We start from the raw sequence: 72089 nt of genomic DNA, 5'->3' as shown, positions 1-72089 counted from the left end.
CCATATTTGATTAAAAACAACCCCTGCTCTTTTTTTTAATCATCTCCTAATTTTTTTCAAAATAATAAATTTTTCATGTGCCATCTCTTTTTTTGGTACTGTGCACTTTGAAACTTCTTTTAAATGTAGAAAAAATACACCTTCAGCCATTTTTTCATGCAATTGGCAGACTATAATCCCAAACAGTGGAAGAGCTAGAGTATTATACATGGGATGGCCAAGGCTACTTCATGGGGTCCACAGATAAAAGAAAATTAGTGTTGAACCCTTGTGTTTAATTTGGCATCAAAAGATCAGGAATACTGTAAATCCTAAAATTGCTGTTTACAGCTACATGTAATTATTTAAGTCCCAGAGTTCAATATATACAAAACAATTGCACAACATTGTGAGATAATGTTATGAGATTAATGTAATTATAAATGCATATAGACAATATAAATTATAAAATATAAATAAATGATAGACACAAAGTTTAATTGAATTTACACACAAACAAACAACAAAATCAAAACGATTATTCAATTTGGGAATATATAAAAGTCGATCAAAGAACGTTCAACATCCCACCCTGAAACACTGAAAGACTTTAGTTTATAATGAAAAAGTCTGACTACACATTTATTACATTGTATCTGTACACTGCTGTTTATGATAAATTTTGTGAGCAACCCTTCAACATAGTTTTTTTCACCGCTGCACTGTAAAAAGTAATAACTGAATCTACTTAAGAGGATCTTGTAAATTTAACTGATTTTGTAAACTTTGTTGATTTTACTTGATTATGTTGTGTTGAATGAACTTTTAGGAGGATTCAAGAGTTAAACTAAACAATTTAAGTACTCCGTACTTTAGAGCATCGAGTGAGTCATACTAAAGGCCTGTTTACCAAATATGGTGCCAAAAGTGTTATTGAAAACAATACATTCCATAGAATCAGAATCAGAAAGAGCTTTATTGCCATGTGTGTTTGCACATACAAGGAATTTGTTTTGGTGACAGGAGCATCCAGAACACAGAAAAAGCAACAACAGTACACAGAGACCATAACACAATAGAATACAGTACACAATGATTTAAATAAGGGCCTATGGGTATAAAAAATTAAGAAATACAATACAATAAACATAAGATAAAGATATAGAGAGTGTAAAGCTATGTATGTATGTAAATATGTACAAGTAAAAAATAAGAATAGACTATTGTAGTACAAGGTATGTGCTATATACAGCAGAATGAATGAAATATAATTTGCAGAAAAAGTTGTATAAAAATAGATAGTGTATTATCTGGAGAATATAATTAATATTGCACTTAATTATTATTGCACAGAGTTATTAATTGCACGGTGTGTAAAAACATTTAACTGTTCAAGAGGTAGATGGCCTGAGGGAAGAAGCTGTTTTTGTGTCTGGTTGTTTTGGTGCTCAGTGCTCTGTAGCGCCGACCAGATGGCAGCATTGTAAAGAGATGATGGCTTGGATGTGAGAGGTCCAGGGTGATTTTCTGAGCCCTTTTCCTCACTCTGGATGTATACAGTTCTTGGAGGGTGGGCAGGGGAGCACCAATGATTTTCTCAGCAGTCCGAACCATACTCTGTAGTCTTCTGATGTCTGACTTTGTGGCTGAGCCAAACCAGACAGTGATGGATGTGCAGAGGACAGACTCTATGACAGCAACAGTAAAACTGTTTTAATAGAGTTTGTGGTAGGTTGAACTTTTTCAGCTGATGTAAGAAGTACAACCTTTGCTGGGCTTTTTTAGCAATGGAGCCAATGTGATTGTCCCACTTCAGGTTCTGAGAGATGGTGGTGCCCAGGAACCTTAATGACTCCACTGCTGCCACAGTGCTGTTCATGATGGTGAGAGGGGGGAGTGCAGGGGGGTTTCTCCTGAAGTCCACAATCGTCTCCACTGTTTTAAGCGTGTTCAGCTCCAAGTTGTTATGACTGCACCAGACAGCCAGCTGCTCAGCCTCCTGTCTGTACGCAGACTCATCACCATCCTGGATGAGTCCAATGAGTGTGGTGTCATCTGCGAACTTCATAAGTCTGACAGAAGGGTCCTGGGCAGTGCAGTCATTTGTGTACAAGGAGAAGAGCAGTGGGGAGAGAACGCACCCCTGGGGGGCGCCAGTGCTGATTGTGTGGGTGCTGGATGTGAGTTTCCCCATTCTCACTAACTGCTGCCTGTCTGTCAGAAAGCTGGTGATCCACTGACAGATAGAGCCAGGAACAGATAGGCTCAGTGCTGTGGCGTCTTACATAGGAACCCTATTCTGTCGGTTCGAATCAACGTCGAGAGACCGACAGAAAGGGAACGTCTTGGTTACGGATGTAACCTCAGTTCCCTGATGGAGGGAACGAGACGTTGTGTCCCTCATGCCACAACACTGGCCACCCACCCCAGTGGTCGGAGGAGGATGCTTAAGGCTCCTCAGACCAATGGTGAATGAATGAGCACGCCGGCTTCCCTCTTATACCCGGACATCCGGGGAGGAGTCCGGCATGCAAATTTAATTCGCCAATTTTCATTGGCCTTTTCTAAATACTCAGAAGATGATAGGTTCTCAAGACAAACCCCATATTGTCGGTTCGACACAACGTCGAGAGACCAACAGAAAGGGAACTTAATATGCGGTTATGTATTGTACTGTTTTTGTAACGTCTTCAACACATTTTTTATCTCATGTGGCGGAGTCTATGCGCGTGCGCACGTGCAAAGCGAAAGTGCACATGCTAGCACAGGTAACCATAGCCGATGGAAGACAGCGAGGCAGAGATGTACAACTTCCCGTCTTCAGGATCTGGGAGCACAATTAGGTATGGTGGTGACCTTCTCGTGAATCTCATTCTAATCGTGTATTTAGTCGTCATTGTATTGAGCATAATAAGTTAAGTAAAAAAGGATTACGCGGATAGATGAAGAGACAGCTAGTTTTCCGTCTAGTAACTTACTCTCTAACCGCGAGACCAGTGACTAACAAACTAAATTACAAACGTCGATTTTCACCGAATATTTAATTTTATGTACAGTTTGTAAACTATTCTAATCCGTGGTAAGTGTGTGGGGCATCAATATTGATATGTAAAAACCTCGCAGCTTACTTTGCACGTGATGCTATTTACGAATTATGATTGTTCCATTAATAAGTAATTATTCATTGTAATTGTTTTGTCCTGTTCCCTTTCTGTCGGTCTCTCGACGTTGTGTCGAGCCGACAGATGGGGTTCGTCCCTGAGAACCAATCGCTTCCGACTTCTTAGAAAAGGCAAATGAAATTGGCGAATGAAATTTGCATGCCGGACTCCGCCCCCTGATATCCGGGTATAAAAGGGAGACGGCGTGCCTCATTCATTCACCTCTTGTTCTTCGGAGCCTTCGCTCATGATCAACAGACTTTGCTACAAGATAGCAACTACAAGACTGCCGGTTCTACGACGTGGTGCAGCAGACTGTCCCTTCCTGCGGCGACTTCCCCTCGGCGTCTCGGCGGTTCCAGAAGTGTTCGAGTTTTTTTCTCTAAAAGAGCAAATTTCTCCAGCGTGGCATGTCACGTTGTTCTCGTGGGTGCAACACACTCATCGGGAGGGGGACGGACACGAGGTCTGCTTCCAGTATGCTGGGGCAGCCCTTGTGGATACGTCCTGCCCGCACTGCGGGCGGATGAGGATTCAGACGTTGCGTCACGGGTGGCTGTGTTCCCACGGAACTCAGCCACCACCTCGTCTGCCGAGGTCGCCACCCTCCTGGTGAAGGGAGTGATCGAGCCCGTCTAACAACCGAGATGTTCAATGGGTTTTACAGCCTGTACTTCATTGTCCCCAAGAAAGGCGGGGGGTTGCGCCCTGTCTTGGGGCTGTGTGTTCTGAACAGGCACCTACTGTACACAATAGCTGCCTTTCAGGTTGATCACGCAGAAGTGCATCCTGACGTCCGTCAGGTGTCAGGACTGGTTCATGGCAATCGATCTGAAGGACGCGTAATTCATGTCTCGATCCTCCCTCGACATCGGCCGTTCCGACGGTTCACGTTCGAGGGACGGGCATATCAGTACAGGGTCCTCCCCTTCGGTCTGTCCCTGTCTACACGAGTCTTTACGAAGGTCGTGGAAGCCGCCCTCCTTCCCCTTAGGGCTCAGTTTGGCGCACTCTCGAGATCTGTTGTGTACACACAGGGACCTGGTGCTCCGGCACCTAGATCGGTGGGGCTACAGGTCAAGTGAGAAAAGCAAGCTCTCCCCGGTGCAGAGCGTCCTCTTTCTCGGTATGGAAGTCGACTCTGTCCTCATGAGCGGCCCCGCTCACCCCCCGCGGGTGCACCCGCGCCTGCACCCACGCGGCCTCCCTGAGGCAGTGCGACTGACTACAGAGCGCGCCCGATCAGTGTTGAACTGCCTGAAGCTCTCAGACAGTCAGCAGTCCCCCTGAAACAATTTCAGAGGCTCCTGGGATACATGGCATCGTCGGCGGGGGTGGTCCCCCTCGGGTCGATGAACATACGACCGCTCCAACACTGGCTACAGAGTCAAGTTCCTTGGAGAGCGGCACACCGGCAGCAGGCGTATGGTCATCACGCTTTCTGCCAACACACCCTAACCCCTGGTCTCCATGACCTTCTTGCAGACAGGGATCCCCTTTGGGATGCCTCCCTGCAGTGTTGGGGTGCCGTGTGCAACGGGCAAGCAGTGTCGGGGCGGTGGACGGGCCCCCGCTTGCATTGGCATTTCAACTGCCTAGAGTTGTTGTTTGTGCTACTTGCATTGAGGAGGCTACTACCTCTCGTGCAGGGCAAGCACGTGCTGGTCCGGTCGGATAGCACAGCTGCTGTGGCGTATATCATGGCATTCGCTCACGGCAGCTAACATGACTCGCCCGGCGCCTCCTCCTTTGGAGTCAGCAGGTGATCAGTTCCCTGCGAGCCACACACATCCCAGGCGTCCTGAACCAGACAGCCGATGCGCTCTCTCGTCAGTCGAAGCCTCGCGGAGAGTGGCGACTCCATCCCCGCTCAGCCGGCTCATTTGGGAGAGGTTCGGCCAGGCACAGGTGGTCCTGTTGCCTCCCCGGTCTCCACCCATTGTCCGCTTTGGTACTCCCTGTCCGAGGCAACCCTTGGCACGGATGCCCTTGCGCACAGCTGGCCGCTGGACAAGCGGAAGTACGCTTCCCCCCAGTGAGCCTCAGTGCACAGGTCCTGTGCAAGGCCAGGGAAGAGGAGCATCAAGTGGCACTAGTTACGCCCCTTTTGGTCTAACCAGGACTTGTTTCTCGGAGCTAAGGCTCTGACAACAACTCCCCCCTGGCCACTCCCCCTGGCGAACTGCTTCCCCAGGGGAAGGGGCACGTTACGGCATCCCAGGCAAAACCTGGTCTCCATGTCTGGATGGGACGAGGAGATCCTGAGTGACCCACCCCTGGTCTGGTTGGGACGTCACTCAGGCTAGGGCTTCGGCCACTGGGTGGCTATACGCCCATAGGTGGCGCCTCTTCTCGTCCTGGGGCTCTTCTCGGCGAGAAGACCCGCGGAGTTGCTCGGTCGGGTACGAGCTGTCCCTTCCTTAAGAGAGACTGGGGAGTAACCTCTCCCCCTCCACACTGGAAATGTATGTAGCCGCTCCCAGTCCCAGACAGCAGTCTCGAACGGGCCCACAATGTCTATCGCCAGTTTTTCCCACGGTGCAGAAGGTAAAGGAACAGGCTGGAGTGGAACAGCAGAGGCTTTTGCAGTTTTGTCCAGAGAAAGACATAAATGACAGGCAGCAATTTTCTCTGTCACAAATGTGTCCATGTTTGGCCACCAATACATCTCACGCAGGCGTTGCTTCATTCTCACAATTCCCTGATGACCCTCATGTGCAATACGGAACAATGACTCACGCAATTTTCCAGGCACAACCAGTCTAGATCCTCTAAACACAAACTCAGCTTGCACACTGAACTCATGTCGGAGCTTGTAGTATGGACGAATCACAGGATCCACAGCAGCGGAAGATGAAGGCCATTTACTCGCAACGCAGAGAGTTCAGAACAGTGAGCAGAGGCAGTAGCAAATTCTTCCTGGGATATGGCAATTGGCCCAGAAGACAGCAAAGCAACAAACTCGGGTTCTGTATCCGACTCTGCATCCAAAGGAAGAGGCAAGGGCAAGCGGGATAAACAATCTGCAGTGTAGTTCTCAGATCCAGCACGATACTCAACTATGTAGTCGAAACAGAGCAACCGAGCAGCCCACCGAGCAATATGCATACCAGCTCTGTCAGTCCCTTTTGTGGTCAGCAATGTCGTTAACACTTGATGGTCAGTCAGCAATGTAAATCTGCGACCCCACAAGTACGTTCTCCATTTTTCCACCGCTCAGACAAACGCCAGAGCCTCCTTTTCAACAGTGGAGTATTTCTGTTCAGCTGGGGACAGTGTTCTGGATGCGAAAGCGACAGTATGTTCTTGACCATCAGTGCCAATTTGAGCGAAGACAGCACCTAGTCCATATGCAGACGCGTCAGTAGAAATGACCACCGGCATCTCCGGGTCAAACAGTATAAGCGCAGGACTGTGAACCAGCAGCTTCTTCACATCATCCAAGCTTTGTTGAGCATCATCAGTCCAGCGAAATCCACTCTCATCTCTCAAGCACTCACGCAGAGGCATCACCACGGAAGCGAAATTAGGAATGAATTTGTTGTACCAGGAGAGAAGACCCAGCAAAGAACGCAACTGAACAGCATCCGTTGGTGCAGGTGCATCGATTATTGCAGATAGATGTTCCTGATCCAACTGAATACCCTGCGACGTCACCATGTGGCCTAGAAACTTCAAGCTCTGTTTTCTGAATTGACATTTTGACTCATTCAACACCAACCCAGCATCTTTGAGACGTTGCATCACCTTCTCTAGCGCTTGATCATGTTCTTGCAGCGAGCGTCCCCACACGATGATGTCGTCCAGATAATTTGCAACGTTCTGGATTCCTTTTAGAAGGATGACCATCATCTTTTGGAATGCAGCTGGAGCAGACGCCAAGCCATAAGGTACCCTGCAGAATCTGAAGAGGCCCTCGTGTGTAAGAAAAGCAGTGAGGTCCTGGCAATCTTCATGAAGAGGTACCTGATGGTATGCACTTTCCAAGTCTATAGTTGAAAACACAGTCGCACCTTGCAGTAATGTCATCATCTCCTCCATGTGTGGCAATGGGTAGCTGTCTACTATAATTGCCTTGTTGGGCCCTTGCATGCCCACAGACATGCAGATCCCCCCCGTTTTCTTTTGGACCACAACAATCGGAGAAACCCATGGAGAAGAATCAATCCGTTCGATCACACCAGCCTGTAAGAGACGTTCCAGTTCAGCAGAAACAGCATCTCTCACGGAGAAAGGTAAGCGATGCAATTTGCATTTGACAGGAGGTACAGAGTCAGAAATGTTCACCTTGTGCGTGACGTTGTTCACACAGCCTAATGCAGCACGCTGTGATGGAGAAGTGGAGAGAGCACAGACTGGAGCGGATTGTGCCGACGGCAGCACAGTGTGTCCAGTAATTTGCAGCTGAAGTCCCTTAATCAGATCCATGCCTAGCAAAGCAGTGCCAGTGTCAACAATGAAGAAGTGTGCAGGACAGGTAATGCCATATTTAGTGACTGTAGCAGGTAAACATCCTAGTACTGAAATCGGCTCTTGTAAGTAAGTAACTAAACGGGCAGCAGGGGCTTGCAACGGCACAGTGCGAAAATGCTGTTCATACAGTTGTTTCGGCAGGATGGACACAGACGAACCAGAGTCCACAGTAAGTTGAAGAGACACAGGGGTAGCAGCAGGTGAGGCATGTACAGTCACTTCACACATCAGACGGTCAGTCGCTCCAGGCAGATGGAGAATACAGACCTCTGGCAATTCATCTGAATGCACTGAATGAGTAGGAGCAGAACGGCAGACTCGTGCAAAATGTCCAATCTTATTGCAATTCTTACATTTAGCAGATGCAGCGGGGCAGTTCTGTGCGTTTGCAAGATGTCCAGCAGAGCCACAGCGAAAGCATGTTCGAGCTGACGAAACAGAAGCAGGTGGTTTTGATGAGGTACGTGCTTTGAATTTGGCCTTAGGACGCTGTCGTCCAGAAGCAGGAGTGGTATGTACAGCTTGAACTGGAGCGAAGTTACTCGTAGCCAGCGATTTCGCCTGAGCATCAGCGGTCTCTAGCTGTGTGGCAATTGTAATTGCAGTCTCCAGTGTCAATTTAGATTCCACTAATAATCTTTCACGAATGCGAGGGTTAGCAATATTTTCAACAAGTTGATCACGCAACATATCGTCAAGATTGTCAGCAAATTCACAAGTAGTCGCTAATCTCTTAATGCAGCAATGTATTGTACTACCGTTTCATCTATCCTCTGTATGCGTTTCCTGAAAGCATGTCTTTCCACGACCATATTTCTTTTCGGAACGAAGTGTTGTTCCAAAGCCGTAATAGCATCAGCTAGATCGTCACCGGTATTGGGCAGTGTATAAAATAATCTCTGACCTTCGGTTCCGAGGCAGTGGAGAAGCAAAGCACGTTTTCTGGCTTCTGACCATAAATCCCCTGTAGCATTGATAACTAGCATGTAGTTCCGGAACATTTTCAGCCATGTGACTAGCGGTATAGCACGCTCACCGGGACAAGGCAAAGAAGGATTGGGAAATGGAGCACTTACTGAAGCCATCCTCAGAAAATCTTATAAAGAAACGTCCTCGTCGCCAATTTGTTATATCTTATTGCAGACAAGAAGCTGGAGACCGTGGATTCCTTTCAGTAACTTTTTTTACTGTCATGGCTCTGCTTCATTTAGTCATGTCTTTCTTGGTCCTGTAGCAGAGCCATGGCAAAGCCTTTGGTTATGTGTGGAGAGAAACATATTATTGTCCTTTTGAAAATAATATGCGTTCTCTCCAGTGTCTCGTCATTGGCCCCGCTCCTCTCGGTTCCTTGTTATCCTTCCCTGAGTGTTTTACTACCCACACCTGCCCTGTGTTAATTATCCCTCGTTTGTCTTTCCTATATATACCCTCTTGTTTCTTTGTCTTGTGTTCGTGGATTACGTTGTATGTACATTGTACCGTGCCCCTGTCTTGTTTAAAGTATGTACCTTGTTGGATTTTTGCCTTGTTTGGATGTCGTGTCATAGTTTAGTCTTGTCTTTATCTTTTGATTATAAGTCTAGTTGTTCTTTTCTTGTTTTGCCCCTTCGTGGGAAGTCTTTTGTTTTATTTATATATATATTCTTCGTTTAGTTTTTCCCCATTGAGGGTGTTTTTGGTTCTGTTTTTGTTTGTAAATTAAAGTCTTGTTCATTAACCCCTTACTGCCTGCCTGCATCTGGGTTCTCTCCACGCAACATCGTGACAGAATCCACGAACCAACGCTGAACCCAGCAGGCAGCATTATGGACGTCCTCCGATCTCGCCAGGCTCACCTCCTTTGTAGAATCCGTCAGGGTGAGGCTGACATGGTGGAGTACACCGAGAGGTTCCTGGAGGCTGCAGAGGATATGGCTTTTGGTGAGGCGGAGCTAACGGGGATTTACAACAGTGGCCTAAACGATCCGATCTCGCGGGCGGAGATGAGGATGCTGAGGCCGCTGGGCTTCGAGAATGTGGTCAGTTATGCCATTAACCGGTCGGAGCCAGGGGTTTCAGTTCACTCCAAGTCTCCGTCCCCGTTGGTCACGATCCCGGAGGATCGTGCCATCCAGATCGGAGTCGTAGGCATCACCGCACCGTCCGTCTCACTCCCTGCAGCCTCTCCCCCACCAGTCAGCCTTCGAGGCAGGCGAGGAAGGAGGGAGTCCTGGAGTTCCTCGTCGGAGGCGTCCAACCCGGAGCCAGCTGCGCCCTTCACCTCATTCCTTCAGCCGACCACCAGTCGGGTGGTTCGGCTGAAGAAGAAAAGGCAACGGAGAGGGGCGTCCAGTCCGGTGATCCAGCCGGCATCCAGTCCGGTGATCCAGCCGGCATCCAGTACGGTGATCCAGTCGGCATCCCAGCCGGCGTCCAGTCCGGTGATCCAGCCGGCGTCTGTTCCTATATATACCCTCTTGTTTCTTTGTCTTGTGTTCGTGAATTATGTTGTATGTACTTTGTACCGTGCCCCTGTCTTGTTTAAAGTATGTACCTTGTTGGATTTTTGCCTTGTTTGGATGTCGCGTCATAGTTTAGTCTTGTCTTTATCTTTTGATTAAAAGTCTAGTTGTTCTTTTCTTGTTTTGCCCCTTCGTGGGAAGTCTTTTGTTTTATTTATATATATATTCTTAGTTTAGTTTTTCCCCATTGTGGGTGTTTTTGGTTCTGTTTTTGTTTGTAAATTAAAGTCTTTTTCATTAACCCCTTACTGCCTGCCTGCATCTGGGTTCTCTCCACGCAACATCGTGACATTTACTAACTAGCAGTCAGCTTAGCATGCAGGCACATGCTCTGTACTCTACTTCTTCTTCTCTCTGCCTCTCTATGCAACTCGAGTAGATCGAGTGCCACCTAGCGGTACATTGATGCAACACCATCACAAAATTTGTGTTTAACGTCTCTCTTGATATGTATAAATTGTAGACATTTGATAAAATATGTGATGACATCTCATCCAAATCATTCCAAATTGTGTTCCTAGATACTGTATATTTCCCCTCATTTCTTATTATAGATTCAGGAATATCTTCATACTTGCCACTCAGGGATTTAAAGCAGGGATAAGCAACCCATTTCTTTCTAGAAAGTTTTGATCTGTTAAATTTGTCTACGTGTGCGCGCATTCATGCGTGTGTGTGGTTATGTCTCCCAGAGCTTATGCATATCGGTAATACTAACTTATAACTTTTTTTAACCAGAGGTCTCATTTATAACCATTGCGTACGCACAAAACCAGCCCTGAAAGAGACGTACGTCACTTCCTACGTAAAAGATGGGATTTATAAAAACAAACTTGATGGGAAAATTTGTGCATTTGCATGCTTACTCCGACCCATGTGTACGGTGATTTTGGAGACAAAGCAGTTTGGCGACACCGATGGTGAGCAGAGGAACTGGCGGCAGATGAAAGAAATTAAATATTTAACTTGACATCACACTCAAAAATCACTGTTACCACAAACCACAAAATAAAACACTTTAAATCCGCATTATGCAGGTTAACAATAATAGAAAATAATAAATAAACAAAAAATAATAATGCATGAGAGTACATAAATAGAACGTCTTGGTTACGGATGTAACCTCAGTTCCCTGATGGAGGGAACGAGACATTGTGTCGAACCGACAGAATGGGGTTTGTCTTGAGAACCTATCATCTTCTGAGTATTTAGAAAAGGCCAATGAAAATTGGCGAATGAAATTTGCATGCCGGGCTCCTCCCCAGATGTCCGGGTATAAGAGGGAAGCCGGCGTGCTCATTCATTCACCTTTGGTCTGAGGAGCCTAAAGCATCCTCCCCCGACCGCTGGGGTGGGCGGCCAGTGTTGTGGCATGAGGGACACAACGTCTCGTTCCCTCCATCAGGGAACCGAGGTTACATCCGTAACCAAGACGTTCCCTTTCTGTCGGTCTCTCGACGTTGTGTCGAACCGACAGAATGGGGTTCCTATGGAAAACGCCACAGCACTGAGCCGCGTCACAATCTCTGCGGAGCGACGTTGACTGGCCTGGGCGAGTCAGACGAACACGCTAGCGCGAAATTATGACCTTCCAGTGGAGAGGAAGGGGGACCCAGAGCTTTCCACAAAAAGTTGGGAAGCCCCCTAACGCCGGCCGTCACGGGCGGAGGCCTGATTCTCTAAATGGCGAGAAGCCGCCCGGCACCGTACGGGCCACTGGGTAAGCATTATTCCCCCCTGGGGGGAAAAAACGCTGCAGAGGCCACTACCTACCGTAGGGAGGAATTAGTGGAGACACCACATGGTCTCACCATCAGGGGAGAACTCATGGGAGGAATGTGCGGACTGCAGGAGTTAACCGCAAGGTGGGAGTCCACCTGGGGAGGTCATGGGTTGCCAAGGTGGGAACCATTCATGAGGATACATCAGACGGAACAGCCCACGGAGGGGGGGTTACCACGTCTGGAGCACTAGGTCCGGTTAGAGCTATGTGGGAGATAACTCAACTGTTCCCCGGCCTAAGGGGGCAGGGCTGCTCTGCCCAGCCTGTCCCCAGGAAGGGTGCTTAGTGATGGATGGAATGCCTGTTCTTTACCCAGTGGGGGAAAGAGGGGAGGCGTAATAGCCGCTGATCCCCCTAAGGAAGGGGGAAGGGCTTTCGCAGGCGTACGCCCTACCAGCTGCCGGTCCCACACCTTGCCAGGATGCGGGCTGACACCGGTTCTGCGCGTAGGTATTAGAACCTCACGGAGTTGTTGGGCATAGCCCAACCCGCAGCTCTGCAGATGTCTGCCAGAGAGGCGCCCTGAGCCAGTGCCCATGAGGGGTGTGCCTCACTCCCAACGGGCAGGGGCGAATAGAGATCGGTATGCCCTAACGAGGGCATCCACGATCCAGTGCGCCAGCCTCTGTTTGGAGACAGCCCTCCCTTCTGCTGACCTCCGAAACAGACAAAGAGCTGCTCAGAGCTTCTGGGCTCTGCGTGCGGTCCAAGTAGAGGCGCCGTGCGCGTACTGGACACAACACGGATAGGTTGGGTCTTCCTCCCCGGTGGGGAGCGCCTGCAGGTTCACCACCTGGTCTCTCGGGAGAGTGGTGGGAACCTTGGGCACGTAGCCGGGGCGGGGTCTCAAGATAACGTGAGAATCCCGGCCCCGAGTTCTAGGCAATCTGTGGACACGGAGGGTGCTTGTAGATCCCCTACCCTCTTGGAGGTGAGCGCCATGCGGAAAGCCGTCTTTATCAAGACTGAGAAAGAGCGGCAACCCCGAGAGGCTCGAAGGGGGCGGGGCCTCTTGAGGCCCGCCACCTAGGTCGCAAGAGGGTACGGAGCGCGGATAAGGTGGTCACCCTCTCGCGCCCCTTAGGAACCTAATGACCAGGTCGTGCTGTCCCAGAGGCTACCCAGCACTCGGGTCATGATGAGCGGCCGTAGCGGCTACATACATTCCCAGTGTGGAGGGGGAGAGGTTACTCCCCCGTCTCTCTTGAGGACGGGACAGCTCGTACCCGACCGAGCAACTCCGCGGGTCTTCTCGCCGAGAAGAGCACCAGGACGAGAAGAGGCGCCACCTATGGGCGTATAGCCGCCCAGTGGCCGAAGCCCTAGCCTGAGTGACGTCCCAACCGGACCGGGGGTGGGTCACTCAGGATCTCCTCGTCCCGTCCAGACATGGAGACCAGGTTTTGCCTGGGATGCCGTAACGTGCCCCTTCCCCTGGGGAAGCTGTCCGCCAGGGGGAGCGGCCAGGGGGGAGTTGTTGTCAGAGCCTCAGCTCCGAGAACCAAGTCCTGGTTAGGCCAAAGGGGCGTAACTAGTACCACTTGATGCTCCTCTTCCCTGGCTTTGCACAGGACCTGTGCAATGAGGCTCACTGGGGGGAAGCGTACTTCCGCTTGTCCCGCGGCCAGCTGTGCGCAAGGGCATCCGTGCCGAGGGTACCTCGGAAAGGGAGTACCAAAGCGGACAATGGGTGGAGTCCGGGGAGGCAACAGGACCACCTGTGCCTGGCCGAACTGCCCCCAAATGAGCCGGCTGCGCGGGGAGGGAGTCGCCACTCTCCGCGAGGCGTCGACTGACGAGAGAGCGCATCGGCTGTCTGGTTCAGGACGCCTGGGATGTGTGTGGCTCACAAGGCTGATCACCTGCTGACTCCAGAGGAGGAGGCGTCGGGCGAGTCATGTTAGCAGCTGTGAGTGAAAGAATACGCCACCGCAGCTGTGCTGTCCGACCGGACCAGCACGTGCTTCCCTGCACGAGAGGTAGTAGCCTCCTCAATGCAAGTAGCACAACCAACAACTCTAGGCAGTTGAATGCCAACGCAGGCGGAGGCCCGTCCACCGCCCCGACACTGCTTGCCCGTTGCACACGGCACCCCAACCTTGCAGGGAGGCATCCCAAAGGGGGACCCCTGTCCACAAGAAGGTCATGGAGACCAGTGGGTTAGGGTGTGTCGGCAGAAAAGCATGTGACCATACGCCTGCTGCCGGTGTGCCACGCTCTCCAAGGAACTTGACTCTGCAGCCAGTGTTGGAGCGGTCGTATGTGCATCGACGCGAGGGGGACCACCCCCGCCGAGGATGCCATGTATCCCAGGAGCCTCTTGTTACAGGATCTTCAGGCAGTTCAACACTGACCGGGCGTGCTAGTCAGTCGCGCTGCCTCTGGGAGGCCGCGAGGGTGCGGGCTTCCTCATCGCGGGTCTTGCGACTCCCCCCCCGGGGGGAGAGCGGGGCCGCTCGTGAGGACAGAGTCGAGTTCCATACCGAGAAAGAGGATGCTCTGCACCGGGGAGAGCTTGCTCTTTTCTCAGTTGACCTGTAGCCCCACCGATCTAGGTGCCGGAGCACCAGGTCCCTGTGTGTACACAACAGATCTCGAGAGTGTGCCAAAACTTGAGCCAGTCATCGAGTTAGTTAGTACCCGCACACCTCCTTACCTACGGGGAAGGAGGGCGGCTTCCACGACCTTCGTAAAGACTCGTGGAGACAGGGACAGACCGAAGGGGAGGACCCTGTACTGATATGCCTGTCCCTCGAACGCGAACCGTCGAAACGGCCGATGTCGAGGGAGGATCGAGACATGAAAGGACGCGTCCTTCAGGTCGATTGCCATGAACCTGTCCTGACGCCTGACGGACGCCAGGATGCGCTTCTGCGTGACTATCCTGAAAGGCCCCCAGTGCCGTGTTCCCCCGGAAGTGCATGAGGAACCTAGTACGACCTGGAACGCCCCCTTCGGCACGTACACGTCAACTAGTTCTATCACCCTTTCTTCCCTCGATGGTGGGGCAGCTAGAGGATACGTCGGCCCCCAGGGGCTCGACCTAGACTCCTGTCCAAAACACGTAGGCTTTTCGGCATCTGAGGTGTCGAGAACTTACTCTGCTGCGGGCCAAGCTGTCCCCTCTCTCCATGCTATGGCCTTCCTGCAGGCCAATGCGCGGAGAGAGCTCCACGAGGGTAAGACCGACCCAGCGCTTATGCAGGAACTCCGCGGCTTCACCGACCTCGCTCTCGGGCGAACAAGGTGATCGCGCGGGCCCTGGGTCGGGCGATGTCCACACTTGTGGTCCAGGAGAGACACCTCTGGCTGAACCTTGCACAGGTGAGTAACTCTGAGAAAGTCCGCTTTCTCGATGCACCCATCTCGCAAGGGGGGGCTGTTTGGTGATACTGTCGAGTTCGACAGTTAGGGAGCAGACAGAGGATATCACGTATGTCCTCCCCAGCCGCGACTCGACCGCCCTCTGGCCGCCGAGATCCCGTGCACCGTCTGCTTCCCAGCAGCCCTGGTCCTCTTCGAGACATCGAAGAGGATACCACCACCCCATCAGCAGCCGCGGTGAAAGCCAATGCGGCCCTCATGGGAAGACCCCAGGGAGTTCGAGAATACCTTTCTAAAAGTTTTCTCCCTCTCTGGGCGTTTATCACAGCCGCTCTCACCCTCTACACGACGGTGTTCGGCAACTCGACGTTGCGTCACGGCGAGACCCAATGTCGAGGATAATCAGCAGCCTAAGCACTCTCAATCGACGGTGCTTTGTGCCACATCATCGTCTGGGTATTATCACAGCCGCTCTCACCCTCTGCACGACGGTGTTCGGCAACTCGACGTTGCGGCAAGACCCAATGTCAAGGATAATCATCAGCCTAAGCACTCTCATTCGATGGTGCGTTGTGCTACATCTTTGCCAGACAGGTAAAACTGCAGAGCCGATCTCCTCCCCGGGGGTCCCCCCCACGGCGAGGGATCCGTACTGCCAGCCATCGAACCACCCCCGGGAGGTCGATGAAGCAGAACGTACCCCTAGCCTCCCTGTCGGTCCCTGGGAGCCTGACAAGAGCTTCCCAAACCGTCACGGTGACTACGGGATACGGTCCGTCTCGGCTACGCGATCCAACTCCCCGGACGCCCGCCCAAGTTTCGGGGCATCCTCTTAACCTCAGCAGAGGCAAGGAGCCCCCGTGCTTCGGGCCGAGGTCGCCACCCCTCTGGTGAGGAAGCGATCGTGCTCGTCCCTCTAGCCGAGATGTTCAACGGGTTTTACAGCCCGTACTTCATCGTCCCCAAAAGAGCGGGGGTCGCTAGATCTGCGTACCCTGAACAGGCACCTACTCAAGCTGCCGTTCAGGATGCTCACGCAGAAGCGCATCCTGGCATCTATCAGATGTCAAGATGGATTCATGGCAATCGACCTGAAGGACGCTTACTCTCATGTCTCAATTCTCCCTCGTCATCGCCCGTTCCTACGGTTCGCTTTCGAGGATCAGGCATATTAGTACAGAGTCCTCCCTTTCGGTCTGTCCCTGTCCCCACGAGTCTTCACAAAGATCGTGGAAGCCGCCCTCACTCCCCTCAGGGAGAGAGGTGTGCGGGTACTAAACTATCTCGACGACTGGCTCATTTGACACACTTGTGAGATCTGTTATGTACACACAGCGACCTAGTGCTTCGGCACCTAGATCGATTGGGACCACAGGTCAACCGAAAAAGAGCAAGCTCTCCTCTGTGCGGAGAATCCTCTTTTTTGGTATGGAACTCAACTCTGTCTCCATTACAGCGCGACTGCGCTCAGTCAGTGTTGAACTGCTTGGAGTCTCCTGGGCACATGGCATCCTCGACGGTGGTGATACCCCTCGGGTTGATGCACATGAGACAGCTCCAACACTGGCTACAGAGTCGAGTTCCCTGGAGAGAGTGGCACACCGGCAGCAGGCGGATGGTGATTATGCTTTTCTGCCGACGCACCCTAGCCCCTTGGTCTTCAATGACCTTTCTACAGACGGGGGTTCCTCTCGGGCAGGTCGAGACGCGTCAGGGTCGCAGACGCCTCCCTGCAGGGTTGGGGTGCAGTGTGCAACGGGCACGCAGTGTCGGGGCGATGGACGGGCCCCTGCCTGTGCAGGCATATCAAATTGCCTAGAGTTGTTGGATGTGCTACCCGCACTGAAGGGGTTACAACCTCTCGTGCAGAACAAGCACCTGCTGGTCCGGTCAGACAGCACAACTGCCGTAGCGTTTTTAACCGCCAGGGTGGCGTTCGCTTACGGCAGCTAACACGACTCGCCCGACGCCTCCTCCTGTGCAGTCCGCAGGTGAGCAGATCCCTGCGAGGCACACTTATCCCAGGCAACCTGAACCAGACAGCCGATGTGCTCTCTCGTCAGTTGACGCCTCGCGGAGAGTGGCGACTCCACCCCCGCGCAGCCAGCTCATTGGGTACAGTCCGGGCGGGCTCAGGTAGACCCCTTCGCCTCCCTGGACACCACCCATTTCCAGCTAAGGTGCTCCCTGCCTCGGCACGGATGCTCTAGCGCACAGCTGGCCGTGGGACAAGCGGAAGTACGTCTTTCCCCCAGTGAGCCTCATTGCACAGACCCTGTGCAAGGTCAGGGAGAGGAGCATCAAGTGTACTAGATGCGCCATACTGGCCCAACCGGACTTGGTTTTCGGAGCTAATGCTCTTGACGACAGCTCCCTCCTGGCCGAAGGGCATGTTATGGCATCACAGGCTAGACCTCTGGAACCTCCATGTCTGGCCCCTGGACGGAACGAGGAGATCCTGAGTGGCCTAACCCCTGCGGCGGTTAAGACCACTACTCACGCTAGGGCCCTGGCCACTAGGCGACTATACGCCTATAGTGGTGCCTCTTCTCATCCTGGTGCTCTTCTCGAAGAGAAGACCCGCAGAGTTGCTTGATCAAGTGGGTGCGGTCCTCCCAGAGACTCGAGAATAATCTCTCCCCTTCCACACTGAATGTGTATGTAGCCGCTGTTGCCGCTCATCACGACCCAGTTGCTGGTAGTCTCAGTACCCAGTTGCTCGTAGTCTGATCATTTGGTTCCTAAAGGGCTCGGGAAGGCTACCACATCACCCACGCTCCATACCCTCTTACGACCTTGATGCGTTCCTGGAGCCCCCTCAGAGATGCCGCTCTTTCTCACTTTCGATGAAGACGGCTCTCGGGAGGACGCTCAAGAGGTTAGCGGACCTACAAGCATTCTCCGTGTCCACAGATTGCCTAGAACTCGGGCCCGGTCATTCTCACGCTATCTTGAGACCCCGGCCCGGCTAAGTGCCCAAAGTTCCCACCACTCCCCCGAGACACCAGGTGGTGAACTTACAGGCGCTCCCCACCGGGGAGGAAGACCCAACCCCATCCGTGTTGTGTCCAGTACGCGCATTGCACCTCTACTTGGACCGCACGCAGAGCCTCAGAAGCTCTGAGCAGCTCTTTGTCTGTTTTGGAGATCAGCAGGGAGGGCTGTCTCAAACAGAGATTGGTGCACTGGATCATGGACGCCGTCACTTTGGCGTACCTGTGCTAAGATCGCCTATGCCCACTGGGTGAGAGCTCTCTCCACACGGAGTACAGCCTCCTCGTGGGCACTGGCTCGAGGCACCTCTCTGGCAGACATCTGCAGAGCTGCGGGTTGGGCTACACCCATCACCTTCGCAAGGTCCTACAGCCTCCGCGTAAAACCGGTATCGGCTCGAGTCTTGCAGGCATCAGGCAAGACCGGCGGCCGGTAGGGTGTACGCCTATGACAGTACCTTCCCCCCTTTCTCCTAAGGGGGTCAGCGTACTACTAGCCTCCCTTCTTCCCCCACTGGGTGAAGAACAGGCACTCCATCCATCACTAGCAAGCACCTCCTGCGGGCGGGCTGGGCAGAGCAGCCCTGTCCCTTAGGCCGGGTATCTCCGGAGTTATTCGCAACATAGCTCTAACCGGACCTAGTGCTACCAGACGTTGCAACCCCCCAGTAGGGCGGTTCTGTCTGATGTATCCTCATGCTGGTTCCCACCTTGGTAACCTATGACCTCCTTAGGTGGACCTCCACCTCGCGGTTAACTCCTTCAATCTGCACTTTCTTCCCATGAGCTCTCCCCTATTGGTGAGACCATGTTGGAATCTCCACTAGACTCCTCCCTGTGGTAGGAAGTGGTCTCTGTAGCGCATCCCCCACTTGAGGAAGTAGCGCTTACCAAGTGGCCTTACGGTTCCGGGCGGCTTCTTGCTGTTAGAGAAACAAGGCCGCCGCCTGTGAGGCCGAAGGTGGGGGCCTTCCCACCTTTCAAGAAAGCTCTGGGACCCCCTACCTACCCACTGGTTGGTTACAATTTCGCGGTAGCGCTCACGGCTGACATGCCCAGGCCAATCACCGTCGCTTCGCTAGAGATTGTGACAGGGCACAGTGTTGTGGCGTTTTCCATAGGAACCCCATCTGTCGGTTCGACACAACGTCGAGAGACCGACAGAAAGGGAACGTCTCGGTTACGGTTGTAACCTCGGTTCCCTGATGGAGGGAACGAGACGTTGTGTCCTCCTTGCCACAACACGTGCTGTCCTCTGCAGCAGTCGTGAGAGGTCTCAGGCTCCTCAGAACTAAGGTGAATAAATGAGGCACGCCGTCTCCCTTTTATACCCGGATATCTGGGGGCGGAGTCCGGCATGCAAATTTCATTCACCAATTTTCATTGGCCTTTTCTAAGAAGTCGGAAGCGATTGGTTCTCAGGGACGAACCCGATCTGCCGGTTCGACACAACGTCTCGTTCCCTCCATCAGGGAACCGAGGTTACAACCGTAACCGAGACGTTTTCTGTTATCTTAACAGATAACTATACTGAAAACAGAATGCGTGTTACTTTCTTGTAACTGAAAAATCTCAATAAATAAACGCTGAAGACTTACAATGTCACACTGAAGTACAATTGCTACATTTAATAAACAAATCTTTCAACATTGCAAAATTTAATTGTTGCATTCATAGTTATATAATGTTTACTTGTGATTGTTTAGATGAGGCTCAACATTGCATGATGGCATATCTGGAATATTTGTCTGTTTGTCTGTTATTGTCTTGCATGTTGTTGCATTTGTCCTACTTGTCTTGAAGTGATTTTATTATGTTTCTGGTGCATTTATAGCAATATTGTTACAGTACGGTTACAGTAACAGTACAATGCAAAAAAACTGCTGCAGCAACTTCATGCTTTTATTTTCCAACTGAACTCATACAGTGGTTATTATAAGTAACAAAGATCGGATTGTCATTGTTATAAGTACAAGATAACATTTCTTGTTTTACAGAGTGAAAATATTTACAGATGGAACTATTTCTAAAATTTGACTTAATTGCATAATTAAACAGACCTAAAATTATTCTTAAAAACAGAGATAGAGAGCAAATCGTATTGATTTTAAAAGTACATGGACATTTTCATTATAAGCATTTGTTTTACTATCATTGTTTGTTACATGAGTAATACATCAATAAACACTTGACAATAAAAGTACAGCTGTTTGACATTATTCAGTTTAATTTATTATGAAGTGATTGCATTGTTTATTTTTAAATAAAATTAATTTATTTTTTTAACATAGTATACTTAGTAAAACTTCTACTGTAAATATTTGTTAACTTGATAAAACAGTTTATTAAAAAAAGAATGAAAAAAAGAAAGAAAAACATCTCTCAGAATTCTACCGGATCTTGTATTACCTATTAAGCAATACAAATTTAGCAAACATATTTAGTAAAGCATTATTTCTTCTGATGAGAAAAAATATGTAAAATATCAGTGCAATTTTGTCATCTGTTTCTTTATCTGACAACAGAATGTCACAATAGTTAGTTCTATTATTTATATAATAGTTAGTTTATTTATTCGTCCTATTTATTTATTAGTCTTTGCAAGTAATGTTACAGAATGTTTCCTTAGACTTGAATGGCAAACACTGAGAATGACAGCTTTTCATTTTTGCATATAGACAAAGCTCAAAAATGACACTGTAAAATATAATTATATAACCCTAAATCAGGAAAGTATATTTTAAGTTTTTAATAAGTAGAAATTGAATTCTTACAATATCTTGCTACCATTTTAGCATAGATGTATCTTAAACTTTAAGTTTAAGTGGCCTTACAAACACTGGCATTTCTTTTTAGAAATCAAGAGGTGCCTGCTCCACGACGAATCACAAAAATAAGTGTTTAACTTTCACAGTTTACAGCAGTTTGCTTTTGGCATATCTTATTACACAGTTTTCTCATTACAGCTTCTTTTATTGCTTGAGTTCTCATCCCATACAGGACTGGATTAATTATTGGGGACAAAATAAGAAAATACAAAGAAAGTATTACACGAAGTGTGTAAGGCACATGCTTCATATCAAACCGGCCTTGTAAAAGTTCAAAGACGCTCCCAATGATAAAGTTAAAAATTGCTATTAAATGTGGAACACAAGTACTAAAGAGTTTATCTTGTTTTCTCTTTGACAAATTCAGACAGATTAAGATAATCCTTAAATAAGAGTAAATGATAATAATAAATGGAAGTACAACAGCAAAGAAAATCATTGTTGTGCCATAAATGTTGTAACTCGAGATGTCAGAGCATGCCAGCTTCACTACTGAATAATTATCACAATAAACCTTCTCAATTATTGCTCCACAGATGTAAAGTTTTGCTGTCAGAAAGAGTGAGATTGTAATACGTACAAAAGGATAAAGCCAAGTGACTGCAACAGCTATAATCACTTTTGTAGGCGTGACTATTTTTTCATAGTTTAAAGGATAACATATAGAAATATATCGATCATAAGCCATAACTGTAAGGTTTGTTATGTCACTGGAAACATAGCTATATATAACAAAGGTATGCACAAGACATGAAAGCCATGTTATCTGATAATCTTCTGTTAGGAATCTAGTTATGATGAAAGGTGCAACTGCTGAGCCACCATATAAATTTATACAAGCCAAATTGCAGATAAAGAAGTACATTGGCTTGTGTAGTTTCCTTTCAAGAAAGACAATACAGATGATCAGTCCATTAGCAATGACAATCACTGGGTAAAGTAAAAACAGCACAACAACAAAAACACATTTCAAGTCATGGATTTTATTGTATGCATCCAGTGTGAAGGTAATGTTGATCTTCGTGTTCTGCAGCATGTCCCTGTAATTACACAATAACAAGAGAAGCAAAACAAAATTAACCATCTACATTGCTTTTCATTTAGATTTATATCTTTAAAAATGAAAATCATCCATTTCATCCATTTTTGTTTCTAAATGCATAAATAAAATTCTTACATTTTCAGATGATCCAGCTTCAAATGGAAAGGAATTTCTTCGTCTGGTGGAAAGTTCATGTGAAATATGAGACAGAGGGTTGTTTTTTATTACCTTCTAGCCCTGTGCTCATAAAGTACCTTGATGAGCTGTTTTCCTTGTAAGAAGTTGACTTGTTTGTTACTAATAAAGGCAAAGTTGGGGCGGGACAAAAATGCAAAATAGTCAATAGGCTTTACCCACAAATCCATGCACATAGATGGGTAATAGTGACATTCCACATAAGACAGTGGGAGGGTTTATTGTGCAGTTTAAAATATAATTAAAAAAAAATGCTTTGTAATGCTCAGTGTATTTGCCCTATTTCATGAAAATGAGATTTTAAAACAAATCTTCGGCAGGGCCACTTTGGTCCTACAATGGAATTATAACATGCATGTTATGTGGATTTATTTTATTTGTTTCTATATTTTATTGTTTAATAACTAAATTACATTTTTAAATATTGTAAACCTTACTTTTAAATTAGAGCTTCTCACTTGTATGGAATGACTTCAAACATATGCATGAATGTGCAAGAAACATCTATGAGAAATCTGTGAAACCATATATTTAAATAGATAGTTCGGCCAAAAATTAATATTAAACAGGTTAACCAATGATGTATTCATGCTCAAGACATCCCCAAAACTTGGATAAGACAATGGATAGTCTTTGCCACCAAAAATGAACCTGAGGGGTTTTCTTAATTTGGTAACGATCCCAACCTAAAAACGTGTGACAAATCAAAAGGTAGCAATGACGCAGTTGGCCTTTTAATGATGATGCTGCACACAAATGCTTTTCACCATCCAATGTAATCAGTGTCGTTGTATGTGTCACACAATGTCTGCCAAATTTCAAATGGAAAAACAAGACTTGTCCTCATACCCTCTACACATTTGGTCTTCTATCACAAACCTTTCTGTTAGGGGCCCATTTAGTCAAAAAAGAATGAGTTAATGATGATAATTAAAGATGTAATGTTAAACTAAACTACTATTTAGAACTATTTTCAATGTTATATATTTTTAGAAAGTGCATGGTGCTTTATCCACAACTTTAGAATTGATGCTCTGTGCGTCTAAGATAAATTATGATAATTAAGATAATTATGTTGCCCAACATTAGTTGACAGGTTTAGCTTTAATGCATACTTCTATTCCATTTACTTAAAATGTTAAGCAATATATATAATATCATATAATGTAATATATACATACATGATTTATTAATGTAGCAGAATGAAGAGTGTCTACATTAGAACATAAATTCAGTGATATAAAAAGATAAATATATGATAAAAAAATAAAATTTACTGTAAAATACAATTCATGAAATTTCTGTTATTTATAATTAAAGGAGTAGTTCACTATAAAATTAAAATTTCATGATAATTCACTCACCCACATGTCATACAAGCCGTCCGTGTGTTTTTGTATACTGTCGAAAACAAATTGAGGCTTTTAAAGAAAGCTTTCCAGGGTTTTATCCATATAATGGACTTCAACGGGGGGCTGTTGTTTAAGGTCCAAATTTCAGTTTCATCGCAGCTTCAAAAAACTCTACACGACACCAGCCAATGAATAAGGATGTTGTCTAGCGAAACGATTAGTCATTTTCCAACAAAACTAAAAAAATATATCCCTTTTTAAACATAGCTATGGTGTTTAGTTGATTGTGTTTGAATGTTCATTGTCACCAATATGACAGCTTTCTTCATAGAGGATAGATCCGATGGCTTTGTGTTGTTTCCAGGCGTATTGTTTAAGAACGTGACACGTCGGTGAGGCTGACTTGTCTCAAAGCCACTAGATGGAAAGCCTGCAACCTTTAGCCAAAAAAGTGTAAAGTCTAATGCTAACGTCTTGGCTTCAGGCTGAAGCCTTCAGCGGAACGCAGGTAGGAGACCAGAGGCTAGATATTTAATGGATGTTGTTAGCCGTTACGCTCTCAAATTGTAAATGTTACAGAATCTCCCTATATCTCCCTATAATAAGAGTATCTCTGCTTGACTTTTGGAGCAGGTTTTGACAGAATGCGCAAAATGATGCCATCACATGGCTCGTCTTCGGCCAAATTATATGGAACATCTGTGACAATGTCTAAGTTTTGCAAGTTGCAACAGGTTTTTCGGGGTTTGTTTAATTATGCGTTAAATTCTGCGATCACAAAATCCCGCAGGGACTGGTATATTGTTTTGGTGTGTTATTTTGTAAGATGTTTATGGATGACAACTTTTCTAGAATGTATACAAAAACTGGAGTTTGTAAATTAATTAGTTTCAATTGAAATCACCTGAAGATAATTATCCATTGTGTTTGTAACTGTGAGAGATCAAATCAAGCATATAGTGTTAGTTCTGGGAGGTAGCCAGCATTTTGAAAGTGGGGGACGGGGACACTTGACCGTTTTATATGTATGTATGTGTGTATATATATATATATATATATACTGTATATATATATATATATACATATACATATATACATGATCTGACCCACATACTGATTCACTGAAAAAGAATCATTCACTCAACTTGACTCAGAGTCATCTAAACAGAATCATCTTGTTGATGTCAAGATCTCACCAGGGGAGAATTAAACACAAACACTATTAACATCTTCACTTATTACAGATACACTTTCACTTTATCGCATATGTGTATAAAAGATCTTAGTGAGAATGAACAGGGTTTTGATCTAGTTTATATTTGATTGAAAACATGTTGGTTTGATATCACCATTATGGTGATCAGTGTTTATCTCAGTAGGGCTCTTGACTTTCATTAAATAAATTTGAGTATTTTAACAGATGCAGTTGTGTTTTAATCAGAACACTTGTGCATCTGTGAAACAAGGGTCCTAAAAGAGGTTTTACACTTTCAACTGATAGGATTATGTCATGTAATGAAGCTGTGGTGTTGAGATGAAAATGACTTCCCAAACCTTTTTTCGTGTGAAAATCAAAAATAGTTCATCTGATATATCATGCACTGTATTAACACTCAGAGCAGGTGAGCAGTTTTATTTCTCAAGGAAGAGAGACATCAGCACTCATCATACAAACCTCAACTATGGTGACAATACTAAAGTTCTGTTGCAAAATGTATACATGCTGCAGTGCATGCTGGGAATCATGGATGAGTTGCGTGCTAGGTTACCCAGCATGCACTGCAGCATGATGTTATTTTTGTCTCCATTCTTGAGATTAATAGTCTGATTGTTGATGTCTCTGTGTATAGCTGGAAATTAGTTTGGATTTTTTTTCTTTGTAAAACTAGAGCTCAGAGCTGCATTCATGAACTTTGAGAGACCAAAAATAAGAACACATATGATATGTGAATTGTGTCTTAAATGCAAGGTATGAAAGCAGTTTGTTCTGTGATGATCTTAGCATTTGGTCATCTTCTATTTTCTTGACCAAAGGAACATGTTTTCTAACACTATTGTAATGGTCAGGAAAACAAATATCAAAAATTAAGAGTAAAGTGCTTAATTAAATGACACAATGATCACGTAATGGTGACTTCAAGCAAATTATTTTTAATGAAATATAAACATGTTATTTCTCAATGAGATATTTTGTACACGTGTGCAATAAAGTGAAAGTGTTGTGTGTAATAAGTGAAGATGTTAATGGTGTTTGTGTTTAAATTTCCTCCGATGAGATCTTGACAGATTTAATGTTCATCTAAAGCTGCCCTTAAGTCTGTTGTAGATGTAGAACACTGAGCAGTGTTCATTTACTCTGTAACTTAACTCAGTTAAAGCATCAAGATGACCCTTTTCAGATGATTTAAATGAGTCAAGTTGAGTGAAGGAATCTTTTTCACGGTTCAGTTTCTCCTTCAATTTTCACAAAGTGGGCCATAGCCCTTCATTCAATAATCTCTGGGCCAAATTCATTTTTCTAATCACAATCAAACAGCGGTGTGTGGACCACATCTGGGCCGAGGACCCAGCCGTGTATCAGGCCACAAGTGCACTTTGCTATCTGGGATGCTGGCAGGTCACGTGAGTGATGCTTGCATCAGCTGATCCTCATAACTATAGAAATATGATGCTATCACAGCTTCCGTTTTCAATTCATTAAGCTATCAGCAGGCTATCGTGTTGCTATTTTTTAGATATATTTAGAGTGCAGACCTTTTTGTATCTTTTATCTTATTTTGCCAAACCTTTTTGTCACTGACCCATGAACTGTATGTTCTGTATGTATGTCAGAATCTATTGTTGTGAATACCAATACAGTACATTTTGCACTTTCAATACATCTGATTATTGTTCTGCAGTGTATATCGTGATTTCTCTTGCATTCATCACTGCTTCTTTGTCAATATTTTTTTCTTGTTGTCTTCTTCACAATTAATGCAGGTCAAACAGGCTGTTTCAGTTTTTATTGTATTGTCATTTTGCATGATAATAAATGTTTTATTGCATGTCCATCCCATACTTAAAAACATGTTGACAATTCACATATACAATTGAAAAAGTTTTTTTTGACAGGTGAAAAACATGCTTATAACTATGTGAAGATAACCATCCACGTTTCATTTATGTATTTCTAAAATGTAAATCTTATCTAAAACCTTCACAATGTCCTTTTGAAACTTTAAGCTTCTAGTATAGAATGAATTACTTTATATGTAGAAGTCATAAGAAACAGTAGTACAATACATGCATCTCTGTCTTACAAAAAAGAGAGTAGACATTTTCATTTCAGAAAGACTTTTGTTTTTAGTTTTCACAGTTTACAACAGCTTGTCTGGTATAACTTAAAACAAAGTTTTCTTTTTACAGCTTCTTTTATTGCCTGAGTTCTCATCCCATACACGACTGGATTAATTAATGGGCACAGAATAAGGAAATATAAAGAAAGTATTACACGAAATATATGGGGCACATGTTTCATGTTAAACCGACTTTGAAAAAGTTCAAAACAACTCCCAATGATAAAGTTCAATAAAGCCATTAGATGGGGGACACAAGTGCTGAACACTTTTACTCGCCCACTTTTAGACAATTTCAAACAAATTAAAATGATCCTCAAATAAGAATAGGTAATAATCATAAATGGGAATACAAGAGCAAATAAAATCATTGTTGTGCCATAAATGTTGTAACTTGAGATGTCAGAGCATGCCAGCTTCACTATTGAATAATTATCACAGTAAACCTTCTCAATTATTGTTCCACAGAAGTCAATGCTTGCTGTAAGAAAAAGTGTTATTGAAAATCTGACAATGGGCAAAATCCAAGTGACTGCAACAGATATAATTACTTTTGTAGGCGTGACTATTTTTTCATAGTTTAAAGGATAACATATAGAAACATATCGATCATAAGCCATAACTGTAAGGTTTGTTATGTCACAACCACCATAGGTATATATAAAAAAGACATGCACAAGACATGAAAGCCATGTTATCTGATAATCTTCTGTCAAGAATCTAGCTATGATAAAAGGTGCAAGTGCTGAGCCACCATATAAATTGATACAAGCCATATTACAGATAAACAGGTACATTGGCTTATGTAGTTTTCTTTCAAGAAAGACAACACAGATGATCAGTCCATTAGCAATGACAATCACTGGGTAAAGTAAAAACAGCACAACAACAAAAACATATTTCAAGTCATGGATTCTTCTGTATGCATCCAGTGTGAAGGTAATATTACGCATGTCCCTTTGACCTATAAAAAGTAGAAACAAAGATGAGATAGTATTGTTACAAACATACACATTTCTTATTCATATATTATTCTACAATATATATAAGAAAAAAAACTAATAATATAATATGAATAACATAACATTAAAATCTTACAATTTCACATATGTTTATTACCTTAAATCCAGACTGACGACAGCCTTTGCCTTTGAATGGAGGAAAAAGAATAAGTGAACAGGATGAATACAATCGGTGACATGGTGCTGTATTTACAGCCTGGATTTTAAATACATGTTTCAACATGCAAATGAATACTTCAAGAGAGAAAGGAAACTCCTCCAATCAATTTAATCAATCAGTACTTTTTTAAACAGTGGATCTAAGGGTCTGAGTTTGTGACACTGTCACACATGACACATGTTTTAACCGCTCTATACGTCTTATTATTTTATGTATATTAGAGTTTTAATAGGTTTTACATGTTGTCTTAGCCATTTTATCCCATTTTTATTCCTCTTATTGTTTTATGTGTGTATGTCTATAATTGTACCAGGGCTGCGTTCAGCCCCGACAAAACGTTGCAAAACGTTTTTTAAACAGAAACGGTGGTGCGCTTGAACACTCTGTTGTGATGCAAGAGTTGAACTATGGCAGCTAAGAAGGCCATTCTTTGTGTTCTTTTTGAAAAATTTTCGGATCCTGATGAAATCGTAATAAATATGTGTTTAATACTGCAAAATACATATATTCTAATATCTTCAATTGTTGCGTATACCGAGCTGCAGTGGACACATTTAAACGACTTTACTTGGACCCATTGTGACTGGTCACATGACAGGCAATGGCAGTAACAATTATAAAGGAGGCACAAGTAGGGAGCTTGGATTATCACATCAAATGGCTGGACTGAGGAGTTTCAGTAATTGTGTACTTTCCTTTCCAGCCAACAAAAAAGACTTTGGTTTACACTTTATTTGGATGTATATGTACTCTGGTGGACACTTCATATTTGGACTTTTAACCAGCTTGGACTTTTAGATTGTTTTAGGATATGCTATTGTGTTCCATGCTGTAGCGAGGAAGGCGGGACGAGAGCCGTGGGGCAGGAAGGCGGGGCCGGTGGCGTGAGTGATAATGAGTATCAGCTGTATGCGCACCGGTCTCGCATGCCCCACGGGGGAGCTAGGGAGCATAAGAGGACGAGCGACGGGACTGCCGACGAGAGAGGACCGGGCCTGAAAATGTTAAGTTTTGTGTTTATGTTTGTGTGGCCGGCAGTCGTCCGTGAGGGGCTGCTGGCCTTTTACTTCCGTATTATTGTTTGTTTATTTTTGATTAAAGTTTATTGTTAAATGTTCGCCGGTTCCCGCCTCTTTCCTTCCATTTTATTGAGCTTTTCTACACATGCTTTTAACAGTCTTGAGTTTTAGTGTGAGTGTTTTAAGTCTTACGTGAACATTGTAAATACACTTACATCATTTGTATCTCTTGTTTGTCTCACCCTTTTAAATGTTTTAATCTCACACAGTCTAATCTGACCCATTTAAATTTTTATAATTTAACTTTTAAAGCTGATTGTTACAAGTTTCTAAGAAGCAACCTTTGTGTACAGGTCCTGTAGGGAGATCTACGAGGACATCGGGCTCGGTTCTCACAGCCATTCCATCACTCTCGGGTTGGAGCGGGACGGACCCTGCCCCGTCCCCACCTGCGCCCACACCCTTGCAAAAAGAGCTTCCTCTCTCCCTGGGCTTTTCCCCTGCAGCTTTCTGCACTCTCAATCTGACAGTCCGTCATGGGGTAACACCACCAGGCAACCACAGGGGACTCCTACATGGTTCCTAGACCCCAGCCTGGCTATGTGCCCAAAGTTCCCACCACTCCCTTCAGGGACCAGGTGGTGAACTTGCAGGCGCTCCCCCTTGGAGAGGAAGACCCAACCCCTGCCATGTTGTGTCCAGTACGTGCCCTGCGCCTCTACTTGGTCCGCACGCAGAGCTTCAGAAGCTCTGAGCAGCTCTTTGTCTGTTGGAGGCCAGCAGGAGGCCAGAAGAAGCGGAGGGCTGTCTCCAAGCAAAGATTGGCACACTGGATCATCAACGCCATCACCTTGTCATACCAATCCCAAGATCCCCCGTGCCCACTTGCAGTGAGAGCTCGGGGTGTAGCCTCCTCGTGAGTACTGGCTCAGGGTGCCTCTCTGGCAGACATTTTGCAGAGCTGCAGGTTGGGCTATGCCCAACACTTTTGTGAGGTTCTACAATCTTTGCGTAGAGCCAGTGTCAGCCCACGTCTTACACGGTATCAACAAGACGGCCGGCTGGGCGTATGCCTGAAAAGTGCCTTTTCCCCCTTCCTTCCCCTGTTTATGAATATCCTTTTGTATCAAGGACTCTGTGTGATAATTTTCTTACAAATTTTGTAAATAAGATCTGACATTAGATTCGGGATATCTTGTCCCTCTTCTGATCTTTATATCTCAATGGCATGTACAGCGATGTTTAAGAAGTTTGAACCTATCTCTCTCTCCCATCTTAAAAAAATAGTGGGTCAGTCAAAGCCATTGGGCTCCTATGGATCCAATCCCTTCATCTCTCTTGAAACAAGGTTTTGATGCAGTGGGTCCATACCTTTTAAACATAATTAATTGATGTCTGGAAACACACGTGGTACCAGAAGCTTTAAAACATGCTATAGTTAGGCCATTGTTAAAGAAACCAAATTTAGACTTGTTTTAGCCAATTTTAGACCTGTTTCAAATTTGCCTTTTATTTCAAAGTGTTGCAACAATTACAGAGTTTCTTGGATAAAAATCAGGTATTTTAGGTCTTTCAATCAGGTTTTAAAAAGTATCATTCGACAGAGACTGCACTCCTAAAGGTTCTAAACGATGTTTTAATAGCTGCCGGTTCTGGGTATAATACCGCACTTGTGCTGCTAGATCTGAGTGCGGCGTTTGATACATTAAATCACGCTATCCTTCTGACTCGTTTGGAGAACTGTATTGGTATCAAATGTGCTGCCCTTGAATGGTTTAAATCATATCTCTCAGATAGGAATTAGTGTTCACATTGGGGAATATTCGTCGGAGGCTGCTATATTATCTTGTGGTTTTCCCCAGGGATCCATTTTAGCTCCCTTTCTTTTTTTGTTATACGTGCTCCCATTAGGGTCTATCTTTAGGAAATATGGGTTGTCGTTCCACTACTATGCGGATGATGCTTGATTGGTTATCTTTAATTTGTTTAAAATTTGAATGAGAATAAAACAGAAATTGTAATTTTTGGACCATCTAATTTTTATAGTCAAATAACGCTAGGGAATATAACACTCTCTGCAAAACCTTGGGTAAAGAACCTGGGATTTGTTTTCGATGAGGGTTTAAAATTTGAGAAGCAGATAAATTCGGTAGTAAAATCCAGCTTTTTTCAGCTACGTCTTTTAGCTGAAGTAAAACCTATTTCATATTTTAATAACTTTGAAAGAATAATTATTGCATTTTTAACATCAAGGTTAGACTATTGTAATTCACTGTATTACGGGGTTAGCCAATCAGCTTTATCCTGGCTACAGATGGTACAAAATGCAGCTTCAAGACTTCTGACAGGTACAAAAAAGCAAGACCATATTACTCCAATATTGTTGTCACGGTCCTGCATTCTTGTTTTTGTATTTCTAGTCATGTGGCAGGATCGGGACGGAGCCCTTAGGTTTTATGTGAGAAAGCCATGAGTTGTTTATGTTTTGACATCTCATGTGCTTTCTCGTGTCTTGTCATTGGCCCCGCCCCTCTCGTTTCATGTATTGCTTCCCTGCCGTGTCTAATGTTTCCCACCTGCCCTGTGTAATTATCCCTCGTTTGTCTCTCCTTTAAAATGCCCTCATGTTTCTTTGTCCTGTTGCTCGTGGATTGCATGTGTATGTACCTGTGTACCCGGTACCTTGAACTTTGTGCTTGTTCCTGTCACTCATCGAGGAGGGGGACGGACACGATGTCTGCTTCCAGTATGCTGGGGCAGATGTTGTGGATACGTCCTGCCCGCACTGCGGGCGGTTGACGATTCAGACATTGCGTCACGGGTGGCTGTGTTCCCATGGGACTCAGCCACCACCTCGTCTGCTTCCCATTCCTTGACGGCAGGACTACGTCCCTGCCGCCCGCTACGGCGAGCAGCGAGGGTGATATGAGGATTACTGTGAGCGCTAATCCATCAGCCACTGGCTCGCGGACCATTCGCACCTCGTCTTGCTCGTCTGACCGTTCCCCATGACACGGTCTGCTGCGGGCCAAGCTGTCCCCTCTCTCCACGCTATGGCCATCCTGCAGGTCAGGCCAAGGCATTGAGAGAGCTCCACGAGGGTAAGACCGACCCAGCGCTTATGCAGGAACTCCACGCCGTCACTGACCTCGCTCTATGGGCGACCAAGGTTACCGCGCGGGCCCTGGGTCGGGCGATGTCCACACTTGTGGTCCAGGAGAGACACCTCTGGCTGAACCTTGCACAGATGAGTAACGCCGAGAAAGTCCGCTTTTTCGACGCACCCATCTTGCAAGGGGGGCTTTTGGTGATACTGTCAAGCTGCAGTTCTCAACAGTACTAGAAGCAGACAGAGGATATCAAGATATCCTCCCCCGCTGCGACTCGGCAGCCCTGGTCCTCTTTGACGCCTTCCGGTTCGGCACCCCACACTCAGGCGGCCCCCCGGAAGAAGACATCAAAGAGGAGACCACCACCCCGTCAGCAGCCGCGGTGGAAGCCGAAGCGGCCCTCATGAGAAGACCCCAGGGAGATCGAGAATACCTTCGTTGGTCGATCCGGGACGGTTCCTGCCCTGTCCCAACAGCCCACTTCTAAGAGTTTAATCTCTCACTCTGGGTGTTTATCACAGCCGCTCTCACCCTCTACACGATGGTGTTCGGCAACTCGACTTTGCCTCACGGCGAGACCCAATGTCGAGGATAATCCGCAGCCTAAGCACTCTCAATCGACGGTGCGTTGTGCTACACTGGGTATTATCACAGCCGCTCTCACCCTCTACACGATGGTGTTCGGCAACTCAACGTTGAGGCAAGACCCAATGTTGAGGATAATCATCAGCCTATGCACTCTTAATCGATGGTGCGTTGTGCTACATCATCGCCAGGCAGGAAATACAGCAGAGCCGATCTCCTCTCCGGGGACCCCCCCACAGCGAGGGATCCACACTGCCAGCCATCGATCCACCCCCCGGGAGGTCGATGAAGCAGAACGTACCCCTAGCCTCTCTGTCTCGGTCCCTGGGAGCCTGACAAGAGCTTCCCAAACCATTACGGTGACTAAGGGATACGATCCGTCTCGGCTACGTGGTCCAACTCCCCAGATGCCCGCCCAAGTTTCGGGCATCCTCCAAACCTCAGTTAGAGGCAAGGATGTTCCCGTGCTTCGGGCCGAGGTCACCACCCCTCTGGTGAGAAAGCAATCGTGCTCGTCCCTCTCGCTGAGATGTTCAACGGGTTTTACAGCCCGTACTTCATCGTCCCCAAAAAGGGGGTTGCTAGACCTGCGTACCCTGAACAGGCACCTACTCAAGCTGCCGTTCAGGATGCTCACGCAGAAGCGCATCCTGGCATCTACCAGATGTCAAGATTGGTTCATGACAATTGACCTGAAAGACGCTAACTTTCATGTCTCGATTCTCCCTCGTCATCGCCTGTTCCTACGGTTCACTTTCGAGGGCCAGGCATATTAGTACAGAGTCATCCCTTTCGGTCTGTCCCTGTCCCCACGAGTCATCACGAAGATCGTGGAAGCCGCCCTCACTCCCTTCAGGGAGAGAGGTGTGTGGGTACTAAACTATCTCAACGACTGGCTCATTTGACACCCGCGAGATCTGTTATATACGCAAAGGGACCTAGTGCTTCGGCACCTAGATCGATTGGGACCACAGGTCAACCGAGAAAAGAGCAAGCTCTCCCCTGTGCGGAGCATCCTCTTTCTTGGTATGGAACTCAACTCTGTCTCCATTACAGCGTAACTGACTACAGAGCGCGCTCAGTCAGTGTTGAACTGCCTGGAATATTTCAAACAGTCAGCGGTCCCCCAGAAACAATTTCAGAGGCTCCTGGGCACATGGCATCCTCGGCGGTGGTGATACCCCTCGGGTTGATGCACATGAGACCGCTCCAACACTGGCTACAGAGTCGAGTTCCCTGGAGAGCGTGGCACACCGGCACAAGGCGGATGGTGATTACGCCTCTCTGCCGATGCACCCTAACCCCTTGGTCTTCAATGACGTTTCTATGCGGGGGTCCCTCTCGGGCAGGTCATGAGGCATGTCGTGGCAACGACAGCCGCCTCACTGCAGGGTTGGGGTGCCATGTGCAACAGGCATGCAGTGTCGGGGTGATGGACGGACCCCGCCTGCGCAGGCATATCAACTGCCTAGAGCTGTTGGATGTGCTACCCGCACTGAAGGGGCTACAACCTCTCGTGCAGGACAAGCACGTGCTGGTCCGGTCGGACAGCACAACTGCCGTAGCTTATTTCAATGCCAGGGTGGCGTTCGCTCGCGGCAGCTAACACGACTCGCCCGACGCCTTCTCCTGTGGAGTGCGCAGGTGAGCAGATCCCTGCGAGCCACACATATCCCAGGCGACCTGAACCAGACAGCCGATGCACTCTGTCATCAGTTGACGCCTCGCGGAGACTGGCGACTCCACCCCCGCGCAGTCCAGCTCATTGGGTACAGTTCGGGCGGGCTCTGGTAGACCTGTTCGCCTCCCTGGACACCACCCATTGCCCGCTAGGGTACTCCCATCCGAGGCCCCCCTTGGCACGGATGCTCTAGCACACAGCTGGTCATGGGACAAGCAGACGTTTGCCTTCCCCCCAGTGAGCCTCATTGCACAGACCCTGTGCAAGGTCAGGGAAGAGGAGCATCAAGTGTACTAGTTGCGCCATACTGGCCCAACTGGACTTGGTTCTCGGAGCTAATGTTCTTTACGACAGATCCCCCCTGGCCAATTCCCCTGACGAAGGAGCTGCTTTCCCAGGGTAAGGGCACGTTATGGCATCCCAGGCCAGACCTCTGGAACCTCCATTTCTGGCCCCTGGACGAGATGAGGAGATCCTGAGTGGCCTACCCCCTGCGGCGGTTAAAACCATCACTGAGGCTAGGGCCCTGGCCACTAGGCGGCTATAGGCCTGTAAGTGGTGCCTCTCCTCATCCTGGTGCTCTTCTGTGGAGTTGCTCGATTGGGAACGTGCTGTCCTTCCAGAGACTCGAGAGTAATCTCTCCCCTTCCACACTGAACGTGTATGTAGCCGCTATTGCCTTTCATCACGACCCAGTTGCTTGTAAGTCTCTAGGACAGCACAACCTGATTAATTGGTTCCTAAGGGGTGCGGGAAGGCACTGCCTCACCCGCGCTCCGTACCCCCTTGCGACCTTGATGTGGTCCTGGAGCCCCTCGGAGATGCCACTCTTTCTCACCTCATGATGAAGACGGCTCTCCAGATGGCGCTCAAGAGGGTAGCAGACCTACAAGCATTCTCCGTGTCCACAGATTGCCTAGAACTCGGGTCTGGTGATTCTCACGCTATCCTGAGACCCCGGTGAACTTACAGGCGCTCCCCACCGGGGAGTAAGACCCAACCCCATCCGTGTTGTGTCCAGTATGCGCATTGCGCCTCTGCTTGGACCGCACGCAGAGCCACAGAAGCTCTGAGCAGCTCTTAGTCTGTTTTGGAGATCAGCAGGGAGGGCTGTCTCAAACAGCGATTGGCGCACTGGATCATGGACGCCGTCACTACGGCGTACCTGTCCTAAGATTGCCCGCGCCCACGGGGTGAGAACTCTCTCCACACAGAGTACAGCCTCCTCATGGGCACTGGCTCGAGGCGCCTCTCTGGCAGACATCTGCAGAGCTGCGGGTTGGGCTACACCCATCACCTTCGCGAGGTCCTACAGCCTCTGCGTAAAACCGGTATCAGCTCGAGTCTTGCAGGCATCAGGCAAGACTGGCGGCCGGTAGGGTGTACGCCTATGACAGTACCTTCCCCCCTTTTTCCTAAGGGGGTCAGCGTACTAAACTAGCCTCCCTTCTTCCCCCACTGGGTGAAGAACAGGCACTCCATCCATCACTAAGCAAGCACCTCCTGCGGTCGGGCTGGGCAGAGCAGCCCTGCCCCTTAGGCTGGGTACCAACTGAGTTATCCACAACATAGCTCTAACCGGACCTAGTGCTACTGGACGTTGTAACCCCCCCAGCAGGGCGGTTCCGTCTGATGTATCCTCATGATTGGTTCCCACCTTGGTAACCCATGACCTTCCCTAGGTGGACCTCCACCTCGCTGTTAACTCCTTCAGTCCGCACATTCTTCCCATGAGTTCTCCCCCATCGGTGAGACCATGTTGGTATCTCCACTAAACTCTTCCCTCCGGTAGGAAGTGGTCTCTGTAGCGCATCCCCCAGTTAAGGAAGTAGCGCTTCCCACCTTTCAAGTAAAGCTCTGGGACCCCCTACCTACCCACTGGTAGGTTACAATTTCGCGGTAGCGCTCATGGCTGACACGCACAGGCCAGTCACCGTCGCTTCGCTAGAGATTGTGACAGGGCACAGTGTTGTGTTGTTTTCCATAGAAACCCCATCCCTCGGCTCGACACAACATCAAGAGACCGACAGAAAGGGAACGTCTTGGTTACGGGTGTAACCTCAGTTCCCTGATGGAGGGAACGAGACATTGTGTCCTTCTTGCCACAACACGTGCTTTCCACTGCAGCAGTCGTGAGAGGTCTCAGGCTCCTCAGTACAAAGGTGAATGAATGAGGCACGCCGTCTCCCTTTTATACCCGGATATCTGGGGGCGGAGTCCGGCATGCAAATTTCATTCGCAAATTTCATTGGCCTTTTCTAAGAAGTCGGAAGCAATTGGTTCTCAGGGACGAACCCCATCTGTCGGCTCGAAACAACGTCTCATTCCCTCCATCAGGGAACTGAGGTTACATCCGTAACCAAGACGTTTGTGCGCGTGGCGTGCCTGTGTGTGTGTGTGCACACGTGTTTGTTTGACACTTGGTGGGTCCGGAACGAATTCCCTCCCAGTCCGTATCCACATTGATCGTCTGCGCAACGTTCCATGAAGTCAAACACACCCTATATTATCGGACATCGCGATGATTTTAAAGTCGATAATCAAATTTTTTTTTAAACACATCGCCCAGCCCTAGTAAGAGCTTACACGTTCATTTAAACACATGGTGGTACAGTATGTGATGTGGCTTATTTTTGCTGTTTAAACTTTTCAGAACGTTCCCAGAACGTTCTGGAAAGAAAAAAAATAGCTGGAGATAATCAACAATGATAACTAATCAACTTAAATACAGTATCTTCCTATGCCATGCTAAATCTAGAATATCATAAACCGCAAACAACAAAGTACATAAAACTCTTGTGAAATCATTTTGAGGTCAAACAGATCTGCCATCAGTGAACCACTGAATTCAAATATTGGCGCCCTGCTCCAAGTTCAACAAAGTAACTTTATTCAATAATAGAAAAGAGTGACTGAAATCGATAATGAAACATTTACTTATTTTACTGCTCTTTCTGAAGGTTAAAAAATATCATACTTTGGTATGTTTTCAGCTGAAATATGCTTACCCTGTATATGCTAGATCTAAATGTAAAATATACTTCAAAACACATCAATATGAGGTAATGTAATATACAGTAGCATCTTCATTTAGTAATAATCGCAATAAACACATGAAGATAATACTAAATAAGAAAACATGCTCTGTACAATCACCTACTGAAGCACCGTTTGGAGTCAACAAACGTTCGTTGTGCACATGCGCGATCCGTTTTGCGCGCCATGCTCTTAAAAAGATAGCTTACATTTTAAAATATCAGATTCATAATATCTGATTTCCCATGATGGATGCATGGATGGATGGATGGATGGATTGATTACTAATAGATAGAGACTTAAAATATGATTACACAATTAATAATGTAATATTTTACCACATGCCATCAATTATTCTAATAAAGTATTTATAATATAATCTTTTTTAAGATTTATGTAATAAAAAATATGTTAATTAATGTTAATATAAATTTAATAAAAATACCACTAGCCATGCAGACTGATCAACACAGACCGGACTTTGGGCCAGGCCCATGCGTCCAACGAATCTATAAATTGTCCTCCATTTATAATTTAGAGCCATGAAAAACTATAATCGTGCTATAATTTTGTCCCAGGTTATGTGCAGTGTCATGGCTCTGCTTCATTTAGTCATGTCTTTCTTGGTCCTGTAGCAGAGCCATGGCAAAGCCTTTGGTTATGTGTGAAGAGAAACATATTATTGTCCTTTTGACAATAATATACGTTCTCTCCAGTGTCTCATCTTTGGCCCCACCCCTCTCGTTTCCTTGTTATCTTTCCCTGAGTGTTTTATTACCCACACCTGTCCTGTGTTGTTGTCCCTCGTTTGTGTTCCCTTTATATACCCTCATGTGTCATTGTCCTGTGCTCGGTGATTGTATCCAGTTCGTCCGGCTGGGACTCCTCGGAGGTGGATCCCCAGGATGCTCGCCTCCCCCGCTTTCCCACGAGGCTGGTGGACGGTGGAGGAGCTGCCGGACTCGGGACGGGAGGTGCTGGGCCTCCGATAGTGAGGGTGCCTATTACACGGTCCTCCGGGACGGACACCAGAGCGGGACGAGAGGAGACCCGATGGCAGCTGGGAGAGGAGCCTTTGACTAGCTCCTCTCGGAGCTGCAGCCGTTCCACTAACTGTGGGAACGGCTGGTATACCATCTCCTACCGCTCCGGAACGGGTGGAGGATCATCCATCCCGGCCACCAGATAGGCACGGACCAGCACCTCGGGAACGGATGCCTTCCTGGCCTCGACTTCCCGGGTGTAGTCCAGCAAGGGGTGCTGGCGCTGGGCAGGGAATGGTCCTCCTCCAGCGTGGGACTGAGAGGCGATCACCTTCCACCACTCCGGATTGGAGGTGCAAGGCCACCGGGAAATGGTTGCACCGTCCATGGCTGCCTGCTGGGTTCAGTAGGGGCTCGGTGATTCTGTCATGAATTGCGTGGTGGAAGAACCCAAGTGCAGGCAGGCGGTGTGTAAGGGACACACCGCCTGCCTGCACTTGGGTTCTTCCACCACGCAATTCATGACAGTGCAGAGGTGTTTTGTCACTCACTGATGCATACAAGAGCAAACTTTGAGTAGTCCATTATGCTAAAATGTTACTATAGGAGAAAATTATGCAGGTCTCAATCATTTGTATGTACCCTTTCAGTCAGATGAATGGCTCTTTAACTGTCAGAGTCAGAGCAGCATTACTGTAATTTCAGCCATATACATTTTACACTGTGAAACAAAGCATGGTGCACAAGATGACAGGACACGGTGGTGCTGCTGCATAGGACAAGTTGCCTCAAATGTCAATGTTTGGGTTACACAGAGATCCTATAGAGGTCTCAACTGGGAATACTAATCGTAGACATTTTCTACCATAAATATGTAGTTATTTCTTTATTAGAAGTGATGCATGGCCAGTACTGTTTCCCATACTCGGAATTTGTACTCTGCATTTCACCTCTCCAAGTGCACACACACAGCAGTGAGTATACAGTTTATATACAGTTTGGACAGCCATTTTTGCTGTGGTGCCCGGGGAGCATGCATGCATTACTTCCGTGTTTAACAGGAAGAACCCTCGTCAGTTTCCGGTTTGCAAGACTTAAAGCAGAGAGAAATTGGAAACTGAGAAAATAGATCAATTTTGCAGATGTCTTACACTGCAGCACACCGCAGTGGTATATAGAAGTGCTGTTCTAATTTAACTAATTTCTAATTTTCCCATTTCACGCATGCTTTAAATCTCCCCAACTGGAAACTGCAGAGGGTTCTTGCGTTAAACGCCGAAGTCACACGTGCTCAAGGGCTTTGGTTGTGATAATGAGAGTGGAGAGAGTGGTGTTCATTCATCACACACAATTTTCTGAGAATATTGATCTAGAAACATTTTCTTTTCAACATTTCGAGTATGAATAACACCAAACAATGTTCTAAAAATATTGTCCTAGGAACCTTTTCTCTTAATATTATGAAAACATTCATCAACTACAAAAGAACCACGAAAACAATGTTCAAAATAAATGAACAATTGTTCTAATAATATTTTCCTTTAACATTACCAGAACATTTATCAACTACAAATAACATCAAAACAACGTTCCAAGAATATTGTTCTAAGAACATTTTCTTTTAACATTACAAAAACATTCATTAAGTACAAATAACATCAAAACAACGTTTTAAAAACATTGTTCTAGGAATGTTTTCTCTTAATATTATGAAAACCTTCATCAAGTGCAAAAACACATCAAAGCAATATTCCAAGAACGCTGTTCTAAGAACATTTTTCTTTAACATTAGCAGAATATTTATCAATTAAAAATAACATCAAAACAACGTTCCAAAGAATAGTGTTCTAAGAACATTTTTTAATATTACGAGTATACAGTATACCTTAAGTACAAATAACATCAAAACAACGCTCTAAAAATATTGTTCTAGGAACGTTTTCTCTTATTATTATGAAAACCTTCATCAAATGCAAAATAACATCAAAACAATGTTTAAAGAACGTTGTTCTAAGAACATTTTCCTTTAACATTACCAGAACATTTATTAACTACAAAAAACATCAAAACAACATTCCAAGAATATTGTTCTAGGCAGAGGTGGGTAGTAACGCGCTACATTTATTTCGTTACATTTACTTGAGTAACATTTTGGAAAATATGTACTTTTTAAGTAAAATTAAAATTGTGTACTTTTACTCTTACTTGAGTAAATTTGTAATAGAAAATCTGTACTTTTACTTCGTTACATAACTTACATTGCGTGACGTTCCTTCGTTCCTTCATTTTAAAATATGCTTTATAAAACGCGTTGTTTATTTCAAGGTTGTCGTCTCTTTTTCGCATTCCCGAGTGATCGATTCTTTTGAGTCGATTCTTTTGAAAGCATTAATTGAACAATGGGCAAAACCATTTGAATAGGCTAATGAATCAGTTCAAATGATTTGTTCAGTTCGCAGCACGACCTGAATCATCTGAAGCAGGATTACTCACTCCTCTTAGCGCGAAACTTAAGAACACGCAGAACACAATGAGCGTTGGATGAAGTGGATATTAATCTATATCTATACAATCAAAACTGCAAATGTGTCATATTGTTTGCCAGCAATGATATATGCCCGCCATATTTATGGGGCAGTCGTGGCCTAATGGTTAGAGAGTCGGACTCGTGACCAGAATGTTGCCGGTTCGATTCCCAGGGCCGGCGGGTAACGACTGAGGTGCCCTTGAGCAAGGCACCTTACCCATACTTGCTCCCCGGGCGCTGCAGTGATAGCTGCCCACTGCTCTGGGTGTACGTGTGTTCACGACTTGCTGTGAGTGTGTTCACTACTCTCTGGATGGGTTAAATGCAGAGGTCACATTTCGGGTATGGGTCACCATATCTGACTAATAGGTCACTTTCACTATATGCGCGCACCCGCGCGACCTGTTCGTCAGACACAGCAACATGCGTGTTACCTGTCAGACACAGAGACGTGGGCTTGCAGAAATATACATTTGAAGGAAGAAAACTTGTTGATGGGCGTGTGGTTCACTGTTTACTGTTTGTTTACAAGTAAGAGCGTTTCACAACACACACGTGACACAACACGAGAAAACATGAGCTTTGTTCAAAAATGTGTATTTCATTTAAGAGAGCACTGCAGATGTTCTAGATCATCTTAGGAAATGCTCTGAGTTTAGTTCATGCTTTAGTTTGACATGGTCTATTATTCTAAATAAGTTGTGTAAACTACATTGACATCAGGACTAGATGAAATTTACAGAAATGCTTGTCTCTTCTGTGTTTGTCTATTCTTTAGTCTCTCTAGTATATTGCAAAGATATCTGCTTATGATAATTAAAAATATTGATTAAAATGTAATATTAAAATATTGGCGTTAATATTAATTTTATGTAGTAGGCCTATATAATCAGATACAAAGTAACTAAGTAACTAGCTACTTGAGTAGTTTTTTCATTGCATACTTTTTTACTTTTACTCAAGTAATTTTTAAAATAGTGACTTTTACTTTTACTTGAGTAACAATTTCTCTAGTTACTTGTACATTTACTTGAGTAAAGATTTTGGCTACTCTACCCACCTCTGGTTCTAGGAACGTTTTCTCTTAATATTATGAAAACCTTCATCAAGTGCAAAATAACATCAAAACAATGTTCGAAGAACGTTGTTCTAAGAACATTTTCCTTTAATATTACCAGAACATTTATCATCTACAAATAACATCAAAATAACGTTCCAAGAATTTTGTTCGAAGAACATTTTCTTTTAATATTACGAGAACATTCCTTAAGTACAAATAACATCAAAACAACATTCTAAAAATATTGTTCTAAGAACGTTTTTTCTTAACATTAAGAGAACGTTCATCATAGATTGAAAACATTATAAAAACGTCCCAAAAACATTATTTTAAGAATGTTTTTCCCTAACCTTTAAATACCTTCAAAACAACGTTGGTGAAAGTTGTGGGAACGTTCCCTGTTAGCTGGGAGCCTACCTCTCAGGCAACGTTAAATAACTTTTTACAGATTTACAGAGAATTATATTTATCCACTTGGACATTGTTTTTGTTTTTGATTTTTGTTTTGATTTTACTTGTCAATTTACTTTTTTTTCATTTTCTTGTTCTGTTCTGCACCTCGTTTCTTTGCTCGATCCATTTGGTCATGTGACTGTCACAGAGTGAGTGGTTGACATAATAACTTGATTTAAATAAAATATATTTGTTGAACAAGTTTAACATGCTAGACAAAAGTTCAACTAAAACGTTTATAATGACTTTTTTCGCTATATTTTCTATTATTTATAAAGTTTTATTTAAAAAATCTTTAACTATTATTTTGGCACAATGGCGCACACCCCTTGTGTGGTGCCCCTATGCACCGCATATACTGCATACCCCATTTTTGCGCCACTGTTTCCACTATTACCTCCCTGCGGCAGGATGTGGTCTCCGTAGCGCATCCCCTCAAGCGAGGGAGTAGCGCTTCCCAGTGTCCATTACGGTGCTGGGCCGCCATCTCGTCTTTTGATTAGGACAACCTGTATGGCCGATGGTGAGAGCCTCTCATCGTTGACACTCTCAAGCTGATGCCTTACTACACCACTGGATGGTCACTGTGGTAGCACACCAGTATACTGAACCGAGAGCTGTTTCTTTCAGACACGTCCGATTCAGAACTGATGAGCCGATGATACTGCACATGTGTAATTTTTAAAGCAGATAAAAAGACTGTAAGTTAGATATTTTATTAAACATTAGAAGTGTGATAGTTTAAAACACATTGGACATATGTTTATGACTTAATAACTGCCTTATCACTGTATGTACACCGATCTGCAGCGCAGTTTATGTTCATGCCACTGCTAGAGCGGTTCTCATTCTCGAGTAAAGAACCGGTTACAACAGCTTTCAGATTACCACTGAACCAAGAACTGTTTCTTTTGGACACATCTGATTTGAGAACTGATGAGCTGATGATACTGAGCATGCATGATTCACCATGAAGCAACTAAACAGTATGTAGAACTGATGCTGTGCTAATGCTACGAGCTAATGCTACAAGTTTATTTAATAACAAATAAATCATATTGGATAATGCATGGATCATATAGTTTCTGTAAAATGCTGATGAAGATTAATTTATTCACTTTTTATCTTTAAGATTTGTAAAATATCATAGTTTGCACATTAGGGTGCATTAGTTGCAAAACTTCAATGTAAGAAACATGTCAGATCATAACGATGATGTTTTAACTGACAGACGTAATGATTACTGATGTATTTGAATGTACTGAGTGTATTTAGGGCAGTTGTGGCCTAATGGTTAGAGAGTCGGACTCATGACAAGAAGGTTGCCGGTTCGATTCCCAGGGCCGGCGGGTAACAACTGAGGTGCCCTTGAGCAAGGCACCTTACCCCTACTTGCTCCCCGGGCGCTGCAGTGATAGCTGCCCACTGCTCCGGGGGTACGTGTGTTCACTACTCTCTGGATGGGTTAAATGCAGAGGTCACATTTCGTTGCCTTGTACTTGTACATGTGCAATGACAATAAATTGAATCTAAATCTAAAAATCTATTTTCATGCATTACGTCACTGCGAATGAGGTCATTACATTAAGACGTAAAAGAATCGGTGAACTGGTCTTTTTAACCGGTTCATTTAAACAAACTGTCCAAAAGATCTGGATGGCAGAAAAGAATAGGACTTCCCATAGCTAAAACAGACTATTTATAACGTGTCTGTTCTTTTGGGACTGTTTGTTTGTCGTGGCCTGCAGGGGTCGCTCTTCCTGAGTCTCCTGCCAGGCGCCTTCAGATAGATGGCACCCACATTATGGACTCTGGTCGCTCCAGGCCTGTAGAGGTCAACATTACCTCATTCAACACCTCATCATCACCGGATTGTCTACACCTGTGTTTGACCCTTCATAAGTCTGTTTGTTCTCAGTCTTGATTGTGTACACCCTCGTTGCCTGTTGTGGAGCAGTATGAAGTTAAGTGTTCTTATGTTGAGACCACCGAGTCTACCTTTTTGTTACGCTGTTTATTGGAAGCACGGCTTACCAAGTTTGTTTTGATCTTTATGTTTTTTGTCTACGAAGTAAAGTATTTTCCATCTTCTGATGCATTTCTATCTTCTGCACTTGGGTTTATAGACTTTGGAACTAGCTCAGTGAGCTACACCTCACACATTGAATGCCAGGGACCCGGGTTCGATCCCCCTCTGGGCTACCCGACACACTATAGGTAGTAGCTACTTGATGTGAAATGTTTGAGAACCATTGCTATAAACTGATGCAGGTCTTTAAACAACAAATATGCAGGTTTACTTTGTGTAAAGAGGTAAATCAATCCGTTACAACATTAGACTTTGCCACATTATTTTGTCACTTTGCAGTATGAAGTTTAGAGCTGTCTTATAGTGTATATGGTTATGTCCATAAAAATAAAAATGCCCCTATAAAAATCGCATGCATTTTTCATCTGTAAACATATCAGATTTGGTCACAACAACAGGGAGCAAGCGCAACAGCTCATATTGTTTTGATGTCACCAAGCAACTGCATGGTCATTAGTCCACAGTAACATAATATTCCCCTATGTGTAATTCAGCATAATTACTGCTCTTCGAGTTGCACTTATTTCCAAACAACTGGGATTTTCAGTGAACAGTAGATGATGAAATTGATGGATTGATCTCAAGAGTGATAGTGGCAAATACTACACATTTTGATGAGTCTAGTGTGGTAACAGATTGATTTACATCTTTATACAAAGTAAAATGACTGCCTTTTGATAGGTAACCAAAAAGAGCCTGTCCACTGTTGATGACCTACAGGATATGAAAGTGACGTATTAGTGAAAGTGACCTATTAGTCAGCAAGTCATGAACACACGTACATCCGGAGCAGTGGGCAGCTATCACTGCAGCGCCCGGGGAGCAAGTAGGGATAAGGTGCCTTGCTCAAGGGCACCTCAGTTGTTACCCTCCGGTCCTGGGAATCGAAAGGCCACGACTGCCCAGCATCTATATATATGAATCATTTATGAGTGTGCTGGCCACCATCCTGTGCCAACAGGATGGTGTCAGGTTTGGCACAGAGATAAACAAACACAATATTAAAAAACTCAGACGTAAGGTAGTAAAAATAGCCGACTGGCTGATTTACAGAAAATCTCCCAGAGATGTTAAAACAAAACAAAACAAAACCATAATAAACAATCACTTAACTAGACTTGGTTTGGCTTGACTAGACCGTTCATTTGTTGTTGCGAAAGATTGACAACAATCCAGCACAGGACAGTGAACACAAGGGCACTGAGGATAAAGGTGTGATGGGCAACAACAATGAAGCAGGGTCAAGACTTAAGACCAGAGGTGGACGAAGTACATAACTTCCTTACTTGAGTGAAAGTACAGATACTACTGGTCAAATATTACTCCACTATAAGTAAAAGTTGTAAAGACAGATTCTTACTTGAGTAAAAGTACAGAAGTACGTGCTTTTAAAAGTACTCAAGTATTAAAAGTAAATTTCCTTTATGTCAGTTGTGCATTGTTTTATTGTCGTATACCTTATGCCTCTGAAGCAACCTACTGAATACACCGAGTAGCTCACAGTATCAGTTGTATTAAAGGAGTAGTTCACTTCAAAATTTGCCCCCATTGACTTTCCATAATTTCCATAATTCCATAATTTCCATAATTTTTATTCCTACTATGGAAAGTCAATGGGGCAAATTTTGCAGTGAGCAACTCCTTTAAGAGCTTTATATGTTTAGCACACATACTGTATGTTTAGTTTAGATATAAGCCTGTATGATAATTTAGCCTAATTATCCTCATTAGCCCCCTAGGCCTATATGAATTTATGAGCAGTGTTCTTTTATTTTGTATATTCCCTTTACCAGTTTTTGCAGCAATTTACCAGTAAGTAGTAAGTTTCTTGTAAATAGTAAAGTGTAGAAGCCATGTGTTTGTTGGATTTATTACCATTTGTATTACCATAATTTAACTACAAACATAAACTATAGCTAGTATAATGAAACTATGGTATTTTTAGTTGCTGTGGTTTTACTAAAGATTATTAATTGGAGTATGGTTTCTATATATAGAAAATGGTAAATTTGTGGATACTGTGGTTTTACTGCAAATACCATCCCTGCTGAAAAAAAACAATGAATTTTTGAATTTGAATTAGATTTTTAAATTAAATTCCTCTTTGTAGTGTGTTTTGGGTTTTATTCCAATAGGATTTACCATCCCATCAATAGAATCCATCACATACAAGTAGACAACAAGTATCCATAGTAGCCTACAATTCCCATTATAACCATTAAATCCATTACATGTTATGCTGTATTTTGGGCAGGGTTCTATTGTTTTTATTTCAACAGGAATACTTCAACTATAGTTACTTCAGTAAAAACATCATTCATTTTCCAAATCGCTTTAAATGATATAGCAGCAGATCAGAAGTTAACACGCACGTGTAGCTCAAGGTGTATGTGATGCTTATTTACCGTTTAGCCGTTATGCCGATCATTTTCATGACAATGTTTCTACTATCTTTGACTGATCGTAACCCACAGATGATTACACCACACTTTAACATGTGCCTTTTTCGTCTTTTATTGTTCTATTTGCCTTTTTAGAGCGCTATCAACGGTGTAGCAGCGCCTACGTTTACATTAGTTTAGCAGGGAAGATCCCAGAGTTGCCAGATTTGCGTAAAAAAATCTGTTAAATGTCCATTCCAAGCTTGCCCGAAAACCGCCAGCTTAGAAAAACTGAAATACTTGGCAACAGTAAAAGGTCCTGGCAGATCGCGAGCCAGAAAAATTACGCACACAGGAAAAGCCGCTGCATAGAAACCATTTTCTACTTTTGGATCTTTTTATAAATGTAGTGGAGTAAAAAGTATGATATTTGTCTTTCAAATGTAGTAAAGTTAAAGTACAAGTACTCAGAAAAAATAACCCTCAAGTAAAGTACAGATACTCAAAAAGTGTACTTAACAGTACTCAGGTAAATTTACTTCGTTACTGCTTAAGACAGGAGAGCACATGGCACATAGAAAACAAACGCCATGTGCATCCGTACACAGAAAGCAGGACATAAAAGAACGTGGGAGATAAAGATTATGGGCCCTATTTTAACGATCTAAGCACATGGTCTAAAGCGCATGGCGCAGGTGCACTCAGGGCGTGTCCGAATCCACTTTTGCTAGTTTAACGACGGGAAAACGGTCGGCGGCCCCGGGCGCATGGTCTAAACGGGTTGTCCTGATTCTCTTAATGAGTAATGGGTGTTTTTTTGGTCGTAACGTGCAGTAAACCAATCAGAGTCTCATCTCTCATTCCCTTGAAGAGCCAGTTGCGCTCGCGCCATGGCAGATTCGCTATTTACAAGGCAGAATTTGCAAGAGCAAAGACTGCGCTTCTCCAGAAAGGAAAAGCTTCTGCTCGTGCGTGAGGTTAAAGTGTGCAAGCAGACCATCCACAAGACAACTCATATTTTTATCTTTATGTACACAATTATAATCTTTTACATTGTAATCCATTATTTTTTTATATTCGGCATGCTTGTGTGCTGCTGCGCTTCCCTCTGTTTAATAAGTAAAGTGAAAGTGCATTGTGGACCCGCCCAGGGGCGTATTTTCTACTAGCGCGCTCTTTAAATAAAAGAAAATTGCGCCATTGACTTTAGACTTTAGACCAGGTTTTAGTTGGCGCAGTCTATTTTCAGTTCCTCAAAATAGCAAAAATAGCTTTTCTCCATCTTCATCACTTCGATCCATAGTGATCCATCAGTTGCCTTTATAATAATAGAAATAATAACAATTATCATAAAAACCTTCTACTCTATTCTAACATTCTCACACAGGATGTCTAAAGGATGTCCACAGGATTTCTAACTGCTGTATTGAGTGAGGTTGTTTCTTAAATTACACCTATTGCCTGTTAAACAATCGCAGCCCTAGAGTTTGTATGTTTGTACAAAAGTGATGGTTCAATAGTCTACCATTAAATATTTGCTTTTAACTGTTATTTCAGCTTCATTCACTTCCATCAGTTGATGAAACACTGGACCACATTTAAATAACTCCAAAATAAAATCAGACCAAATACTAAGGAAAAAACAATGATTTATTGTCAAGACATTTCATTTGCTTAACAGAAGCGTGTTTATTGTATCAGATATGACATATGAATCAATAAGCAATTAAGTATTTGAAATACAAGTGTTTTAAACAAGTGTATCATTTATTTTAATAGTGCAAATTCTTAATTTACCAATAGTACACTTTCAATACATAGAATATTTGTCTTCTTAAACAGGCCTACCATGTAGTTGCTCTCGCATTTACCACTCCTATTTTTGCTTCTGTGGCCATAGCTTGAATACTTGATCACATTTACAATGTTTAAAGTGGGTTTTTTTATCTGTATTTTCTTCTTAACAGTGTTCAGTGCTGAATGCTAAATTTAATAAAGTCAAAAAATGTTTGGTGTTTTATCCATTTTTTTTGTAAACTGCAATGGGAGCTCAATATTCATTTCATTTAAGCATTACTAAAATGTAAAGCTTATCTAAAACTGAAATACTAGTCCTTTACGACCTTGCAAGCACTGGTATTACCAAGAATATAATGCATTATTTCATATGTAAAAGTCATAAGTAACTAGTTATCTAGTTTTAATGTAAACAGGCATTTAACCTTTGTCTTAAAAATATAAAAACTAAAACCACATCTACATATTTTTATTTTCACAGTTTACAACAGCTTGTCTTTGGTATAAGAAAATATAAGAAAGTTTTCTTATTACAGCTTCCTTTATTGCCCGAGTTCTCATCCCATACAGGACTGGATTAATTATTGGGCACAGAATAAGAAAATACAAAGATAGTATTACACAAAGTATATGGGGCACATGTTTCATGTTAAACCGACTTTGACTCCCACTGATAAAGCTAATGCTATTAGATGCGGAACACAAGTACTGAAGAGTTTTACTTGTCCACTTTTAGACACTTTCAAACAGATTAATATTATCCTTACATAAGAGTAAATAATAATAATAAATGGAAGTACAACAGTAAAGAAAATCATTGTTGTGCCATACATGTTGTAACTTGATATGTCAGAGCATGCCAGCTTCACTACTGAATAATTATCACAGTAAACCTTCTCAATTACCGTTCCACAGATGTTAAGATTTGTTGTTAGTGAAAGTGTTATTGAAAATCTGACAATGGGCAAAATCCAAGTCACTACAACAGCTATAATTTTGTGACTATTTATAACAGTGACTATTTTTTCATAGTTTAAAGGATAACATATAGAAATATATCGATCATAAACCATAACTGTTAGGTTTGTTATGTCAACACAACTATAGGTGTGTATAAAACAGACATGCACAAGACATGAAAGCTATGTTATCTGATAATCTTCTGTCAAGAATCTAGCTATGATAAAAGGTGCAACTGCTGGACCACCATATAAATTTATACAAGCCATATTACAGATAAACAGGTACATTGGATTATGTAGTTTTCTTTCTAGACAGACAACACAGATGATCAATCCATTAGCAATGACAATCACTGGGTAAAGTAAAAACAGCACAACAATAAAAACATGTTTCTTGTCATGTATTCTTTTGTATGCGTCCAGTGTGAAGGTAATATTGAGCTTTGCCTTGTTTAGCTATCCTTTTGAAACCTTTTATGTCCAAAATTGCTGTTTTTCAGGGAATCGAAAAAACACTGTTTTCTTTAAATGATTATATACCATTATGTCAAAGTTGGCAAGCACTTTTTATACTTTTTTTATTGCATTTGCAAAACCGAGTGACAAACATTAAGGGTGATTAATAATGTTGATTTATTTAAATATGATTTATGGCAAAAAATACAAATCGCGAAATATGGAGATACAAGGTTTCAGAAGGACAGCAGGGATATGTGAGGGTAACACTATGAACTACAGTATCGATATACTTGGGGGTTACTGGTCCTTACTAAATAAAAAGGCTCAGTCAAATCATGTTTTTTCTTTCTTTAAATCTAATGTCATGCACATACTTGTGTGATGGTTCAAGGCTCAGGAATAGGGTTAATGGATAGAACATATCATATGACTGATATAAAGTCAATGGAAGTCTATCCCAACTATAGCAAACAAAATAGTGTGTGTTATCTGAGAGGGGACTCAAATTCTGACACAGCATTGTACAGCCATACATCTGCTTTCTGTTTAATGTTCTGTTTTTCAGGAAGCGAAAAGACTCCATCCAAACCTGTAGGCTATATATCTATTTGTGTTTCGCTTATGCATTATTATGCATATTTAAATATGTTTGGAACCTACATTAAAAAAAAAAGTTCACATTTGTCTTTAATTTAAAGACTAATAACCATAACAAAATGGAACAATGATGACGTGGCTGCTGGTTCTGCTTTTCTATTTTAAAACACCAGGGGGTGGTTTCCCGTACAGGCTTTAAAACTAGTCCAAAACTAAAATAAATGTTATATCTGTCTAAACTAAAAACAGCTTGCACTGACATATCAGTGCTATCATTTTGTCTCAAAATGCAAGCAAGTAATGTTTTTTGTACAGCATGTTTGTAAAAACTTAAATTTCCTCATTTACTTAACGAATAGTCCTGTCTTAATCTAATCCCTGAAAACCGCCCCCAGATTATTATAGGTACTGTAGATGCACATAATATTGTATCATTACCAACTGGTGTCAATTACATTATTATTAAATCAGCTGCATTACATTTAGAGACAATTTAAACGAATTGTCAGTTAATGACTGTGAGTATGACAATTATAATAAAAGGATAATGCTTTATTTTTGAAAACATGTACATTCATCATTTCAACATTTGTTTTATAGCCAAGAAAGAGATTAGCTGTACGAACACTGACATCCTGTGACTTCCAGCAATTATAAATAATTGTTACCATAAACATATTCCATTTCTATAAAATATGTAGTGTGATGTTTTAATGGTCATTTGACATAGTTCAATATTTTTTATCTTACAGATACTTACTATTCTAACAACAATACATGTACATATTTATACACAAAACAGAAGGGCGATATAAAGAGTGGCTTTTAAGTAAGGAGTGTATAACAACACCTTATCACATTTTTGCATCATGTACAGAGAAGAGTGCCTTAAGTAGAACTTCGAACTTTGAATGTGACTTTTTTAGTTATGACCTCCTTAATTTTTTGAGTTTTCACCCCATACATTACTGGATTTATGATAGGGGACAGTATCAGCACAAACAAAGAGATTACCACACGCACTGTGTAAGGCACATGTCTCATGTTGAATCGGCTTTGGAACAATTCAAATGAACTACCGATTACAAAATTTAGTAATGCTACTAGATGTGGAATACATGTACTGAATTTAACTCGTCCTCCTTTTGATAACTGCAAGCAGATAAGAATAATCCTTACGTAAGTATAGAAAATAATGACAACCAGTACAACTGTAAGGGACATCATAACTACACCATACATGTTAATACTTGCTGTGTCCGAGCATGCCAATTTTACCACAGAAAAATTATCACAGTAGACTTTTTCAATGGTTACACCACAAATGTTAAGTCTTGCTGTTATTGAGATAGTGATTGTAGATCGCACAAAGGGCAAAAGCCAAGAAACCACAATACCTAAAACCACTTTTCTAGGAGTGAGTATTTTTTCATACTGTAAAGGATAACATATAGAAATATAGCGATCATAGGCCATAACTGTCAGGTTTGTTATGTCACAGCCACCGTAGGTATAAATTGAAAAGATTTGAACAAGACAAGACAGCCATGTTATCTGATAATCCTCTCTTAAAATTTTAGTCAAAATAAAAGGTGCAACAGCAGAGCCACCATATAAATTAATGCACGCCAAGTTGCAAATAAAAAAGTACATTGGCTTATGTAGCACTCTTTCCACACATATTATATAAATGAGTACACAGTTAGTAATAATCATGACTGGATAAAGTAAACATAGCACAGCCACAAAAATATATCTCTGGTCATATATTCCTCTGTATCCATCCAGAATGAAGGAAATATTTTTCATGACAGCTTGATTCCTGAAAAAAGGTAAAAGAAGATTAAAGAGATAAAGAGAGATAAAGATAACTTTTTTCAAACAAAAACCACAATCCTATTTCATACAATACAATATAATAAATACATAAGCAAAAAAACAACAAACACATGAATACATTAACACATATATTAAATACATGCTGTAGCTGTTAACTGGACGTATTAAAATACAACATTTAAAAGCAAATATCACATATTTCTCTAACATGTAATTGTAGGTACACTTGGTGCAGTGCTGTTTCTTTTTTTTGCCTTTTGCAGAATGACTGTGCCCAACCAAAAGGTCCTATATTTAAATGCTGACAACTGAAAAAAAACTCATCATGCAGATCCATGAGGCTTCATACGCCACAGTCATGTACAGGTTCAAAATGGCTTGTCCCTAGAGAATTTAGTTCATCATAAAAAATACTTTTATCGCCATAAAGTGCTAAACAATTATTTGACTACTTTATCAATATTTGAATAAACCACGACACTCACAGATGCTTTGCTTGTACTACATGCAAGTCTTGCCCTGAGACCCCTGAAAAAGATGAATGAATGCATGTTTTGAAAAATCTGATAATGCCCGTTTTGCATCATTAGACATGATTGTTTTCAACCTTTTTAAATGCAGGACACCTTGTAAATGTCTCACAAATGGTCACAAACCAGAATGTTCATATATGGATGTTATTTTTGTTGTGCTGTTACGTTCATTACAAAGAAGGTGTACAAACAAACAAACACAGTGACAGGAACAGATGAGAGTCAATAATAAAGCAAACAACAGTTAGGGGTTTGTAGCAAAGTTCATGTCTGTATCAATATCTGTAGTTGTATTTGTTTTAATGACAAATTTTTTTTATTTGTATCTGAATAAAACCAGAAGTGGGCGTGGCTTAAACTGGAAGTTCATGAAATTACACCAGAAGCCCATTTTAAATTTAATTATTTTTCCCTTGAGAGTTTTTAAACAACAAATGTTTTTTTGTCATGTCTTTTAATGTATTTTATTTTACTTTTATTTATATATAATGTCTTTGTTACATTAATCTATTATAATTAATATTATGTCCCATTAATGTATGTAAAGCTGCTTTGCAACAATAAAAATTGTGAAAAGCGCTACATAAATAAAATTTAACTGAATTAAAATATGCCTTGTATAACGAGCAATGAGCAAACCCAGGTGAGAAGAGTGAAACATTGATGAGAACTTAGAAATACAGGCTGATGGTCGACCTGCTGGGCATTACTGCCTGACGCACCTCCACCGGTGCCTTTGTGCAGGTGTGTTCCTCTAAACAGCTCTCTGGGCATAAACAGATCATCAGCTGGGGACCACCAGTCATGGATGTTTCGCTCCTTTAACCCCAGTACATCTCCTGGTGGCGGAGCGATGCTGATGCCCTAGGTGTTATTCGGCCCACACCCCCTATGCTTCCTCCTTAGCCACAGCCAAAAGCTGCCCTTCTCTGCCTCCTCTGCCAGTTCTTTAATGGCTTTTCGACACCCTGCTCCTATACATCCCATGTCACGGAGCAGGCGAGCCGTCAAGGACCCAACAAAGCCCCTGCATCCCACTTCGATGGGATACGTGCAGTCTTCTGCCAGGTCTGCGTACGTGGCACGCTTCCGCTCGATGGCAGCCTCCATGCCCTTCTCCCATGGGACAGTGAGCTCCACCAACAAGATGGTCTTGCATGGCTCTGACCACATAATCAGGTCTGGCCGGAGTGAAGTTTCTACGATCTCCCTGGGGAATTGGAGCTACCTCCCCAGGTCGACCCTCATGCTCCACTCGCTGCCAATTGAGAATAACAAGAGAACGAGGGGGGCGGGGTAGCGCAGGCAGACTCTGAGCACATGGAGAGCTGTCAAACAATGCCTTGTGCCCGACACAAAGTAAACACAGAACGAAACGGATAAAACAAGCAAGTGCTCAGACCCGAGACCTGACAGTACCCACCCCCCAGGGGTGCCACCAGGCGGTCCAAGGAGGCAGCTCACCTTGTCGCCGGTAGAAGTCCGTGACCAGAGACAGATCCTGATGTCCCGGGATGGAACCAACTTCTCTCCTCTTCGCCATAACCCTTCCAGTCCACTAAGGACTGAACACATCTGCCACGGCGATGGACGTCCAGTAATCTCCTGACCGTATAGGTGGGAGAACCATCCACTAGACAAGGAGGAGGAGGGGCGGGATGAGTACTGGTAGGGTGGAGAAGGAAAGAGAAAACAGGCTTAACCCTGGACAGATGAAAGACAGGGTGAACCCGACCAAGGGAGGGGGGAAGTCTGAGCCTGACAGCCACCGGATTAATCCCCTTAGTGATGCGGTATGGACCAATGAACTTGGGTGCCAGCTTGCGAGAAGGCGCACGGAGAGGCAGGTCCTTGGTGGAAAGCCATACCTGCTGACCATAAAAATAGACTGGAAGAGAGGACTGGTGGTGATCGGCCGCTGCCTTGGTCCGTCTTTCGGTTCAGAGGGGATCTGGCCTTCTCCCAGGTGCTGCTGCAGCGGTAGACGAAAGCCAGAGCAGACGGGATCGCAGCATTGGGTTCCTGTGGCGAAAACATAGGAGGATAATAACCAACAGAGCATTCAAACGGGGACATACCGGATGCAGCCGATGGGTGGGAATTGTACTCTACCCACGAGAGCTGAGAGCGCCATGAACTCGGATTAGAGGATGTCAGACAGCGGAGCATACATCAAGATCCTGGTTGGCCTGCTCGCATTGCCCATTGGTCTGGGGGTGAAAACCATAAGACAGACTCGCAGAGGCCCCAATCTGTCTACAGAACACTTTCCAGAACCGGGAGGAAAACTGAGGACCCCTATTGGAAACAACGTCTCCCGGGCGGAGGGAAGCTTAGGGAGAGGGATGAAATGGACAGCCTCTGAGAAGTGATCCACCACCGTGAGAACCACTGTGATTCCTTTAGACGGGGGAAGCCCTGTGACGAAATCAAGGGCAATGTGGGACCAGGGGCGGGAGGGGATGGGCAGGGGGTGGAGCAGAGCAGCGGGAGGCGGTTGAGCGACTTGCATTGAGCACACGTCAGGCAGGCCAACACAGACTGTCTGACATCAGCGGCCAGTGACGGCCACCAATACGCTGATGGATGCAAGCCAGCGTTCCCCGAATTCCTGGATGGCAGACCAGTCTGGACGAATGACCCCACTGAAGGACATCAGGAACTCAAGTGGGTGCGCATCCGGCACCGACAACCTGCCCTCTGGACACTCTGCCGGCACTTGCACCACTCGGCCGGCCTCCGCCACTGGCCGCTCAACAACCCAGGAGAGAGCCCCAACCACCACCCTCTCAGGGAGGAAGGCCTTTGCCGAAAGCTCCCTCTCCGGGGCCTCGAACAGATGCGAGAGGGCGTCGGGCTTGAGGTTCTTAGACCTGGGCCGGTACGAGAGGGTGAAGTTAAAACACCCAAAGAAGAGTGCCCAGCGGGTCTGGCGTGAGCTCAACCTCTTGGCCGAACGGATGTATTCCAGGTTCTTGTGGTCCGTCCAGACCAAGAAGGGCTGCGCTTATCCCTCCAACCAGTGACGCCACTCCCCAAGGCCAGTCTCAATGCTAACAGCTCCCAGTTGCCGATGTCGTAATTACGTTCTGCAGGGCTGATGCACCTACCCTGACATCCAACGCGTCAACCTCAACAATGAACTGGAGTGCAGGGTCTGGAACAGACAAGACAGGTGCAGAGACAAAACGGGAGTTTAAAGTGTCAAAGGCTACCTGAGCATCGTGATTCCACCCGAATGTCACCTTAGTGGATGTCAACGCTGTGAGAGGCCCTGCGATGAGGCTGAAATTCCTGATGAACCGCCGATAAAAGTTGGCAAAACCCAGGAACCGCTGAAGTGCCTTGCAAGAGTCGTGGGGTGGGCCATTCGGCGACAGCCTTTATCTTAGCGGGATCCTCTTTGATACCTTTTGAGGAAATAATGTGACCAGAGAACGTAACTGACTCAGCATGGAATTCAAACTTGTCCGCCTTTACGTATAGCTGGTTCTTGAGCAAATGCTGTAGGACCCTCCTAACATGCTGGGTGTGTTCCTGAAGAGAGGGGGAGAATATTCAAATGTCATCCAGGTACACAAAGACAAATGTATTAATCATGTCACCCAGAACGCTATTGACGAGGTCCTGGAAGATTGCAGGAGCATTGGTAAGACCAAAAGGAAGAACCAAATACTCGTAGTGTCCCGTTGGTGTGTTAAAAGCTGTCTTCCACTCATTACCCTCCCGAATGGAGACGAGGTGGTAGGCATTGCGTAAGTCTAACTTGGTGAAGACCTGGGCTCCCTGCAAAGTTCAAAGGCAGAAGACATTAAAGGTAGGGGATACCTGTTCTTAACAGTGATGTCATTCAAACCTTGATAATCAATACAGGGGCGTAGGGAGCCGTCCTTCTTCAGAATGAAGAAGAACCCCGCACCCACAGCGAAGATGAGTGACAGATGAGACCAGCCAGGAGAGTCGAGTCTCCTGAATGTACTTGTCCATGCACTCCCTTTTAGGACCGGACAGGGAGTAAAGGCGACCCTTAGGCGGGGAAGTGCCTGGGAGGAGGTCGATGGCGTAGTCGTAGGGGCGATGTGGAGGAAGAGAGGTGGCCCGGGACTTGCTGAAGACCACGCTGAGATCACGGTACTCCACCAAGACCCCGGTCAGGTCTGCGGGCTGCACCTGCGGAGCAGAAGACACAGAGACAGGAGAAGAGGCAGGACCCATACAGGACACATGACAAGATGGGCTCCAGGCTAAAAGAGAGCTATTCCTAAAATCCACTTGAGGATTGTGCTGTACGAGCCATGGATGTCCCAACACAACTTGGTTCTTGGGGGAATCGAGGATGTATAGCACAATGCTCTCGTGGTGGTTCCCTGAAAGAAGAAGACTTATGCAGGGAGTGACGTGAGTGATGGTGGCGAGGGGGCTGCCCGCGAGCGACCAGGCGTCAATGGGCTTGGCAAGAGGTACGGCCGGAATTCCCCATCCGCGACCCGTCCCCTGAGTCGAGGAGGGCGTGTCCAGTGTGGAAGACCCCTGGAAGCCTGAAGGGCAGCAGGGCGTGGCTAGAAGGAGAGGTTAAGGGAGAGATGGCGCCCACCAGGACTCTCCTATTTACTGGTGGGCCTTGGTTTTTTGTGGGCAATGGAGGGCGAAGTGGCCAGCCTTGCCACAATAGAGACAGAAGCCCTGGGCCAGGCGTAGCTTTTTCTGCTGGAGGATGAGGCGCAGGCATCCCAGCTGCATAGGCTCAGAATCTGAGGAAGGGCTTGAGGGGGAGGCGCGCTGGGCGGTGCGAGCTGAGGGCACCGGAGGGGACTAGAGAGGCGGTGCTGGCGGTGGCGTGAGAGGTGGCTCTCCACCCCTAGAGAGAGACCAATCAGGGACTCAAGATCGCTAGGCAGGTCCAGGGGGGCCAGTTTGTCGGAGATGGCATGATCCAGCCCATCAAGGAAACGAGCGCTTAATGCATTCTCATTCCAGTCGCACGTCACCGCGAGGGTCTTGAGGCGAATGGTGTAATCACTTACCGAGCCTCCCTTCTGAGTCAACCGGCCGTTACCTGGGCAGCTGCTTCATCCCCCTGTGCCGTACGGTCAAACAAACTGACCATCTCTTGCCGAAAATCCTCGAAAGCAGCACAGCAAGGTACCTTGGCATGCCATTCTGCCACCACCCACTCGCAAGCAGAACCGGAGAGAAGTGTGATGACGTAAGCCACCCTGGCTTCCTCGGAGGTGTAACGGCGGGTTGGAGAGTGAATACTGGAGCACATTGTAATAGGAAGGCCTGACAGGAGTTAGGGTCGCCGTTGTAGACAGGGGGATTATTGGAATGAGGTCTGACCCTGCTGACTCCATGTTGGTCAGACCGTTCTGATAGGAACAAATCAGGAGTCAAACGCAGATGCTTTATTTGAAGCCACAGGGCAAGATATTACAGGCAGAACAAATAATAACCGCCAGAGTGGAGAATTAACCAAGCACAAAGGGGGGTTCCAGGACGGAGGGCTTGAGGGCTCGGCCGTAGAGATCAGGGGAAGTGACTGGGGGGAGATAAGCGACCCAGGGGGATGGTGGCAGTCCCGCTAGAGAGGAGAGAAGAGCTCTGTGAGGGGGTTCCACTAGAACAGGGTGCGCCAACTAGCGGACTCCGGTCCGAATGCGGACTGCGAGATTCGTCCGTCTGGACCTCCAAGCCTTTTGACATAATAAATAAATGAATGCCTAACATTATTTTCTAATGCAATCAAATTTATACCAGGCACATCAAGGTCCGCTCAGTAGCAGTTTGGGTCCTACGGCGCCACAGACAGTTAACATATGCACACTGTTGCTACGTTCAGACGTCAACGTCGTGGAGTTAAGAGAGCCGAGACAGACTCGCTGCACAGCGCGCAGACAGATGTAACTGTCAGTGACTGAAAAATGTCCTTTTCAAAAGTTAGAAAAGTTGATGCTGAAAACCATGTTTGGGTCGAGAGATTTGCATTTATTCTTCCTGCATCGAGATGCACAAGACCGGTTTGTCTCATTTGCTCGGAGTCTGTTGTGGTTGTCAAACCTGGAAACCTTAAACGGCATTATCAAATTAGACAGACACTTTGAACAAACTTACCCACAGCAGTCCGAGGTAAGGACACAGAAAATATATTAGCTCAAAGCCCAGAAGGAGCGATCTACACGGGTCCTCCCTCATTCACTTACCGCCCAACAACGAGCATATGAATGTTCCCTAAGAATACAGTGGATCTTAGGAAAACATAACAAGCCCTTTACTGATGGGAAAATAGTAAAAGAGTGCATGGAGGCTGCGTGTGAAACACAGAAGGAAAATAAAGACATGAATTAAAAGAAAATATTAAACAACCCCCCCCCCCCCTTCAGCTGCAACAGCCACAAGAAGAGCTGAAATGTTATCAGAGGATGATCAGTCACAACTTGATGCTGATATTTGTTAATCTCAGTTCAGCAGAAAAAAACACTTTAGTTTTCTTTTAAAGTTGTTAATGTTGAAATGAATGTATGTTCAGTGCAGGTTTAGAGATTAGAGCATTTTGCACATTTTCCTTCATTATATTGTTGTCAGACATTATGCCGTCGTATAGATATGAAAAGACATGTTTATTTCTTTGGTCTGCCAAAAACCATCAATTCATGTTTTTAGGTATTTAATTGTCTGGACCTCGGCTGGTAAGGAGAGTTCAATTACTGGACCTCAAGCAATTTTAGTTGAAGACTCCTGCACTAGAAAGACCAGAGTCCTCTGTGAAGGGCAGTGTACACGAGCAACAGAGTCCAAACAAAAGGTAGTCCACTGGTAAAGCGCAAACAGTCCACAACGAACAGTCCAGTAGAAGGGCACGATAAACCTCAGGGAAAAATGTCCGCACGGCCAACGAGCTAAATCCACCGAGCACTGTCCGATAGAGAACAAGTATAATCCACAGGGAATGGTCCACTCTGGCAAGAGTAATCCGCAGTCCACACGGTGGCAGGAATGCTCTGGTGGAGAGAAGAGGTCTGACGTGAGCCTGTGGAGTCCATGCCCCCGGTGCAGTAGAATGACACTCGGGAAGATGCCGGGGCGAGGTCATCGGGGCAGCCACTATGGCCACACAAGAGGCAGACACCGAGCAGTGGACTAACAGCACAGGAGCCTGGACAAGAAAGGGTGATTACTAAGAGAACCGTAATTAACAAGACAAGAGTACTAGACTAGGAGATCAGAAAAGTTAACACAATTAACGGTCTGACACAAGACAAAATAAACACAGGGAATATAAAGGGTAGAAAATCAGAAAGCCAACAACAAGGGAACGAGGGGGCGGGGTAGCACTCCGAGCACATGGAGAGCTGTCAAACAATGCCTTGTGCCCGACACAAAGTAACACAGAATGAAACGGACTAAACAAGCAAGTGCTCAGACCCAAGACCTGACAAGACTGTACGACAGGGCTAGTCAGCTTGGCTTCTGAAGGGCCGGTGTTCTGCAGAGTTTAGTTCCAACCCCAAACAAATGCATCTGACCAACTTAATCGAAGTATTCAGGACTACTTGAAAATGGTGACCAGGTGTGTTGGATTTGGGTTGGAACTAAACTATGCAAATCACTCCAGGACAAGAGTTGACTAGCCCTGCTGTAAGATTTTGGGCTGTCCCAGATGAAAGATTACTATCATGGCGATTTCAGTGGTCATGCATGGCTCTTGAACGCTGGTCTTTGTTGTATAGTGAGAGAGATTGAAAGATTGGGCACCTGAGTCACATCAGCCAATCATGTAATGACAGTGATTTCAATTTTGAGCATTTAGAGTTTTACTACAGTCAGTAAGAGTATTAATCAAACACAGTGGTAAATACTCAGCAAGGCAGATAATCTAGCAATACATTGCAATGCATAGTTGAAAGCATGTGGCTTTTAAATAGTACAAACAGGAAGCAGGTGTAGAGGAAGTGGAGTGTATTCAGTACTCGGAAGAGGGCTCCCTCTGTTTGTGGGATGAATGAGTCTCTGACTGTGGTCTTACACATACAGTGCATCCCGATTTGATACTATATAACATAAATAGTATTTGAAATAGAATTTGTATGTCCCAAATTATATATGCATGCTGAAATGAGTGTTCTCAAAGTACCCAGATAGTCTACTGTTTCTAGAGCAAATTCGAAGTGTAGATCCACGGACACTCAAACAGCTAATATTACCCACAGCACACGGAAAAGGGTAGAGTTTAGTTATGCTTCAGTGCATAATAAAATTAAATAAGAGATTATTTGCTGAATTAAATATACAGTAAACATTCCATAAAAAATAATAAATGAATAAATAATGTGTATTTTGATGTTCGTGACAATTAACGATCACAGTTCTAGGCAACAACAGCCTCTTCGGTTTTGAGTTACTATGTCTCCCAGTGTGTGCATACTGTTTTGCTATATGCTAAAATGTATATTGCATAATAAAAACAGTACATACTTTTAGTGCATAGTATAAGCAGGCGAACTGGGACGCAGCAATAGCGTCTTCCATTTCATATATATATATACTGTATATTACAGGCTTTTTGCTTTTAATTTGATAGGACAGTGGAGAACAGACAGGAAAGCATTGATAGAGACAGGGGATTGGGACTGGCAAAGGACAGTCGAGACTGGAATCGAACTCGGGTCGGGTCACAAGTGCACTGGCACTATATGTCGGTGCACTAACCACAGGGCTTTTAGCACCGACACCTCTTCCATTTTTATGAAGATTTTTTAATGAGGTTTTACTTTTTTTGGTCAGAAAATGTACAAATGCATCCGCAGTAGGATTTTCAGCTTCAGAATGTCTGGCTGATTATTTTTAATGTTAGTTTGGCACTGTTATACACTGTAATACAGTAAATCTTATTAAAGTAGAAAAGTTTCTGTGATTAGACAATTACACTAATTTAAGCTATATTTGCTTTTATATTTGCACTATATAGGTTAGTCTATATGATTACATTTTTCAGCTAGAGCTACCAATGAAAGCAGTAAATAACTGACTGTCATGATTCTGCCTCTTCTTGTCATGCTTTTCCTGGGCTAGTGGCCGGATCATGACAGGGCCACGTGTTTAGTGTGGAGAGAGACACGTTATTGTTTGTTTTGACATAACATGGACTCTCACTGGTCTCATCTTTGTCCCCGCCCTCTCGTTTCCTCATTACGGATTGTTAATTGTTTCATGCCCAACACCTGTTCCCCTCTTGATTTTATCTCTTATTTAATGCCCCTGTGTTTTCTGTCTTGGGCTGGATCATTTTGATTTGTTTGTTCCATGTCACCTGCCTGGTTTGTATTGCTGTGGTTCATCTAGTTTAGTTATTCATAGTTTATGTCTAGTGTTGTATTTAGTGAAGTCTAGTTTAGTGTAGTTAGTCCATGTTCCTGTTTATTCATGTTTCTTACCCTTGTCATTGTTATTTTCCCCCCTCGTGGGTTTTTGTTTTGTTTTATATTAAAGTAGTTTTTGTTAACCCCTCACCTGCTGTCTGCGTCTGGGTTCTCCCTCACCGTTCGTGACACTGATGTGAACAGCTACATCATCACTCCCATGAGTGTCTGTCTGGTCTTATAAATTCAGATGCTTTACTGAGAACACTCTACTGAAATAATCATGAAACTATATTTCCCTTTCTGTCAGTCTCTCGACGTTGTGTCGAGCCGTCAGATGGGGTTCGCTCTTGAGAACCTATCAACTATCGGACTCCGCCACGGATATCTGGGTATATAGGGGAGACGGTGTGCTGCATTCATTCACCTTTTGTGCTGAGGAGCCTGAGAGCATCTCTCGACTGCTGCAGCGGGCGGCAAGCCTGGTGGCATGAAGGACACAACGTCTCGTTCCCTCCATCAGGGAACAGAGGTTACAGATGTAACCAAGACGTTCCCTTTCTGTCGGTCTCTCGACGTTGTGTTGAGATGGGGTGGGGGGGAGATGGGGTTCTTATCGAAAACCCCACGGCGCTGTGCCGCATCACAATCTCTAGCGAAGCGACGCTGACTGGCCTAGGTGTGTCAGACGTGAGCGCAAAATTGTAACCATCCAGTGGAGAGGTGGGGGTCCCAGAGCGTTGGAGAGGTGGGAAGCCCCTGCCACCGGCCGTCACAGGCGGAGGCCTTGTTTCTCCAACAGCGAGAAGCCGCCCGGCACCGTAAGGGCCACTGGGGAAGCGTTATTTCCTCACTGACGAAACGCGCTATGGAGACCACTTCCTACCATAGGGAGGAGTTTAGTGGAGACACCAACATGGTCTCGCCGGCAGGGGAGAACTCATGGGAGGAATGTGCGGACTGAAGGGAGTACCGCAAGGTGGAGGTCCACCTAGGGGAGATCATGGGTTACCAGATCATGAGGATACATCAGACGGAACCACCCTGCTGGGGGGGTTACTTCGTGTGGGGCACTAGGTCCGGTTAGGGCTATACGCTAGATAACTCTTTCCCGGCCTGAGGAGGCAGGGATCCTCCGCTCCATCTCACAGTCGAGAGATGTAAAACCCGCTGAACATCTCGGCTGGAGGGACGAGCTCGATCGCTTCCTTCGCCAGAAGGGTGGCGACCTCGCCCCGAAGCACGGGAGCATCCTTGCCTCTGACTGAGGTGGAGAGGATGCCTGAAACTTGGGCGGGCGTCTGGCAAATTGGAGACACCGCATGGGACCGGCCGAAGGGCGGCTGGGTCGTGGCGGGCAATCCCCCGGGGGGGGTAGGTCTGCTTCTTCACTGCCGAGAACTCTTGACAGTATCATCAAATAGCCCCCCCTTGCGAGTTGGCACGTCGACACCAGAGATGCCGAAAGCTTACCTGCCTCGGGCAGGAGACAGAGTCGACCTCGCCAGGTTGCCACCGTCTACGGGCATAAAGCACCGCGACTGAATGCTCAACCTGGGGCATGTCGACGTAGCCCCTAGCTGCACACACGAGGGAGGTAAGGACAACGAAGCGAGTTTGACGGGAACGCGCAGAGAGGGGGGCTTCCTCATGCACTCCCGGGAAAAAAATGGTACGGGGGACAAGTCGCGCTCAGACCCGAGGCACCAAATTTCCCCCCGTGAGCGCTGGGGAAGGCGGTGTGGTGCACTGCTGCCCAATGCCCGCAGTGGCCCGGGAAAGCATGGCTGAGATCTCGACGGCCGCCTCTTCATAGGCTCAACCTCCCGAGGGAGGGAGCTCCAGGAATCGACAGGGTCGGACGTCACTGGGTCGCCACGAGTGTGTACACCGATATTGCGTCTCGCCGTGACGCAGCGTCGAGTTGACGAACACCGTCGTGTAGAGGGTGAGAGCGGCTGTGATAAACACCCAGAGAGAGAGGAAACTCTTTGAGAAAGTGGGCTGTTGGGATGGGGCAGGAACCATCCCGGATCGACCACCCAGCGATAGAATGGCTGGGGTCGGGCCCGATGGTATTCTCGATCTCCTTGGGGTCTTCCCATGAGAGCTGCTTCTGCATTCACCGCGGCTGCTGACGGGGTAGTGGCCTCCTCTCGAAGAGGACCAGGGCTGCTGGGAAGCAGACGGTGCACAGGACTCGACGGAGAGGATATGCTTGATAGCCTCTGTCTGCTTCTTTACTGTCGAGAACTGCTGCTCGACAGTATCACCGAACAGCCACCCCTTGCGAGATGGGTGCATTGAGAAAGCGGACCTTCTCGGCGTCACTCATCTGTGCAAGGTTCGGCCAGAGATGTCTCTCCTGGACCACAAGTGTGGACATCGCCAGACCCAGGGCCCGCGCGGTCACCTTGGTTGCCCGTAGAGCGAGGTCGGTAGCAGCGCGGAGTTCCTGCATAAGCGCTGGGTCGGTCTTACCCTCGTGGAGCTCTCTCAACGCCTTGGCCTGATGGACCTGCAGGATGGCCATAGCGTGGAGAGAGGAGGCAGCTTGGCCCACAGCAATGTAAGCTCTCGACACCAGAGATGCCGAAACCCTACATGCTTTGGACGGGAGTCTAGGTCAAGCCCCCCAGGTGGCCGCCGTCTGCGGGCACAAGTGCACCGCAACGGCACACTCCACCTGGGGGACATCGACATATCCTCTAGCTGCCTCACTCTCGAGAGAGGGCGACAGAACTAGTTTGACATGGACGCGCCGAAAAAGGGGGCGTTCCAGGTCTTAATAAGTTCCTCATGCACTTCCGGTAAACTGGGGCACTGCAACCCAACGCTCACGGCGGCCCAGGAAAGCATGGCTGACATTTCGACGTACGCTTATTCCTGGGCTCGACCCCCCGAGGGAGGGAGCTCCGAGAAATCGTCGGAGTCAGATGCCAGTAAGTCACCCTCCGATGCTGCAAGGGACATCTCATCATCACGCACCGTTTCCGAATACATGGTTGAGGAATAAGACGGTGGGACCGTCTCCTGGGAATTGGTCAGACGAGCGAGACAAGGTGCGAATGATCCGCGAGCCAGTGGTTGACGGATTAATGCTCACAGTAATCCTCATATCACCCTCGCTGCTCGCCGTAGCGGACAGCAGGGCTGTAGTCCACAACGTGTGTGGGCAGGACGTATCCACAACCTCTGCCCCAGCGTGCTGGAAGCAGAGATCGTGTCCGACCCCCTCCTCGATGAGTGTGTTGCACCCACGAGAACAGCGGGACATTCCATGCTGGAGAAATTAGCTCTTTTAGAGAAAAAACTCGAACACTTCTGGCACTGCCGAGATGCCCAGGGAAGTCGCCGCAGGAAGGGACAGTCCGCTGCACCACGTCGTAAGATTCCAGCAGTAAGTCGGCGTAGAGTTTGAAGTCTCGAAGTCGATCATGTGTGAAGGCTCCGAAGAACAAAAGGTGAATGAATGAGCATGCCGTCTTCCTTTTACACCTGGATATCTGGGGGCGGAGTCCGGCATGCAAATTTCATTCGCCAATTTCATTGGCCTTTTAAAAATAGTCAGAAGTTGATAGGTTCTCAAGGGCGAACCCCATCTGTCGGTTCGACACAACGTCGAGAGACCAACAGAAAGGGAACGCATCTGCTCGTGCATGAGGTTAAAGTGCGCGAGCAGATCATCTACATGACAAGTCGGCTTTTTGTCTTCATAAATAATAATCTTTTACATTGTAATCCATTTATTCTTTATATTTGGCATGTTTGTTTGCTGCTGCGCTTCCTTCTGTGTAATAAGTAAAGTTAAAGCGTGTTGTATGTGGATGCGCCCAGAGGCGCATTTTCTACTAATGCGGTCTTTTTAAAATATATATATATTACGCCATTAGACTTTAAACCAGGTTTGAGTTGGTCTATGGCGCAAGTCTATTGTCAGTTCCTAAAACTAGCAATGCGTCAACAATGCACCTGAGCACACCTCTTTTTTAGACCAACACGCCATGGGCACACAAATCTCTCAGGTTTAATTATTGATGACATATACTGTTTAATTGTGATTTTTGCCAGCGATTTAAAAAATATCTGCCTCCCCCATTCAAGTAGACACGCCTTTGGACTTGCTATTAACTGCCCAGAGGCGTTGCAAACATGGCTGCATACTGTAGTTTGAGCTGCTCTCCTTGACAAGAGTATCAATGAAACAGTCAACCTTGAGGTTTCTTTTAAACATTGTTTTGCGTTGTGCCGTTTCCTCAGATATTTCCCACTGTCACTGAGGAGTCTAGTCACATGGCAAAGAAAGCTGATCTTGATTGGTCCTCTTGTTTGCATTCAAAGTGCTGATTGGCTCACAGATAGAACCTCATAGAACCAAATTATAATTTGATTTTGTAGTTAGAACCTTTTTGTTTTCTTAAAAAAGTCCCAAAATGTACACATTTAAAAAACAAACATGGCATAATGTAAATAACTCAACTCAACTCAACTCAACTTTATTTATAAAGCGCTTTTACAATTTTCATTGTTACAAAGCAGCTGTACATGAGACATATTGACTATAAGCAAATTAATTAAAGTTGTACCTGCAAAAACAAGAAAAAGTTGAAAACACAGAAGACAGACATACCCACATACAAAACACTCCACACACACAATATGCACACATACTAACACACATAGACATAGAGACACACACACACACGTATGCGCACGCACGCACACACACACACACACAAGTACGCACACACAAATACATGTACACGCACACAAATAAGTTGTCACAGAATAAGAATATGTGAATAACTCAATTTTGACAAAAATGTCAGAGAAACCTTATAATTCTAAGGCGATGATATGTCCCCTAGATGACCCAACACATGCGTAAAGATGACACCAGCCCTTGCAAGGACTTCAGATGATACCAGCTCCCGACTATAAAATGATTCCAAATTTGTATTTTTTTAATCTTTATGTGTTTTATGTGTGTTTTATATTGTGTCCTGCTGATGTAAAGTTGCTTTGCAATCGTGTAAACTGTGAAAATCATTGTACAAATAAACATGAATCGAATTGAATAAGTTATTCATTATGATTAAGGAATACTGATACTATTGTACATGACTCAAATTAAGTTAATAGATCTTAAATTGGTTAAAATCAACCTCAGGGTGGACATAGTTTATTTACATAGTTACATAGTAAGTACATATGCACATGTAGAACTGGACTGTAAAAACAAGTTCTACCAAATCTTGACATTGAAGAAAAAGTAGTTTTCTTCCTGTAGTTTTATCAACTTTTGATGTCTCATCAAGCCAACATGTGGTGACCTTTTTACAGATTAAAAAAAAGTTAGTAGTTTAAACAAATTTGCTTTTGTGCCATAATTTAAAAAAAATACATAAATTATAATGAAAGTAGAATAGAGTTTAGGCAATAACAGCAGTGATATTGTGACTGTTTTTATGTAACGCAAAACATAACATTCAAGTTTTATAACATTTTTGTCATACAAATTAAGAATAATCTGTGTTTTACACAAACAAACCAAAGGGTATTTTCTGTGTGCTTTGTATAATATATAAGAAAGATAGTGATCAAATGATAAATACAAATAATAGATCAATAAATGAATTATTTGTCAACTCAGAAGTAAAAAAACAGTTCATACAGACATTTTTTTACCACAAATAAACACTGAATTGTTACAACAGTCCTTATGTTCCTTCCTTAACTTGACATCAATAGCAAATATTTTCTTGTGCAAAAATTTCGTGAGACTATTACTGATCTCTTTTGTTCTTATCCCATAAATAAGTGGGTGTAGAAGTGGAGGGATGAGGATAAAATGAACTGACATAAACACATTGACTTCTTTTGAAAGATAGAAATTAAAGCGATTATATATCACAGAAAATAGTGTGGCAGATGAAAAGTTGATAAAAGTAATCAAATGCGGTGTGCATGTTTGTAAAGCTTTCGTCTGGGCACTTACTGATGCTTTCAAAGACACACACAATATTTTGACATAGGATAAGATGACACAGATCAAAGGTAAAACAACAAAAACAAATACCAGACATATGCCATAGATGTCCCCTAGTGTACTTTTAACACAGGCGAGATTAACAACTGCCAAATTGTCACAAAACAACTTGTTAATTGTATACCTGCACATAGGCAATCTTGACGTGATATACACCTGTACAGCTTGAGAGCCGATCGCTAGAAAGTACGCCATTAAAAGCAGCTGTTTAATTTTACCTGGTGTCATGATGTTATGATATTGTAAAGGCTTACAAATTGAAACATATCTGTCATATGCCATAAGGGTCAATATAGCATAAGCACACGTTCCATAAATATTAACTGAAAATACTTGCAAGATGCAGTCCAAATATAGTAAATATTTCATATCGGCAAGAAGATTCGACATTATTTTAGGAATTACAGCGGATGATCCGATCAGTCCATTAATAGCCAGGTTGAATAAAAATATGTACATGGGTTTATGGAGAGTTGTGTCTATATAGATCACTAGCATCAATGTCACATTTGCACAAACTGTTGTGATGTAGACGACAAGACAAAGCACAAAAACTCCATAATTTAGTGCACCAGGAGGTCCATAACCAGTCAAAATCAGAGTGATATTTACACTTGGTAGAAGCATTTTTTATCTGTTGAAGAGAATATGAAGGTATTTTGCATTGCTCTTTTAAACAAAAGTCATGAAGGCATCATTATTCAAGGCACTACTAGATGAATACATTTCAATCATTAAATGGATTCACTTATATATCCCCTTTTAAAGTACAGTTATAGTATGATATAGTAAATATATCAATATATGACAGTGTAGTGTATATAATATAATAAAGTGATAGATAATAAAGTATAAGATATTATACTATAGTTATATTCCCTGGCAGCTTACAATCCAATAATTATAAATCAAAAAATGGTAAATCATTCATTCAAGTCAATGCATTGTGAAATAACCAAATACCTACAATATAGTTTTGAGCCTTGCTGTCTTCTGACTTTAAAAGCTTGTGATTACCTTTATAGTACTTTATATTGTGTGCTAAAGACCCTCCTCCAATGGACTTGACGTGCTAAAATGCCCTCCTCCAAAAAAAAGTTTTATTAACATATTGTTTAAAAATGTATAAAATGTTTGACATTTTATAAAACAAACAATATTAATGTTACATAATCTCCCTTGAAATCTCCCAAAACATCTTTGGAAAAAATATTTGAAGTGTAATTCGATATTATAGTTCGGCTCCTGTTCTGGTTGTTTACATGGAGAGGGCGGGATTTATGACCTCAAAGAACCCGCAGCTTCAATTTTCAGGAAATGTGAGGCACACCCGATTTTTCAACACAACACCGGAAGTGCTGGTAAGTGACGTCAGATACCGATGAGTCTTTGTTGCGCCATATTAAGTCAAATCCACCTAACAGCTAATTCACATGAACACTTTCTACTTACTGGACAAGATTCGAATTACAAGTGTTACTGTACCCTGTCAAAATGATCGACAGCTTTCCGATTTTTCGAGATTGTAGGTCATTTGTACAAGCACCTTATTACGGCCAACAGGTACGTCTTACAGCATGTCTACACCAGGCGGGGTGCTGCGTGAAATGACACGACAAAAGACAATAGAATTCATTAGAACCCATTATATTTTTTGTCCATATTTGATGCGTTTTGGTACGGCGCGACACGACGGGACATGACAAACCCATTAAAAATAAGCCAGTCGCGTCCGGTGTAGACACAATATTAATAATGAGCGCCGTCTAGTGCCAGCAAGCTTAATATGACCTACGGTTACATGTATTGACATGCTGGATATGTCATTTTTGTAGCAGCATGTCTTGTGTTTCATTAGGCTGCTGTTGGGTTTTTCTTTGCTCCGGTTCATGTCACTCTCGATCAGATGCAAGAAGCTTAGATATTCACATTAGACTTTCGCAGTGTGTACAGTCTTATTGTGGGGGATGATAGAAAGATGACCTTTTTCATCAACACTGTTCACTTTCAATATTTGGTCATGCCTTTTCGGTTTGTCCAACACCTTTGGTTTTGTGCAAAACACTCAGTGCATCACACTAGACGAAGACCAGTCAGAGTGTGTATGATGATCTCTGTCACAGTCGTCAGATTTATTTTTTACCTACGCTATTTACCTAAGCACTGTTGCAGACCACATACACCTCTTCATGACAATAATGCTGTAAAAGTGGTCTCTTTCACCAAGTTAATGCACACTGGACACATTGTTTATTAATTGGAAACATGAAGAGTTCAAGGTGTTGCCTTGGCCTTCAGATTCCCTAGATCTTAAACTGAGCATCTCTGTGATGTTCTGGATCAACAAGTATGATCCACTCAACCTTGACTTCAGGATTAGAAAGGTTGCAGAGACCATGCATGCCTCAGGTTGCAGAGACCTTGCATGCTTCTGTGGATCTGAACTGTTTGGCAGCATTCAGAGGAAAAACAGCATATTAGGCTCGTAGTCATATTGTTTTGCCTCATCACTGTACTGTATATTAATGACATCCAGATTTTCTCCCCCTCACTAGAAACTCATATGCATGTCAAACAGGTACTATAGTGAGTTGTTGATCATAACCTCTTTGTCAAGGCTAAAAATGTGAGTTTCACATAATCCCACCCCCTCACACTTTCGGGTTACATTCTAAGTGCTGGGAGAGCATGCATGAACTCTTCCAAACCCAAAGTTGAGTCAGTTCATTAAAGGTATCGTTCACCTAAAAGTGAAAATTCTGTCATCATTCACTTGTCTGTCATCATTCGCTTGTCATTTCAAATCTGTATGACTTTTTTCTTATGCAAAACACAAAAGAAGATATTCTGACGAATCTTGGTAACCAAACAACGGCAGTACCCACTGACTTGCATTGGTTTTGTGTCCATACAATAGAAGTGATGGGTTCCATCATCCGGTCCGGTTACCAACATTCTTGGGAAATTATTCAGAATAGGTTTGAAAGGACAAGGGTGGGGGGGTTGTGTAAATGATGACAGACATTTTTGGGTGGGCTATCACTTTAAGGACTTTTCCATTTCTGGGGTTCGCCCTTTTCTGCAGGCAGTTCAACTGCAGTTTAACATCAGTAGCATATTTTGCTCTGCAATTTATCTATACCGACTAAAGTAATTGCAACAGACAATAAAAGCTTTGCAGTAACGATTAGGTATGAAGCGTTTAAGTAGTACGACGTGATAGCCATACATTACAATTTATAGGGTATAGCTAAACGGCATAGAAGTGTTGTTAAAACAAGACTTTTTCAAAAATATTGTTTGTCAAACTTATTGTTAAGGTACTTGGTGTCAAAGTACTTTATTCAAGTTTTTATTAAACATGTGGCACATTTAAAGGAGGCAAACCATAAGCAACCATCAATAATCTTTCTCATTAAATG

General features: G+C 44.6%; 3 protein-coding genes and 1 pseudogene across 3 annotated transcripts; all 4 read right to left on the bottom strand.

Annotated features, from left to right (window-relative positions):
* Positions 1–27240: 27240 nt before the first annotated feature.
* LOC130565199 (olfactory receptor 11A1-like) lies at positions 27241–27922 on the bottom strand. Its single transcript, XM_057351784.1, has 2 exons — positions 27349–27922; positions 27241–27251 (listed from the first exon to the last, which is right to left on the bottom strand). Exons 1-2 carry the CDS (start codon positions 27920–27922, stop codon positions 27241–27243), a joined length of 585 nt encoding a protein of 194 aa, XP_057207767.1.
* A 10800-nt stretch (positions 27923–38722) lies between these two features.
* On the bottom strand, positions 38723–51567 carry LOC130565198 (olfactory receptor 52L1-like; annotated as a pseudogene).
* A 211-nt stretch (positions 51568–51778) lies between these two features.
* On the bottom strand, positions 51779–54435 carry LOC130565197 (olfactory receptor 52K1-like). Its single transcript, XM_057351783.1, has 2 exons — positions 54149–54435; positions 51779–52712 (listed from the first exon to the last, which is right to left on the bottom strand). Exons 1-2 carry the CDS (start codon positions 54433–54435, stop codon positions 51779–51781), a joined length of 1221 nt encoding a protein of 406 aa, XP_057207766.1.
* A 13851-nt stretch (positions 54436–68286) lies between these two features.
* LOC130565196 (olfactory receptor 52K2-like) lies at positions 68287–69294 on the bottom strand. Its single transcript, XM_057351781.1, has one exon. It carries the CDS (start codon positions 69292–69294, stop codon positions 68287–68289), a length of 1008 nt encoding a protein of 335 aa, XP_057207764.1.
* Positions 69295–72089: the final 2795 nt, after the last annotated feature.

This window comes from Triplophysa rosa, linkage group LG14 (assembly GCF_024868665.1).
Source record: "Triplophysa rosa linkage group LG14, Trosa_1v2, whole genome shotgun sequence".
Taxonomy (NCBI): Eukaryota; Metazoa; Chordata; class Actinopteri; order Cypriniformes; family Nemacheilidae; genus Triplophysa; species Triplophysa rosa.
The sequence above is the reverse complement of the archived record's forward strand: the minus strand, read 5'-3'. Positions and strand labels throughout refer to the sequence as shown.

Excerpts from the sequence above, each read along its gene's own strand:
- LOC130565199 (XM_057351784.1), bottom strand. The coding sequence starts at position 27,922 with ATGCGTAATATTACCTTCACACTGGATGCATACAGAAGAATCCATGAC.
- LOC130565196 (XM_057351781.1), bottom strand. The coding sequence starts at position 69,294 with ATGCTTCTACCAAGTGTAAATATCACTCTGATTTTGACTGGTTATGGA.
- LOC130565197 (XM_057351783.1), bottom strand. The coding sequence starts at position 54,435 with ATGTGGTCAGAGCCATGCAAGACCATCTTGTTGGTGGAGCTCACTGTC. Across the intron at positions 52,713-54,148 it reads CTAAGGAGGAAGCATAGGGG|GAATCAAGCTGTCATGAAAA; the intron begins GTGTGGGCCGAA and ends ACCTTTTTTCAG.